A 72,089-nucleotide genomic window follows, 5' to 3' on the forward strand; every position below is an offset into this window, starting at 1 on the left:
CCGAATTTTAAAAAACGCAGACTAAAATACCGCAGTTCACAATCTACAAACGAAATGACACCCGCCCGACCACTGCTAAATATAAGTAAAACAGAAAGAGAAACGTTGTATTTTCAGTAATCCCGCCCGCCCGCCTTTGTCGCTGCGCCATAGACCGCGCTGAATGTCCTAGAACTTGGCGGTGTTTGCTTGTGTAGGGCCCGCCCGCTCTGATTTCACAGCTTAGAGCTGCGTGTCGCTTTGTGTTTGTCGGGCCCGCCCGCCCGCGGTTTAGGCGCAGCTTGTTGTGTGCCGGGCCCGCCTGCTCGTGTTTCTGCCCTCCCGCTCTTGTGTGCTGCGGCTGAGGGACCCGCCCGCTGCTGCAGCTTCCCGTGTGCGCGTCGCTCCCGGCTGCTGCTACTGTCGGTGCCGGTGTGAGCTGGGCCGCAGCCTGTTCTCCCCGCCTCCCTTCTCCTCACGTGTCCCGGCGGCGGTGCAGGAGAGGCAGGGAAGGGAGCTCCTCACATGACCCGTGTGTTTGTCCCCGTGATCAGATCCGTCGGGCCTCCCGCCTCCTCCTCCTCCTCCCCGGGCCGCCCCGGGCCCCGGCCCCGCACAGCCTGACCCCGGGGGGGCCCTCTCCCTGCCCGAGCCCCGACACATGGACATGCTGGATCAGGGCCTCGACTCCTCCGCTGCCGCCAGGTGAGAAATCCAGTCCCAGGCTGCGGCCTACACCCGGAGGGCGAGTGTGGGGGAGGGGCGCGCTGACACCGCTGACTGCTGACACCTCCGACTACTGAGACCCCCGACTGCTGACACCTCCGACTACTGAGACCCCCGACTGCTGACACCTCCGACTACTGAGACCCCCGACTGCTGACACCTCCGACTACTGAGACCCCCGACTGCTGACACCTCCGACTACTGAGATCCCCGACTGCTGACACCTCCGACTACTGAGACCCCCGACTGCTGACACCTCCGACTACTGAGACCCCCGACTGCTGACACCTCCGACTACTGAGACCCCCGACTGCTGACACCTCCGACTACTGAGACCCCCGACTGCTGACACCTCCGACTACTGAGACCCCCGACTGCTGACACCTCCGACTACTGAGACCCCCGACTGCTGACACCTCCGACTACTGAGACCCCCGACTGCTGACACCTCCGACTACTGAGACCCCCGACTGCTGACACCTCCGACTACTGAGACCCCCGACTGCTGACACCTCCGACTACTGAGACCCCCGACTGCTGACACCTCCGACTACTGAGACCCCCGACTGCTGACACCCCCGACTACTGAGACCCCCGACTGCTGAGACCCCCGACTGCTGAGACCCCCGACTGCTGAGACCCCCGACTGCTGAGACCCCCGACTGCTGAGACCCCCGACTGCTGAGACCCCCGACTGCTGAGACCCCCGACTGCTGAGACCCCCGACTGCTGAGACCCCCGACTGCTGAGACCCCCGACTGCTGAGACCCCCGACTGCTGAGACCCCCGACTGCTGAGACCCCCGACTGCTGACATCCCCCCGACTGCTGACATCCCCCCGACTGCTGACATCCCCCCAAATGCTGACACCTCCGACTACTGAGACCCCTGACTGCTGACACCTCCGACTGCTGAGCCCCCCGACTGCTGACACCTCCGACTACTGAGCCCCCGACTGCAGACACCGAGCCCCCCAAATGCTGACACCTCCGACTGCTGACAGCCCCCCCCACGAATGCTGACTCATCTGACTACTGAGCCCCCCGACTGCTGACACCCCCCCCCCACGAATGCTGACACCTCCGTCTACTGAGCCCCCCCGACTGCTGACACCTCCGTCTACTGAGCCCCCCGACTGCTGACACCTCCGTCTACTGAGCCCCCCCGACTGCTGACACCTCCGTCTACTGAGCCCCCCCGACTGCTGACACCTCCGTCTACTGAGCCCCCCCGACTGCTGACACCTCCGTCTACTGAGCCCCCCCGACTGCTGACACCTCCGTCTACTGAGCCCCCCGACTGCTGACACCTCCGTCTACTGAGCCCCCCCGACTGCTGACACCTCCGTCTACTGAGCCCCCCGACTGCTGACACCTCCGTCTACTGAGCCCCCCGACTGCTGACACCTCCGACTACTGAGCCCCCCGACTGCTGACACCTCCGACTACTGAGCCCCCCGACTGCTGACACCTCCGACTACTGAGCCCCCCGACTGCTGACACCTCCGACTACTGAGCCCCCCGACTGCTGACACCTCCGACTACTGAGCCCCCGACTGCAGACACCGAGCCCCCCAAATGCTGACACCTCCGACTGCTGACAGCCCCCCCCACGAATGCTGACTCGTCTGACTACTGAGCCCCCCGACTGCTGACACCCCCCCCCACGAATGCTGACACCTCCGTCTACTGAGCCCCCCCGACTGCTGACACCTCCGTCTACTGAGCCCCCCCGACTGCTGACACCTCCGTCTACTGAACCCCCCCGACTGCTGACACCTCCGTCTACTGAGCCCCCCGACTGCTGACACCTCCGTCTACTGAGCCCCCCCGACTGCTGACACCTCCGTCTACTGAGCCCCCCCGACTGCTGACACCTCCGACTACTGAGCCCCCCGACTGCTGAGACCCCCGACTACTGAGACCCCCGACTGCTGACACCTCCGACTACTGAGATCCCCGACTGCTGACACCTCCGACTACTGAGACCCCCGACTGCTGACACCTCCGACTACTGAGACCCCCGACTGCTGACACCTCCGACTACTGAGACCCCCGACTGCTGACACCTCCGACTACTGAGACCCCCGACTGCTGACACCTCCGACTACTGAGACCCCCGACTGCTGACACCTCCGACTACTGAGACCCCCGACTGCTGACACCTCCGACTACTGAGACCCCCGACTGCTGACACCTCCGACTACTGAGACTCCCGACTGCTGAGACCCCCGACTGCTGAGACCCCCGACTGCTGAGACCCCCGACTGCTGAGACCCCCGACTGCTGAGACCCCCGACTGCTGAGACCCCCGACTGCTGAGACCCCCGACTGCTGAGACCCCCGACTGCTGAGACCCCCGACTGCTGAGACCCCCGACTGCTGAGACCCCCGACTGCTGAGACCCCCGACTGCTGAGACCCCCGACTGCTGAGACCCCCGACTGCTGAGACCCCCGACTGCTGAGACCCCCGACTGCTGAGACCCCCGACTGCTGAGACCCCCGACTGCTGACATCCCCCCAAATGCTGACACCTCCGACTACTGAGACCCCTGACTGCTGACACCTCCGACTGCTGAGCCCCCCGACTGCTGACACCTCCGACTACTGAGCCCCCGACTGCAGACACCGAGCCCCCCAAATGCTGACACCTCCGACTGCTGACAGCCCCCCCCACGAATGCTGACTCGTCTGACTACTGAGCCCCCCGACTGCTGACACCCCCCCCCCACGAATGCTGACACCTCCGTCTACTGAGCCCCCCCGACTGCTGACACCTCCGTCTACTGAGCCCCCCCGACTGCTGACACCTCCGTCTACTGAGCCCCCCCGACTGCTGACACCTCCGTCTACTGAGCCCCCCCGACTGCTGACACCTCCGTCTACTGAGCCCCCCCGACTGCTGACACCTCCGTCTACTGAGCCCCCCCGACTGCTGACACCTCCGTCTACTGAGCCCCCCGACTGCTGACACCTCCGACTACTGAGCCCCCCGACTGCTGACACCTCCGACTACTGAGCCCCCCGACTGCTGACACCTCCGACTACTGAGCCCCCCGACTGCTGACACCTCCGACTACTGAGCCCCCCGACTGCTGACACCTCCGACTACTGAGCCCCCGACTGCAGACACCGAGCCCCCCAAATGCTGACACCTCCGACTGCTGACAGCCCCCCCCACGAATGCTGACTCGTCTGACTACTGAGCCCCCCGACTGCTGACACCCCCCCCCACGAATGCTGACACCTCCGTCTACTGAGCCCCCCGACTGCTGACACCTCCGTCTACTGAGCCCCCCCGACTGCTGACACCTCCGTCTACTGAACCCCCCCGACTGCTGACACCTCCGTCTACTGAGCCCCCCGACTGCTGACACCTCCGTCTACTGAGCCCCCCCGACTGCTGACACCTCCGTCTACTGAGCCCCCCCGACTGCTGACACCTCCGACTACTGAGCCCCCCGACTGCTGAGACCCCCGACTGCTGAGACCCCCGACTGCTGAGACCCCCGACTGCTGAGACCCCCGACTGCTGAGACCCCCGACTGCTGAGACCCCCGACTGCTGAGACCCCCGACTGCTGAGACCCCCGACTGCTGAGACCCCCGACTGCTGAGACCCCCGACTGCTGAGACCCCCGACTGCTGAGACCCCCGACTGCTGAGACCCCCGACTGCTGAGACCCCCGACTGCTGAGACCCCCGACTGCTGACACCTCCGACTACTGAGCCCCCGACTGCTGACACCTCCGACTACTGAGCCCCCCGACTGCTGACACCTCCGACTACTGAGCCCCCCGACTGCTGACACCTCCGACTACTGAGCCCCCCGACTGCTGACACCTCCGACTACTGAGCCCCCCGACTGCTGACACCTCCGACTACTGAGCCCCCCGACTGCTGACACCTCCGACTACTGAGCCCCCCGACTGCTGACACCTCCGACTACTGAGCCCCCCGACTGCTGACACCTCCGACTACTGAGCCCCCCGACTGCTGACACCTCCGACTACTGAGCCCCCCGACTGCTGACACCTCCGACTACTGAGCCCCCCGACTGCTGACACCTCCGACTACTGAGCCCCCCGACTGCTGACACCTCCGACTGCTGACACCTCCGACTACTGAGCCCCCCGACTGCTGACACCTCCGACTACTGAGCCCCCCGACTGCTGACACCTCCGACTACTGAGCCCCCCGACTGCTGACACCCCCCCCCCCGACTGCTGACACCCCCCCCCCGACTGCTGACACCCCCCCCCCGACTGCTGACACCCCCCCCCCCCCGACTGCTGACACCCCCCCCCCTGACTGCTGATACCCCCCCCCCCCCCGACTGCTGAGCCTGTGTACTGCCTGACATTGGGGGGGTAATGATCTAATGTACTATCACTGGTGATTATAATGTGCAGAGCGAGGCGTCACCGGGGTGTACTAATATCAGCAGTGCGGTGTATATACTGTGCGGCCCCCCTGTATCCGCTCATCACTCCTGTATATACTGTGCGGCCCCCCTGTATCAGCTCATCACTCCTGTATATACTGTGCGGCCCCCCTGTATCCGCTCATCACTGCTGTATATACTGTGTGGCCCCCCTGTATCCGCTCATCACTGCTGTATATACTGTGCGGGCCCCCCTGTATCCGCTCATCACTGCTGTATATACTGTGCGGCCCCCCTGTATCCGCTCATCACTGCTGTATATACTGTGCGGGCCCCCCGTATCCACTCATCACTGCTGTATATACTGTGCGGCCCCCCTGTATCCGCTCATCACTGCTGTATATACTGTGCGGCCCCCCTGTATCCGCTCATCACTGCTGTATATACTGTGCGGCCCCCCTGTATCCTCTCATCACTACTGTATATACTGTGCCCCCCCTGTATCCGCTCATCACTGCTGTATATACTCTGCGGCCCCCCTGTATCCTCTCATCACTGCTGTATATACTGTGTGGCCCCCTATATCCGCTCATCACTGCTGTATATACTGTGTGGCCCCCTATATCCGCTCATCACTGCTGTATATACTGTGCGGCCCCCCTGTATCCACTCATCACTGCTGTATATACTGTGCCCCCCCTGTATCCGCTCATCACTGCTGTATATACTGTGCCCCCCCTGTATCCTCTCATCACTGCTGTATATACTGTGCGGCCCCCCTGTATCCTCTCATCACTCCTGTATATACTGTGCGGCCCCCCTGTATCCTCTCATCACTGCTGTATATACTCTGCTGCCCCCCTGTATCCGCTCATCACTGCTGTATATACTGTGCGGCCCCCCTGTATCCTCTCATCACTGCTGTATATACTCTGCTGCCCCCCTGTATCCGCTCATCACTGCTGTATATACTGTGCGGCCCCCCTGTATCCGCTCATCACTGCTGTATATACTGTGCGGCCCCCCTGTATCCGCTCATCACTGCTGTATATACTGTGCGGCCCCCCTGTATCCGCTCATCACTGCTGTATATACTGTGCGGCCCCCCTGTATCCGCTCATCACTGCTGTATATACTGTGCCCCCCCTGTATCCTCTCATCACTGCTGTATATACTGTGCCCCCCCTGTATCCTCTCATCGCTGCTGTATATACTGTGCGGCCCCCCTGTATCCACTCATCACTGCTGTATATACTGTGCCGCCCCTGTATCCTCTCATCGCTGCTGTATATACTGTGCGGCCCCCCTGTATCCGCTCATCGCTGCTGTATATACTGTGCCCCCCCGTATCCACTCATCACTGCTGTATATACTGTGCGGCCCCCCTGTATCCGCTCATCACTGCTGTATATACTGTGCGGCCCCCCTGTATACGCTCATCACTGCTGTATATACTGTGCGGCCCCCCTGTATCCTCTCATCACTACTGTATATACTGTGCCCCCCCTGTATCCTCTCATCACTCCTGTATATACTGTGCCCCCCCTGTATCCTCTCATCACTCCTGTATATACTGTGCCCCCCCCCCCCTGTATCCGCTCATCACTGCTGTATATACTCTGCGGCCCCCCTGTATCCTCTCATCACTGCTGTATATACTGTGTGGCCCCCTATATCCGCTCATCACTGCTGTATATACTGTGCGGCCCCCCTGTATCCGCTCATCACTGCTGTATATACTGTGCCCCCCCTGTATCCTCTCATCACTGCTGTATATACTGTGCGGCCCCCCTGTATCCTCTCATCACTCCTGTATATACTGTGCGGCCCCCCTGTATCCTCTCATCACTGCTGTATATACTCTGCTGCCCCCCCTGTATCCGCTCATCACTGCTGTATATACTGTGCGGCCCCCCTGTATCCTCTCATCACTGCTGTATATACTCTGCTGCCCCCCTGTATCCGCTCATCACTGCTGTATATACTCTGCTGCCCCCCTGTATCCGCTCATCACTGCTGTATATACTGTGCGGCCCCCCTGTATCCTCTCATCACTGCTGTATATACTGTGTGGCCCCCCTGTATCCTCTCATCACTGCTGTATATACTGTGCCCCCCCTGTATCCTCTCATCGCTGCTGTATATACTGTGCGGCCCCCTGTATCCTCTCATCACTGCTGTATATACTGTGCCCCCCCCCCCCTGTATCCTCTCATCATTGCTGTATATACTGTGCGGCCCCCCCTGTGTCCGCTCATCACTGCTGTATATACTGTGCCCCCCCCCCCTGTATCCTCTCATCACTGCTGTATATACTGTGCCCCCCCCCTGTATCCTCTCATCACTGCTGTATATACTGTGCGGCCCCCCCTGTATCCGCTCATCACTGCTGTATATACTGTGCCCCCCCCCCCCCCTGTATCCTCTCATCACTGCTGTATATACTGTGCCCCCCCACCTGTATCCGCTCATCACTGCTGTATATACTGTGCGGCCCCCCCTGTATCCGCTCATCACTGCTGTATATACTGTGCCCCCCCCTGTATCCGCTCATCACTGCTGTATATACCGTGCGGCCCCCCTGTATCCGCTCATCACTGCTGTATATACTCTGCGGCCTCCCTGTATCCGCTCATCACTGCTGTATATACTCTGCGGCCTCCCTGTATCCGCTCATCACTGCTGTATATACTGTGCCCCCCCTCCCCCTGTATCCACTCATCACTGCTGTGTATACTCTGCGGCCTCCCTGTATCCGCTCATCACTGCTGTATATACTGTGCCCCCCCCCTGTATTTGCTCATCACTGCTGTACATACTGTGCCCCCCCCCTGTATCCGCTCATCACTGCTGTATATACTCTGCGGCCCCCCTGTATCCGCTCATCACTGCTGTATATACTGTGCCCCCCCTGTATCCGCTCATCACTGCTGTATATACTGTGTGGCCCCCCTGTATCTGCTCATCACTGCTGTATATACTGTGCCCGCCCCTGTATCCGCTCATCACTACTGTATATACTGTGCGGCCCCCCTGTATCCGCTCATCACTGCTGTATTTACTGTGCCCCCCCTCCCCCTGTATCCACTCATCACTGCTGTATATACTCTGCGGCCTCCCTGTATCCGCTCATCACTGCTGTATATACTGTGTGGCCCCCCTGTATCCGCTCATCACTGCTGTATATACTGTGCCCCCCCTGTATCCGCTCATCACTGCTGTATATACTGTGCCCGCCCCTGTATCCGCTCATCACTACTGTATATACTGTGCGGCCCCCCTGTATCCGCTCATCACTGCTGTATTTACTGTGCCCCCCCTCCCCCTGTATCCACTCATCACTGCTGTATATACTCTGCGGCCTCCCTGTATCCGCTCATCACTGCTGTATATACTGTGTGGCCCCCCTGTATCCGCTCATCACTGCTGTATATACTGTGCCCCCCCTGTATCCACTCATCACTGCTGTATATACTGTGCCCCCCCCCCCCTGTATCCTCTCATCCCTGCTGTATATACTGTGCGGCCCCCTCTGTATCCTCTCATCACTGCTGTATATACTCTGCGGCCCCCCTGTATCTGCTCATCACTGCTGTATATACTGTGCGGCCCCCCTGTATCCGCTCATCACTGCTGTATATACTCTGCGGCCCCCCTGTATCCTCTCATCACTGCTGTATATACTGTGCCCCCCCCTGTATCCTCTCATCACTGCTGTATATACTGTGCGGCCCCCTCTGTATCCTCTCATCACTGCTGTATATACTGTGCGGCCCCCCCTGTATCCTCTCATCACTGCTGTATATACTGTGCGGCCCCCCCTGTATCCGCTCATCACTGCTGTATATACTGTGCGGCCCCCCTGTATCCGCTCATCACTGCTGTACGTGGACACGGGAGAAGGGGTCTTGTGAGGACCCCGCAGAGTGCAGCACTGATGATGAGTATGCATGTAACCGCTTCAGACAGTGACGGGTTATTGTAGCTCGGCACCCCCCAGTGTTCGTCTGCAGTTCTGCATGTATACATGTTGCTGCCCCCCACCCCCTCCCCAAGTGGCTAAATAAGGCATAGCAAGTCATGTCGTCTCCTCGTTGTGGTTCCTTTATTTCTCGCCCCTGATTGCTGACGGTTTCCCTCTTCCTTTCTGTGGGTCTTGTAGACGTGTATTTATGTCCCCGTGATGCCTGTACATACAGCTCAAAGCGGGTCTGTGTCCCCCTTGTAGCTGCGGTGTAGCAGAGCTGGCTGCGTCCGAGCACATTAGCGCAGATAATTCTCGTGAAAGTGTTAATAATCCAAGATGCAAGTTCTCTGCTGACTGTCAGTGAATGGGCGGCAAACCCTCCTGCTCCCAGCTGAGAAGCCCCCCACACCTGACAGGCATACCCCCCGGTGATCCGCAGAAGCCCCCTCCACACAGGACAGAGATATCTCCCCCCCCCCCCCCCCCCCCCCGGGTGATCCAGAGGAGCCCCCTCCACTCCGGACAGGCATACCCACTGGGTGATCTGCAGGAGCCCCCTCCACACAGGAGAGAGATATTCCCCCCCGGGTGATCCGCAGAAGCCCCCTCCACACAGGGCAGAGATATTTCCCCCCCCCCCCCCCCCCCCCCCGGGTGATCGGCAGAAGCCCCCTCCACACAGGACAGAGATATCCCCCCGGGTGATCCGCGGGAGCCCCCTCCACGCAGGACAGAGATACCTCCCCCTGGGTGATCCGCGGGAGCCCCCTCCACGCAGGACAGAGATACCTCCCCCTGGGTGATCCGCGGGAGCCCCCTCCACGCAGGACAGAGATACCTCCCCCTGGGTGATCCGCGGGAGCCCCCTCCACGCAGGACAGAGATACCTCCCCCTGGGTGATCCGCGGGAGCCCCCTCCACGCAGGACAGAGATACCTCCCCCTGGGTGATCCGCGGGAGCCCCCTCCACGCAGGACAGAGATACCTCCCCCTGGGTGATCCGCGGGAGCCCCCTCCACGCAGGACAGAGATACCTCCCCCTGGGTGATCCGCGGGAGCCCCCTCCACGCAGGACAGAGATACCTCCCCCTGGGTGATCCGCGGGAGCCCCCTCCACGCAGGACAGAGATACCTCCCCCTGGGTGATCCGCGGGAGCCCCCTCCACGCAGGACAGAGATACCTCCCCCTGGGTGATCCGCGGGAGCCCCCTCCACGCAGGACAGAGATACCTCCCCCTGGGTGATCCGCGGGAGCCCCCTCCACGCAGGACAGAGATACCTCCCCCTGGGTGATCCGCGGGAGCCCCCTCCACGCAGGACAGAGATACCTCCCCCTGGGTGATCCGCGGGAGCCCCCTCCACGCAGGACAGAGATACCTCCCCCTGGGTGATCCGCGGGAGCCCCCTCCACGCAGGACAGAGATACCTCCCCCTGGGTGATCCGCGGGAGCCCCCTCCACGCAGGACAGAGATTTTTCCCCCCCCCCCCTCCCCCTGGGTGATCCGCGGGAGCCCCCTCCACGCAGGACAGAGATTTTTCCCCCCCCCCCCCCCTCCCCCTGGGTGATCCGCGGGAGCCCCCTCCACGCAGGACAGAGATTTCCCCCCCCCCCCCCCCTCCTGGGTGATCCGCGGGAGCCCCCTCCACGCAGGACAGAGATTTCCCCCCCCCCCCCCCCTCCTGGGTGATCCGCGGGAGCCCCCTCCACGCAGGACAGAGATACCTCCCCCTGGGTGATCCGCGGGAGCCCCCTCCACGCAGGACAGAGATACCTCCCCCTGGGTGATCCGCGGGAGCCCCCTCCACGCAGGACAGAGATCCCCCCCCCCCCCCCTCCTGGGTGATCCGCGGGAGCCCCCTCCACGCAGGACAGAGATACCCCCTGGGTGCGGTGGGCCCTGGTTCTCGTCTTGGGGCTAGTCATGCTGGCGGAGGAGCCGCGGTGACATAACGCCGGCTTCTCCCTGCAGCTGAGTCATGTGGATGTTTCACAACAAGACCGAGCGGCCAAAACATGTATTATTTTCTGCAAGCGACGCCTCCGATCTGTAATCAGCCTGGATGACGGAGGGAGCCCCTGTAGGAACACAACTCCCAGGAGGCATAGTCCATCGTGCGCCTGTTGGTGCTGTCACCGCGATTGACTGGATCTGACATAGTTGTCCAAATGGGAGCGAGGGTCCATTGCGTCGATTGTTAGAACACTGCACAAATATCTAGAAAATCAGTCGTTCACATCCTTTCGTTACTTTTCTTTTTCCTTCGTAGTCACGACAAAGGACAGGAAGCGGACGAAGTGGTGGAGTTACAGGACGGTAAGCCCCCGCTCACCCCCATCATCCAGCATCGGTCACCCCCGGAGAATATCTCATCTCTCAATAGTATCTCATGCCAACCTGCCAGGTTTCAGAGCAGAAACTTGAATATATCATATAAATATCTCTTTAGACTTGATGAAGTTGTTGTACTTACCTTGAAAAATCAGCGTCCTGTTGTGAACATCGGTACTTCACCTTTTTAACTGCTTAAAAAAAAGAGATGGAACACTTATTTTCATAACTGCTGTCTTAATGGGGATCATCAAAGTAAGTACACCAGATTCTTCAGGTCTAGAACACCTGTATAATTGTGTTTTCACTTCTGCAGATGACACCAGCGCTGACGAGCACACGGCGGTGGCCATCGCGGCGGTCCAGCAGGCGGCCTTCTCTGACCACAACATCCAGTACCAGTTCCGCACAGAGAACAATGGAGGACAGGTACCGCCCTGCACCGATCTCCCCCGGGGCGCAGACCGCCCTGCACCGATCTCCCCCGGGGCGCAGACCGCCCTGCACCGATCTCCCCCGGGGCGCAGACCGCCCTGCACCGATCTCCCCCGGGGCGCAGACCGCCCTGCACCGATCTCCCCCGGGGCGCAGACCGCCCTGCACCGATCGGGCCTGACATGTGTTCTCTGTGTCCTCAGGTGACGTACAGAGTGGTCCAGGTGACGGACGGTCAGCTGGACGGGCAGGGGGACACGACCGGTGCCGTGAGCGTTGTGTCAACGGCCGCCTTCGCTGGCGCCCCACAGGCTGTGGCCCAGGTGAGAGGTGGAGAATAAAGCATGATAACAAGGAGACTGAGTGCAGCTCTGGAGTATAATACAGGATGTAACTCAGGATCAGTAATGTAATGTATGTACACAGTGACTGCACCAGCAGAATAGTGAGTGCAGCTCTGGAGTATAATACAGGATGTAACTCAGGATCAGTAATGTATGTACACAGTGACTGCACCAACAGAATAGTGAGTACAGCTCTGGAGTATAATACAGGAGGTAACTCAGGATCAGTACAGGATCAGTAATGTAATGCATGTACACAGTGACTGCACCAGCAGAATAGTGAGTGTAGCTCTGGAGTATAATACTGGATGTAACTCAGGATCAGTAATGTAATGTATGTACACAGTGACTGCACCAGCAGAATAGTGAGTGCAGCTCTGGAGTATAATACAGGATGTAACTCAGGATCAGTAATGTAATGTATGTACACAGTGACTGCACCAGCAGAATAGTGAGTGCAGCTCTGGAGTATAATACAGGATGTAACTCAGGATCAGTAATGTAATGTATGTACACAGTGACTGCACCAGCAGAATAGTGAGTGCAGCTCTGGAGTATAATACAGCTTGTAACTCAGGATCAGTAATGTAATGTATGTACACAGTGACTGCACCAGCAGAATAGTGAGTGCAGCTCTGGAGGATAATACAGGAGTAACACAGGATCAGTAATGTAATGTATGTACACAGTGACTGCACCAGCAGAATAGTGAGTGCAGCTCTGGAGTATAATACAAGATGTAACTCAGGATCAGTAACGTAATGTATGTACACAGTGACTGCACCAGCAGAATAGTGAGTGCAGCTCTGGAGTATAATACAGGATGTAACTCAGGATCAGTAATGTAATGTATGTACACAGTGACTGCACCAGCAGAATTAGGAGTGCTACTCTGGAGTATGATGCAGCACCTTATTGTTAATGTATTGTATTTGGTCATTGACGTTGCAGGCGGTCATCCAAAACCCCTTTAGTAATGGCGGAAGCCCTTCTACAGACGCGGTCAGTGGCGAGGCTCGCTTTGCATACTTCCCCGCTTCCACTGTGGGCGACACAACAGCGGTGTCCGTTCAGACTACTGACCCTGCGCTGACACAAGCTGGAGGTACGTGACGTCCCATTTATACCCTTTCCTTTATCACTGGTGGGGTCAGAGATGGGAGAATGGAGGCGCAGGACGCCGGTCCGTCCGGCAGGTTGGTGTCTGTGACCCGGCAGATCTCCTCTCAGCTCCCGGCTGCAGTGATGTGAAGCCGAGCGGACGCTGCACCTGGGACGTACTGTAATATCTGCCGCCTTTATATCCTCAGGGCAGTTCTACGTCATGATGACCCCTCAAGATGTGATTCCTGCCGGGACTCAGAGGACGATCGCTCCGCGCACGCACCCCTACTCTCCGTACGTAGCAAACACCAGGCCGCCGTCTGCTGGATGATGGCGTCAGTGCACGTCCCACAGCGCAGACCCTATATACACCGCGTGCAGAATTATTAGGAAATGCGTATTTTGATCACATGATATTTTTTATACATGTTGTCCTACTCCAAGCTGCATAGGCTTCAGAGCCAACTACCAATTAAGTAAATCTGGTGATGTGCATCTCTGTAATGAGGAGGGGTGTTGACTAATGACATCAACACCCTATATAAGGTGTGCTTAATTATTAGGCAACTTCCTTTCCTTTGGCAAAATGGGTCAGAAGAGAGATTTGACGGGCTCTGAAAAGTCCAAAATTGTGAGATGTCTTGCAGAGGGATGCAGCAGTCTTGAAATTTCCAAACTTTTGAAGCGTGATCACCGAACAATCAAGCGTTTCATGGCAAATAGCCAACAGGGTCGCAAGAAGCGTGTTGGCCAAAAAAGGCGCAAAATAACTTCCCATGAATTGAGGAAAATCAAGCGTGAAGCTGCCAAGATGCCATTCGTCAACAGTTTTGCCATATTTCAGAGCTGCAACGTTACTGGAGTATCAAAAAGCACAAAGTGTGCGATACTCAGGGACATGGCCAAGGTAAGGAAGGCTGAAAAACGACCACCTTTGTACAAGAAACATAAGATAAAACGTCAAGAATGGGCCAAGAAATATCTTAAGACTGATTTTTCAAAGGTTTTATGGACTGATGAAATGAGAGTGACTCTTGATGGGCCAGATGGATGGGCCAGAGGCTGGATCAGTAAAGGGCAGAGAGCTCCACTCCGACTCGGACGCCAGCAAGGTGGAGGTGGGGTACTGGTATGGGCTGGTATCATCAAAGATGAACTTGTGGGACCTTTTCGGGTTGAGGATGGAGTGAAGCTCAACTCCCAGACCTACTGCCAGTTTCTGGAAGACAACTTCTTCAAGCAGTGATACAGGAAGAAGTCGGTATCGTTCAGGAAAAACATGATTTTCATGCAGGACAATGCTCCATCACATGCATCCAACTACTCCACAGCGTGGCTGGCCAGTAAAGGTCTAAAAGAAGAAAAAATAATGACATGGGCCCCTTGTTCACCTGATCTGAACCCCATAGAGAACCTGTGGTCCATCATAAAATGTGAGATCTACAGGGAGGGAAAACAGTACACCTCTCGGAACAGTGTCTGGGAGGCTGTGGTGAGATCTACAGGGAGGAAAAACAGTACACCTCTGGGAACAGTGTCTGGGAGGCTGTGGTGGCTGCTGCATGAAAACAGATCAAGCAACTGACAGAATCTATGGATGGAAGGCTGCTGAGTGTCACCATAAAGAAAGGTGGCTATATTGATCACTAATTTTTTTGGTTTTGCATGTCAGAAATGTTTATTTCTAAATTTTGTGCACTGATATTGGTTTACCTGGTGAAAATAAACAAGTGAGATGGGATTATATTTGGTTTTTATTAAGTTGACAAATAATTCGGCACAGTAATAGTCACCTGCACAAACAGATATCCTCCTAAGATAGCCAAATCTGAAAAAAAAAACACTCCAACTTCCAAAAATATTAAGCTTGGATATTTATGAGTCTTTCAGGTTGATTGAGAACATGGTTGTTGATCAATAATAAAAATAATCCTCTAAAATACAACTTGCCTAATAATTCTGCACACAGTGTATATATAATATAAATATATATACATACACACTCCTGTATACAATCCTCCTCAGTTGGACATTTTTGCTTTCTTCTCTGTCTAGAAAAATGGATGGCAACAGAACTCCTCGTGACGAGCGGCGCAGAGCACAACACAACGAAGGTGAGCGCAGCTCCGCAGACTCGTCACCGCTGATTATTGTATTCGCACTTCCGATGTTTGTAACTTTTTTTCTTTCCCCTGCAGTGGAGAGAAGAAGAAGAGACAAGATTAACAACTGGATCGTCCAGCTATCCAAAATCATTCCAGACTGCAACACGGAGAGCAGCAAAACCGGAGCAGTAAGAGCCGCACATTCACCTTCCTCTGCTCCGACTGTAGATCAAAGGGGCGCACCCATCCTATATAGTGACGCAAATCCCCCCAGATCTCATACACCTTTACTTTATTAATCAGCGGGGGTCTGACCTGTGGGACCACCACCAATCCCAGGAATAAAGAGCCACAGCCTCTTCACTGCTTTTTCTTACACATCCAGGTGTGAAGGGACCGGAGCGCTAGGTCGGACGCCTCTCCTTCGATGGTGTGGGTCGGGCGCCGCTCCTTCTCCGGGGGGTGGGGTGGTCGGGCGCCTCTCCTTCTCCGGTGGTGGGGGTCGGGCGCCTCTCCTTCTCCGGTGGTGGGGGTCAGGCGCCTCTCCTTCTCCGGTGGTTGGGGTCGGGCGCCTCTCCTTCTCCGGTGGTTGGGGTCGGGCGCCTCTCCTTCTCCGGTGGTTGGGGTCGGGCGCCTCTCCTTCTCCGGTGGTTGGGGTCGGGCGCCTCTCCTTCTCCGGTGGTTGGGGTCGGGCGCCTCTCCTTCTCCGGTGGTTGGGGTCGGGCGCCTCTCCTTCTCCGGTGGTTGGGGTCGGGCGCCTCTCCTTCTCCTTCTCCGGTGGTGGGGGGTCGGGCGCCTCTCCTTCTCCTTCTCCGATGGTGGTGGTCGGGCTCCTCTCCTTCTCCGATGGTGGGGGTCGGGCTCCTCTCCTTCTCCGATGGTGGGGGTCGGGCGCCTCTCCTCCGATTGTGGGGGTCGGGCGCCTCTCCTTCTCCGATGGTGGGGGTCGGGCGCCTCTCCTTCTCCGATGGTGGTGGTCGGGCGCCTCTCCTTCTCCGATGGTGGTGGTCGGGCGCCTCTCCTTCTCCAGGGGGTGGGGTGGTCGGGCGCCGCTCTTTCTCCGGTGGTGGGGGTCGGGCGCCTCTCCTTCTCCGGTGGTGGGGGTCGGGCGCCTCTCCTTCTCCGGTGGTGGGGGTCGGGCGCCTCTCCTTCTCCGGTGGTGGGGGTCGGGCGCCTCTCCTTCTCCGGTGGTGGGGGTCGGGCGCCTCTCCTTCTCCGGTGGTGGGGGTCGGGCGCCTCTCCTTCTCCGGTGGTGGGGGTCGGGCGCCTCTCCTTCTCCGGTGGTGGGGGTCGGGCGCCTCTCCTTCTCCAGTGGTGGGGGTCGGGCGCCTCTCCTCCGGTGGTGGGGGTCGGGCGCCTCTCCTTCTCCGGTGGTGGGGGTCGGGCGCCTCTCCTTCTCCGGTGGTTGGGGTCGGGCGCCTCTCCTCCGGTGGTTGGGGTCGGGCGCCTCTCCTTCTCCTTCTCCGATGGTGGTGGTCGGGCGCCTCTCCTTCTCCGATGGTGGTGGTCGGGCGCCTCTCCTTCTCCGATGGTGGGGGTCGGGCGCCTCTCCTTCTCCGATGGTGGGGGTCGGGCGCCTCTCCTCCGGTGGTTGGGGTCGGGCGCCTCTCCTTCTCCGGTGGTTGGGGTCGGGCGCCGCTCCTTCTCCGGTGGTGGGGGTCGGGCGCCTCTCCTTCTCCGGTGGTGGGGGTCGGGCGCCTCTCCTTCTCCGGTGGTTGGGGTCGGGCGCCTCTCCTTCTCCGGTGGTGGGGGTCGGGCGCCGCTCCTTCTCCGGTGGTGGGGGTCGGGCGCCTCTCCTTCTCCGGTGGTGGGGGTCGGGCGCCTCTCCTTCTCCGGTGGTGGGGGTCGGGCGCCTCTCCTTCTCCGGTGGTGGGGGTCGGGCGCCTCTCCTTCTCCGGTGGTGGGGGTCGGGCGCCTCTCCTTCTCCGGTGGTGGGGGTCGGGCGCCTCTCCTTCTCCGGTGGTGGGGGTCGGGCGCCTCTCCTTCTCCGGTGGTGGGGGTCGGGCGCCTCTCCTTCTCCGGTGGTGGGGGTCGGGCGCCTCTCCTTCTCCGGTGGTGGGGGTCGGGCGCCTCTCCTTCTCCGGTGGTGGGGGTCGGGCGCCTCTCCTTCTCCGGTGGTGGGGGTCGGGCGCCTCTCCTTCTCCGGTGGTGGGGGTCGGGCGCCTCTCCTTCTCCGGTGGTGGGGGTCGGGCGCCTCTCCTTCTCCGGTGGTGGGGGTCGGGCGCCTCTCCTTCTCCGGTGGTGGGGGTCGGGCGCCTCTCCTTCTCCGGTGGTGGGGGTCGGGCGCCTCTCCTCCTCCGGTGGTGGGGGTCGGGCGCCTCTCCTTCTCCGGTGGTTGGGGTCGGGCGCCTCTCCTTCGGTGGTGGGGGTCGGGCGCCTCTCCTTCTCCTTCTCCGATGGTGGTGGTCGGGCGCCTCTCCTTCTCCGATGGTGGGGGTCGGGCGCCTCTCCTTCTCCGATGGTGGGGGTCGGGCGCCTCTCCTTCTCCGATGGTGGGGGTCGGGCGCCTCTCCTTCTCCGGTGGTTGGGGTCGGGCGCCTCTCCTTCTCCGGTGGTTGGGGTCGGGCGCCTCTCCTTCTCCGGTGGTTGGGGTCGGGCGCCGCTCCTTCTCCGGTGGTGGGGGTCGGGCGCCTCTCCTTCTCCGGTGGTGGGGGTCGGGCGCCTCTCCTTCTCCGGTGGTGGGGGTCGGGCGCCTCTCCTTCTCCGGTGGTGGGGGTCGGGCGCCTCTCCTTCTCCGGTGGTGGGGGTCGGGCGCCTCTCCTTCTCCGGTGGTGGGGGTCGGGCGCCTCTCCTTCTCCGGTGGTGGGGGTCGGGCGCCTCTCCTTCTCCGGTGGTGGGGGTCGGGCGCCTCTCCTTCTCCGGTGGTGGGGGTCGGGCGCCTCTCCTTCTCCGGTGGTGGGGGTCGGGCGCCTCTCCTTCTCCGGTGGTGGGGGTCGGGCGCCTCTCCTTCTCCGGTGGTGGGGGTCGGGCGCCTCTCCTTCTCCGGTGGTGGGGGTCGGGCGCCTCTCCTTCTCCGGTGGTTGGGGTCGGGCGCCTCTCCTTCTCCGGTGGTTGGGGTCGGGCGCCTCTCCTTCTCCGGTGGTTGGGGTCGGGCGCCTCTCCTTCTCCGGTGGTGGGGGTCGGGCGCCTCTCCTTCTCCGGTGGTGGGGGTCGGGCGCCTCTCCTTCTCCGGTGGTGGGGGTCGGGCGCCTCTCCTTCTCCGGTGGTGGGGGTCGGGCGCCTCTCCTTCTCCGGTGGTGGGGGTCGGGCGCCTCTCCTTCTCCGGTGGTGGGGGTCGGGCGCCTCTCCTTCTCCGGTGGTGGGGGTCGGGCGCCTCTCCTTCTCCGGTGGTGGGGGTCGGGCGCCTCTCCTTCTCCGGTGGTGGGGGTCGGGCGCCTCTCCTTCTCCGGTGGTGGGGGTCGGGCGCCTCTCCTTCTCCGGTGGTGGGGGTCGGGCGCCTCTCCTTCTCCGGTGGTGGGGGTCGGGCGCCTCTCCTTCTCCGGTGGTGGGGGTCGGGCGCCTCTCCTTCTCCGGTGGTGGGGGTCGGGCGCCTCTCCTCCGGTGGTGGGGGTCGGGCGCCTCTCCTCCGGTGGTGGGGGTCGGGCGCCTCTCCTCCGATGGTGGGGGTCGGGCGCCTCTCCTTTTCCGATGGTGGTGGTCGGGCGCCTCTCCTTCTCCGATGGTGTGGGTCGGGCGCCGCTCCTTCTCCAGGGGGTGGGGTGGTCGGGCGCCGCTCCTTCTCCGGTGGTGGGGGTCGGGCGCCTCTCCTTCTCCGGTGGTGGGGGTCGGGCGCCTCTCCTTCTCCGGTGGTGGGGGTCGGGCGCCTCTCCTTCTCGTGTGGGGGGGGTCCCTCCGTTTAGGATTCTCCCCGGTTATATGGTGCGGTGACCGTACACAATGGAGGCTGACTCCTGCTGTGATTGCACCCAGATCTTTACACTCCGCTGTGTGAGAGGCGGTTGAGTTCGCCCCTAGTCCCCGGTGCAGTGGGACATGACTGGTGGATGCAATGTCTCCGGCTCCTTTGGGTCGGGACACGTTGCTTGTACTGTGCTGAAGGGGAATTACAGGGGTCGTCCTAAATGGGAAGATTGCACCCAAATGGCTGTTTAAAGGGGCGCTGCAGGCAGAAGTGATCGTGCCGGGCTGGGGGTGATGCTGATATGTGGCGCTGATGTTTTGACGCTCATGCTATGACAAACCCTCATTATATTCAGATTTCCCATTTTTGCCCCTAGGGTGTAATAGATCCCTTGTTTTCCGGTTCACAGCAGAGTAAAGGCGGGATCCTGTCCAAAGCCTGCGACTACATCCGCGAGCTGCGCCAGACCAACCAGCGCATGCAGGAGACCTTCAAGGAGGCCGAGCGGCTGCAGATGGACAACGAGATGCTGCGCCAGCAGGTCCGTCCTACTCCGGGGTGCTAGATATATAGATGGCATGGGTGAGGGTGACAAAGAAAGCTCCTTCCCTGTTAGGAGCTGCGGTTACAACCGACCCCAGCGTCCGAGGTTAAATGAGCAGGATGTTTCTTGCTCCTTTGTGTGTTGGCGTGGGCACAGCTCCATCACTGATCCGCAATGTAAACGTCTCCGTCTTCTGTTCCCTTACCAGATAGTAGAGCAGAAGAACGCGAACGCCCTCCTGCGGGAGCAGCTGCAGCAGCACGGCATCGAGGTGGTGGAAGAGGCGCCGAGGCAGTAGATCCGTGCGCCCGCGTGTGAACTCAGCCAGTCAAAAAAAAAAAAAAAGATGCCACGAAAAAAAAAAAACTTGTATATCAGCTTTCCCCCTCCCTTCGTTTTACCCTTTTTGCCCCGCGCACCTACCACCGCCCTGCATCCCCCCGAGACCCCCACTCCTCATACAGTAACCGTGTCAAAGATCTCTCTCCATCCTGGCGAACTGCGTGGGGCGAGGGGCTGCCACAGGGTTTCCTCGCCGACAGGAGAAGAATCCTTTTTGCCCCGTCATCATCCTGGACCATGCTCACCTTGGAAGACATCTTCACTGCCAGGGACTTGCATGGGGCTGACGGAAGGGCTGAGGGTCTTATTACGTTTGCATTGCTCTATATTTTTTTTTTTTATGATGAATCTATAAATATGAACATACCGTAGACTTTTAGCAATGACGATAGACTGAGTCCCTCCTTTTTGTTTTCTTTATTTTTAAACCCCTCTGTGGTCATTTTCTGCCGTGGATTAACACGTCGCAGCATTAAAGCGAACCCGGAGATTGGCACATTGATATTCTCAGCGTCCCGAGGAGGGGGTGCCGTTCACCCACGTCACACAATCTGCTTCATTCTGCACCCACTGGGTTTTATTTCTATTATGCCACTAGATGGCGACAGAGAGCTATGGGCCGAGCAGTTGCTGACAGCGTGACTCTGCCATTCAATATCGCTTTACTGCACTGGTGTAAACTTTCACCGCTCACCTCCAGGGCTGCCAAACAGTTTGTCGGAGATGTCTAATGGGGTACGCCTAATCTTTTTTTTTTTTTTTTTTTGCTAGAATCCCACCTGAAAATAAACATTTTACGTAAATTTTCCCCGACTAGTCGTGAAGAGAACGAGAAACGCCGGCAGCCTCGTTTATTAGCATAAGCCTGGGGCGGAGGAAGATTGGCGGAAAATTTGCGGTGCTGCCCCTTTAATCTCAGGATCAAGTGGGACCCCATAAAGCGACATCTCCTGCAGCGGAGGGGTGCAGAGACGATCCTGCGCCATGTTATTATCTGAAGGCGATTGCCGCCGTCACTGCGGGTTTGTTGCACTCAGCGCCGTTATTGGTGTCATCCGCGGCAGGAGGAGCAGCGCTCCCGTCCTCCATTGTTGCACGGCTCCCGGGATCTGGAACGCACGGGTCGGGTCACGTGATAACGCCACGTAAAAAAAAAAACCTTTTGTTATTGTTCCTTTTTTATATGTTTTTGGTGACTTTATCGCTTCCATTAATAAAAACAAAAAATCCTGACGTAACCCCCTGCTGCACCGCTGCGATAGATCACATGTCCGATCCACTACTTCATATAGTGTCCACCAGGGGGAGCAGTGGAGAAAAAAATCCAAATGATCTCATGTTTGAACCGCTGTGTCCCATGGTGTCCACCAGGGGGAGCGGCAAAGAAATGTCCTGATGGTAACCTATCTACTGCAACAGATCACATCTGCTGCGTCCCATGGTGTCCACCAGGGGGAGCAGCGAAGAAAAATCCAGAGGATCACATGTCTGAACCGCTGTGTCAAATGGTGTCCACCAGGGGGGGGCAGTAAAGAAAAATCCTGATGATCACTTGTCTGATCTGCTGCCTCATGGTGTCCACCAGGGGGAGCAGCCCATACGATTGCATGTCTGATCCGCTGTGTCATATAGTGTCCACCAGGGGGGCAGTAAAGAAAAATCCTGATGATCACTTGTCTGATCTGCTGCCTCATGGTGTCCACCAGGGGGAGCAGCCCATACGATTGCATGTCTCATCCGCTGTGTCATATAGTGTCCACCAGGGGGAGCAGCAAAGAAAAATCCTGATCACATGTCTGATCTGCTGCCTCATGGTGTCCACCAGGGGGAGCAGCCCATACGATTGCATGTCTGATCCGCTGTGTCATATAGTGTCCACAAAGGGGGGCAGCACAGAAAAATCCTAATGATCACGTCTGATCCGCTGCATCATATAGTGTCCACCAGGGGGAGAAGCAATGAAAAATACTGACGTAACCCCCTGCTACACCAGGTTGACCAATCACATGTCCGATCCGCTGTGTCATATGTTTTTTTTTACCGTAACAATATCTGATAATCTGGCGCCAGATTATAGGAATGTCATGTTTGTCCTCGTTTGCTGGGTACAGAGAAAGGGTTAACAGTCTGCAGCCGCCCGGCGCCGCTATAGTATTTGCAGTGTGTGAACTTTACCTCCACGGCCCCAGTCAGTGTCACAGGCGAGGGGACGGCCACAGGGGACTACAACCCCCAGTATTGTGTCGGCAGGAGCAGTGACCCTGTGTGATAGGACGGGACCCCCTGGTGGGGATGTGACCCATTCTGGAACCCACTGAAAGGGCATATCCTGGGTGGGGGGGTCCACCGGGTTGCAGCCCACCTCTCTGTAGGTTTCCTCTGGTTCCCGCACCTCAGGGTCCGATAAGATGGAGGTGGGGGGAATTGCTTCAACGCCGATTCAAGATGTGACCGCTGCAGCCGATGGACGGTGACCAGGACTTGACTACGTGGCACAAGAGAGGAGACGGGCTCCCGAAAACCTCAGCAAAGGACTGTGAGGTTAAGAGGGTTCACATACTTTCTGAGTGACACTGGGCCCAGACTTTTGGTTTTATTATCAGATCCAACCCCTCCTTTTTTTGGGGGGGTCTAATTTCTGTTTGCAAATTCTAGAGCTGAATTCCAAATTCTGCTGCCTCCAGAGCTGAAATCTCCCAACATTCCCAGCTGCTTCTGTTAGTCTGGATGGGTTTATCTTTACACCAGGTTTTGTCATTACTACTCCTAACAGTAAAGGAGCTGCTGAAGAGAAGTCTTGTCAGCCATCTTTGCTGACTGTTTCCACTGCCAACCAGCAGAATTGCGATTACAGCTCTGGAGTATAACAGGAGCTATAATGCTATATATATTTCTCTGCACCATTAAACCTTGCAATACTCTGCTGTGGGTTGGATATCAGCTATTGCTCTCTGTTACCAGACATTCCTGAATGAATGACAGGAAGTGTAGAGACCCCTATGATCCCTGCTTTATATCATATCCCTGGGGGTGACACCCTTCTAGTCATAATACAGTTGGTGAAATAAGTAGTGAACACATTTTCTAAGTAAATCTATTTCTAAAGGTGCTATTGACATGAAATTCTCACCAAATGTCAGTAGCAATTAACACAGGAAGCATCTTGTGAGTTGTCTCAAGACCATCGCAACCTTATTGTTGCAAAACATACTAATGGCATTGGGTTCAGAAGCATTTCTATACTAATGAAGGTTCCAGTGAGCACTGCTGGGGCCATAATCCAGAAATGGAAAGAACATAATTTCACCATAAATTGGCCCCGACCAAGTGCTCCCCGCAACACTTCAGACAGAAGAGTTAAAAGAATTATTAGAAGAGTTGTCCAAGAGCAAAGGACCTGCTGTGGAGATCTACAGAAAGACTGGAATCAGCAGGTCAATTGTTCAAATGTAAACAATAAGTAATGCACTCAACCTCCATGGCCTGTATGCACGCTCACCACACAACCTCCATGGCCTGTATGCACGCTCACCACACAACCTCCATGGCCTGTATGCACGCTCACCACACAACCTCCATGGCCTGTATGCACGCTCACCACACAACCTCCACGGCCTGTATGCACGCTCACCACACAACCTCCATGGCCTGTATGCACGCTCACCACACAACCTCCACGGCCTGTATGCACGCTCACCACACAACCTCCACGGCCTGTATGCACACTCACCACACCACCTCCACGGCCTGTATGCACGCTCACCACACAACCTCCACGGCCTGTATGCACACTCACCACACCACCTCCACGGCCTGTATGCACACTCACCACACCACCTTCATGACCGGTACGCACGCTCACCACACAACCTCTATGATCTGTATGCACGCTCACCACACAACCTCCATGGCCTGTATGCACGCTCACCACACAACCTCCACGGCCTGTATGCACGCTCACCACACAACCTCCACGGCCTGTATGCACACTCACCACACCACCTCCACGGCCTGTATGCACACTCACCACACAACCTCTATGATCTGTATGCACGCTCACCACACAACCTCCATGGCCTGTATGCACGCTCACCACACAACCTCCATGGCCTGTATGCACGCTCACCACACAACCTCCATGGCCTGTATGCACCCTCACCACACAACCTCTATGATCTGTACGCACGCTCACCACACAACCTCCATGACCTGTACGCACGCTCACCACACAACCTCTATGATCTGTATGCACGCTCACCACACAACCTCCATGGCCTGTATGCACGCTCACCACACAACCTCCATGGCCTGTATGCACGCTCACCACACAACCTCTATGATCTGTATGCACGCTCACCACACAACCTCCATGGCCTGTATGCACGCTCACCACATAACCTCCATGGCCTGTATGCACGCTCACCACAGAACCTCTATGATCTGTATGCACGCTCACCACACAACCTCTATGGCCTGTACGCACGCTCACCACGCAACCTCCATGGCCTGTATGCACGCTCACCACACAACCTCTATGACCTGTATGCACGCTCACCACGCAACCTCCATGACCTGTATGCACGCTCACCACATAAATCTCCATTGCGGAACAAAAACCTTGTTCAAGAATATAGTCTGGTCGGTTGAGACCAAAACTGAACTCTTCGGAGGCCATAATACGCACCATGTTTAGAGGCCAAAAGGTACTGCATATCACCCCAAAAACACCATACCAACAGTGAAGATTGACGGTGGGAACATCATGGCATGGGGCTGTTTTCCAGAAAACTATAATTTATAACATCTAAAAAATAATTTAATGGACATCTATGGTGACATCTTTGCCTGTGTGGATTGCATGAGTTGTTACCGATAATTTCATGACAATAGCACCTTTAGAAATATATTTATTGAGCCGATTGGTGATGTGTTGAATAGTTATTTCACCTACTGTATGTGACTGATAGAGCAGAGTGGATGATAAGCTGCGGACGTTACTGGCCCTTTAAGAAGAGGCGACGTCCACAACGCCCCGTATTATGTCTTGTGCACATATTTTTGTATATTTGCTGCTTTGGCAGGAACATCCCCAGAATCAGTGCCGGAGGCTGCAGGTGTCTGCGGCCTCGGTGCTCCTGGCGCCCCCCGGGGATGATAACATGCGATAGCCGATGTTGTGTCACCCCATCGTCCTCCATCTGTCAGCAGTGGCCGAGGTCAGCGCTGCTCCGACCGCCTCTGGCGCCCCGGGGTCTGGGTGCAGCCGACGCTCAAGAGCCGGTCCGAGTGGACTTCAGCCCAGACAGGGAACAAGGGGGCGCCGAACGCTAGGGTATCCACACAGCACCGCGTATCCGAACAATGAGAGTGCAGAGGGGCTCTGATATTGGGCTTAGATACACGGCTCAGCAGTCAGTATCACACAGGATAGGATTAGATACACGGCTCAGAAGACAGTATCACACAGGATAGGATTAGATACACAGCTCAGCAGACAGTATCACACAGGAGAGGATTAGCTACACAGCTCAGCAGACAGTATCACACAGGAGAGGATTAGATACACAGCTCAGCACACAGTATCACACAGGAGAGGATTAGATACACGGCTCAGCAGACAGTATCACACAGGAGAGGATTAGATACACAGCTCAGCACACAGTATCACACAGGAGAGGATTAGCTACACAGCTCAGCAGACAGTATCACACAGGAGAGGATTAGATACACAGCTCAACAGACAGTATCACACAGGAGAGGATTAGATACACAGCTCAGCACACAGTATCACACAGGAGAGGATTAGCTACACAGCTCAGCAGACAGTATCACACAGGAGAGGATTAGATACACAGCTCAGCAGACAGTATCACACAGGAGAGGATTAGATACACAGCTCAGCACACAGTATCACACAGGAGAGGATTAGATACACGGCTCAGAAGACAGTATCACACAGGATAGGATTAGATACACAGCTCAGCAGACAGTATCACACAGGAGAGGATTAGCTACACAGCTCAGCAGACAGTATCACACAGGAGAGGATTAGATACACAGCTCAGCAGACAGTATCACACAGGAGAGGATTAGCTACACCGCTCAACAGACAGTATCACACAGGAGAGGATTAGATACACAGCTCAGCACACAGTGTCACACGATAGGATTAGATACACAGCTCAGCAGACAGTATCACACAGGATAGGATTAGATACACGGCTCAGCAGACAGTATCACACAGGAGAGGATTAGATGCACAGCTCAGCAGACAGTATCACACAGGAGAGGATTAGATACACAGCTCAGCAGACAGTATCACACAGGAGAGGATTAGATACACAGCTCAGCACACAGTATCACACAGGAGAGGATTAGATACACAGCTCAGCACACAGTATCACACAGGATAGGATTAGATACACAGCTCAGCAGACAGTATCACACAGGAGACGATTAGATGCACAGCTCAGCACACAGTATCACACAGGATAGGATTAGATACACAGCTCAGCAGACAGTATCACACAGGATACGATTAGATACACAGCTCAGCACACAGTATCACACAGGAGAGGATTAGATGCACAGCTCAGCAGACAGTATCACACAGGAGAGGATTAGATGCACAGCTCAGCAGACAGTATCACACAGGAGAGGATTAGATACACAGCTCAGCAGACAGTATCACACAGGAGAGGATTAGATACACAGCTCAGCACACAGTATCACACAGGAGAGGATTAGATACACAGCTCAGCACACAGTATCACACATGAGAGGATTAGATGCACAGCTCAGCAGACAGTATCACACAGGATAGGATTAGATACACAGCTCAGCACACAGTATCACACAGGAGAGGATTAGATACACAGCTCAGCACACAGTATCACACAGGATAGGATTAGATACACAGCTCAGCAGACAGTATCACACAGGAGAGGATTAGATACACGGCTCAGCACACAGTATCACACAGGATAGGATTAGATACACAGCTCAGCAGACAGTATCACACAGGAGACGATTAGATGCACAGCTCAGCAGACATTATCACACAGGAGGGGATTAGATACACAGCTCAGCACACAGTATCACACAAGAGAGGATTAGATACACGGCTCAGCAGACAGTATCACAGGAGAGGATTAGATACGCAGCTCAGCAGACAGTATCACACAGGAGAGGATTAGATACACAGCTCAGCACACAGTATCACACAGGAGAGGATTAGATACACAGCTCAGCACACAGTATCACACATGATAGGATTAGATACACAGCTCAGCACACAGTATCACACAGGATAGGATTAGATACACAGCTCAGCAGACAGTATCACACAGGAGAGGATTAGATACACGGCTCAGCACACAGTATCACACAGGATAGGATTAGATACACAGCTCAGCAGACAGTATCACACAGGAGAGGATTAGATGCACAGCTCAGCAGACAGTATCACACAGGAGGGGATTAGATACACAGCTCAGCAGACAGTATCACACAGGATAGGATTAGATACACAGCTCAGCAGACAGTATCACACAAGAGAGGATTAGATACACGGCTCAGCAGACAGTATCACACAGGAGGGGATTAGATACACAGCTCAGCACACAGTATCACACAAGAGAGGATTAGATACACGGCTCAGCAGACAATATCACACAGGATAGGATTAGATACACAGCTCAGCAGACAGTATCCCACGGGATAGGATTAGATACACAGCCCAGCAGACAGTATCACACAGGATAGGATTAGATACACATCCCAGCAGACAGTATCACACAGGATAGGATTAGATACACAGCTCAGCAGACAGTATCCCACGGGATAGGATTAGATACACAGCTCAGCAGACAGTATCACACAGGATAGGATTAGATACACGGCTCCGCAGACAGTATCACACAAGATAGGATTAGATACACAGCTCAGCAGACAGTATCACACAGGATAGGATTAGATACACAGCTCAGCAGACAGAATCACAGGAGAGGATTAGATACACAGCTCAGCAGACAGTATCACACAGGAGAGGATTAGATACACAGCTCAGTAGTCAGTATCACACAGGATAGGAATAGATACACAGCTCAGCAGACAGTATCACACAGGATGGGATTAGATACACGGCTCAGCAGACAGTATCCCACGGGATAGGATTAGATACACAGCCCAGCAGACAGTATCACACAGGAGAGGATTAGATACACAGCTCAGCAGACAGAATCACAGGAGAGGATTAGATACACAGCTCAGCAGACAGTATCACACAGGAGAGGATTAGATACACAGCTCAGCAGACAGAAACACAGGAGAGGATTAGATACACGGCTCAGCAGACAGTATCACACAGTATAGGATTAGATACACAGCTCAGCAGACAGAATCACAGGAGAGGATTAGATACACAGCTCAGCAGACAGTATCACACATGATAGGATTAGATACATGGCTCAGCAGACAGTATCACACAGGATAGGATTAGATACATGGCTTTGCAGACAGTATCACACAGGAGAGGATTAGATACACAGCTCAGCAGACAGTATAACACAGGAGAGGATTAGATACACAGCTCAGCAGACAGTATCACACAGGATAGGATTAGATACACGGATCAGCAGACAGTATCACACAGGATAAGATTAGATACACAGCTCAGCAGACAGTATCACACAGGACAGGATTAGATACACAGCTCAGCAGACAATAACACACAGGATAGGATTAGATACACGGCTCAGCAGACAGTATCACACAGGATAGGATTAGATACACAGCTCAGCAGACAGTATCACACAGGATAGGATTAGATACACTGCTCAGCAGACAGTATCACACAGGAGAGGATTAGATACACAGCTCAGCAGACAGTATCACACAGGAGAGGATTAGATACACGGCTCAGCAGACAGTATCACACAGGAGAGGATTAGATACACAGCTCAGCAGACAGTATCACACAGGAGAGGATTAGATACACGGCTCAGCAGACAGTATCACACAGGAGAGGATTAGATACACGGCTCAGCAGACAGTATCACACAGGAGAGGATTAGATACACAGCTCAGCAGACAGTATCACACAGGATAGGATTAGATACACGGCTCAGCAGACAGTATCACACAGGATAGGATTAGATACATAGCTCAGCAGACGGTATCACACAGGATAGGATTAGATACATGGCTTTGCAGACAGTATCACACAAGAGAGGATTAGATACACAGCTCAGCAGACAGTATCACACAGGAGAGGATTAGATACACGGCTCAGCAGACAGTATCACACAGAATAGGATTAGATACACAGCTCAGTAGTCAGTATCACACAGGATAGGATTAGATACACAGCTCAGCAGACAGTATCACACAGGAGAGGATTAGATACACAGCTCAGCAGACAGTATCACACAGGAGAGGATTAGATACACAGCTCAGCAGACAGTATCACACAGGATAGGATTAGATACACGGCTCAGCAGACAGTATCACACAGGATAGGATTAGATACACAGCTCAGCAGACAGTATCACACAGGATAGGATTAGATACACAGCTCAGCAGACAGTATCACACAGGAGAGGATTAGATACACAGCTCAGCAGACAGTATCACACAGGAGAGGATTAGATACACAGCTCTGCAGACAGTATCACACAGGATAGGATTAGATACACAGCTCAGCAGACAGTATCACACAGGAGAGGATTAGATACACAGCTCAGCAGACAGTATCACACTGGATAGGATTAGATACACAGCTCAGCAGACAGTATCACACAGGATAGGATTAGATAAACAGCTCTGCAGACAGTATCACACAGGATAGGATTAGATACACAGCTCAGCAGACGGTATCACACAGGATAGGATTAGATAAACAGCTCTGCAGACAGTATCACACAGGATAGGATTAGATACACAGCTCAGCAGACAGTATCACACAGGATAGGATTAGATACACAGCTCAGCAGACAGTATCACACAGGATAGGATTAGATACACAGCTCAGCAGACAGTATCACACAGGAGAGGATTAGATACACAGCTCAGCAGACAGTATCACACAGGATAGGATTAGATACACAGCTCAGCAGACAGTATCACACAGGATAGGATTAGATACACAGCTCAGCAGACAGTATCACACAGGAGAGGATTAGATACACAGCTCAGCAGACAGTATCACACAGGAGAGGATTAGATACACAGCTCTGCAGACAGTATCACACAGGATAGGATTAGATACACAGCTCAGCAGACAGTATCACACAGGATAGGATTAGATACACAGCTCAGCAGACAGTATCACACAGGAGAGGATTAGATACACAGCTCAGCAGACAGTATCACACAGGATAGGATTAGATACACAGCTCAGCTGACAGTATCACACAGGAGAGGATTAGACACACAGCTCAGCAGACAGTATCACACAGGATAGGATTAGATACACGGCACAGCAGACAGTATCACACAGGATAGGATTAGATACACGGCACAGCAGACAGTATCACACAGGATAGGATTAGATACACGGCTCAGCAGACAGTATCACACAGGAGAGGATTAGATACACGGCTCAGCAGACAGTATCACACAGGAGAGGATTAGACACACAGCTCAGCAGACAGTATCACACAGGATAGGATTAGATACACGGCACAGCAGACAGTATCACACAGGATAGGATTAGATACACGGCACAGCAGACAGTATCACACAGGATAGGATTAGATACACGGCTCAGCAGACAGTATCACACAGGAGAGGATTAGATACACGGCTCAGCAGACAGTATCACACAGGATAGGATTAGATACACAGCTCAGCAGACAGTATCACACAGGATAGGATTAGATACACAGCTCAGCAGACAGTATCACATAGGATAGGATTAGATACACAGCTCAGCAGACAGTATCACACAGGATAGGATTAGATACACAGCTCAGCAGACAGTATCACATAGGAGAGGATTAGATACACAGCTCAGCAGACAGTATCACACAGGAGAGGATTAGATACACAGCTCTGCAGACAGTATCACACAGGATAGGATTAGATACACAGCTCAGCAGACAGTATCACACAGGATAGGATTAGATACACAGCTCAGCAGACAGTATCACACAGGAGAGGATTAGATACACAGCTCAGCAGACAGTATCACACAGGATAGGATTAGATACACAGCTCAGCTGACAGTATCACACAGGAGAGGATTAGACACACAGCTCAGCAGACAGTATCACACAGGAGAGGATTAGATACACGGCTCAGCAGACAGTATCACACAGGAGAGGATTAGACACACAGCTCAGCAGACAGTATCACACAGGATAGGATTAGATACACGGCACAGCAGACAGTATCACACAGGATAGGATTAGATACACGGCACAGCAGACAGTATCACACAGGATAGGATTAGATACACGGCTCAGCAGACAGTATCACACAGGAGAGGATTAGATACACGGCTCAGCAGACAGTATCCCACGGGATAGGATTAGATACAAGGCTCAGCAGACAGTATCACACAGGATAGCATTAGATACACAGCTCAGCAGACAGTATCACACAGGATAGGATTAGATACACGGCACAGCAGACAGTATCACACAGGATAGGATTAGATACACAGCTCAGCAGACAGTATCACACAGGATAGGATTAGATACACGGCACAGCAGACAGTATCACACAGGATAGGATTAGATACACGGCTCAGCAGACAGTATCACACAGGAGAGGATTAGATACACGGCTCAGCAGACAGTATCCCACGGGATAGGATTAGATACACAGCTCAGCAGACAGTATCACACAGGAGTGGATTAGATACACGGCTCAGCAGACAGTATCGCACAGGGCGGGATTAGATACACGGCTCAGCAGACAGTATCACACAGGATAGGATTAGATACACGGCACAGCAGACAGTATCACACAGGAGAGGATTAGATACACGGCTCAACAAACAGTATCACACAGGATAGGATTAGATACACAGCTCAGCAGACAGTATCACACAGGAGAGGATTAGATTCACAGCTCAGCAGACAGTATCACACAGGAGAGGATTAGATACACAGCTCAGCAGACAGTATCACACAGGAGAGGATTAGATACACAGCTCAGCAGACAGTATCACACAGGATAGGATTAGATACACAGCTCAGCAGACAGTATCACACAGGAGAGGATTAGATACACAGCTCAGCAGACAGTATCACACCGGATAGGATTAGATACACGGCTCAGCAGACAGTATCACACAGGAGAGGATTAGATACACAGCTCAGCAGACAGTATCACACCGGATAGGATTAGATACACGGCTCAGCAGACAATATCACACAGGAGAGGATTAGATACACAGCTCAACAGACAGTATCACACAGGAGAAGATTAGATTCACAGCTCAGCAGACAGCATCACACAGGAGAGGATTAGATACACAGCTCTGCAGACAGCATCACACAGGATAGGATTAGATACACAGCTCAGCAGACAGTATCACACAGGATAGGATTAGATACACAGCTCAGCAGACAGTATCACACAGGAGAGGATTAGATACACAGCTCAGCAGACAGTATCACACAGGATAGGATTAGATACACAGCTCAGCTGACAGTATCACACAGGAGAGGATTAGACACACAGCTCAGCAGACAGTATCACACAGGAGAGGATTAGATACACGGCTCAGCAGACAGTATCACACAGGATAGGATTAGATACACGGCACAGCAGACAGTATCACACAGGATAGGATTAGATACACGGCACAGCAGACAGTATCACACAGGATAGGATTAGATACACGGCTCAGCAGACAGTATCACACAGGAGAGGATTAGATACAGGGCTCAGCAGACAGTATCCCACGGGATAGGATTAGATACACCGCTCAGCAGACATTATCACACAGGATAGGATTAGATACACAGCTCAGCAGACAGTATCACACAGGAGAGGATTAGACACACAGCTCAGCAGACAGTATCACACAGGATAGGATTAGATACACGGCACAGCAGACAGTATCACACAGGATAGGATTAGATACACGGCACAGCAGACAGTATCACACAGGATAGGATTAGATACACGGCTCAGCAGACAGTATCACACAGGAGAGGATTAGATACAGGGCTCAGCAGACAGTATCCCACGGGATAGGATTAGATACAAGGCTCAGCAGACAGTATCACACAGGATAGCATTAGATACACAGCTCAGCAGACAGTATCACACAGGATAGGATTAGATACACGGCACAGCAGACAGTATCACACAGGATAGGATTAGATACACGGCACAGCAGACAGTATCACACAGGATAGGATTAGATACACAGCTCAGCAGACAGTATCACACAGGATAGGATTAGATACACAGCTCAGCAGACAGTATCACACAGGATAGGATTAGATACACAGCTCAGCAGACAGTATCACACAGGATAGGATTAGATACACAGCTCAGCAGACAGTATCACACAGGATAGGATTAGATACACGGCACAGCAGACAGTATCACACAGGATAGGATTAGATACACGGCTCAGCAGACAGTATCACACAGGAGAGGATTAGATACACGGCTCAGCAGACAGTATCCCACGGGATAGGATTAGATACACAGCTCAGCAGACAGTATCACACAGGAGTGGATTAGATACACGGCTCAGCAGACAGTATCACACAGGAGAGGATTAGATACACAGCTCAGCAGATAGTATCACACAGGATAGGATTAGACACACAGGTCAGCAGACAGTATCGCACAGGGCGGGATTAGATACACAGCTCAGCAGACAGTATCACACAGGATAGGATTAGATACACAGCTCAGCAGACAGTATCACACAGGAGAGGATTAGATTCACAGCTCAGCAGACAGTATCACACAGGAGAGGATTAGATACACAGCTCAGCAGACAGTATCACACAGGAGAGGATTAGATACACAGCTCAGCAGACACTATCACACAGGATAGGATTAGATACACAGCTCAGCAGACAGTATCACACAGGAGAGGATTAGATACACAGCTCAGCAGACAGTATCACACAGGATAGGATTAGATACACAGCTCAGCAGACAGTATCACACAGGAGAGGATTAGATACACAGCTCAGCAGACAGTATCACACAGGATAAGATTAGATACACAGCTCAGCAGACAGTATCACACAGGAGAGGATTAGATGCACAGCTCAGCAGACAGTATCACACAGGATAGGATTAGATACACGGCTCAGCAGACAGTATCACACAGGAGAGGATTAGATACACAGCTCAGCAGACAGTATCACACAGGATAGGATTAGATACACAGCTCACCAGACAGTATCACACAGGAGAAGATTAGATTCACAGCTCAGCAGACAGTATCACACAGGAGAGGATTAGATACACGGCTCAGCAGACAGTATCACACAGGAGAGGATTAGATACATGGCTCAGCAGACAGTATCACACAGGATAGGATTAGATACACAGCTCAGCAGACAGTATCACACAGGATAGGATTAGATACATGGCTCAGCAGACAGTATCACACAGGATAGGATTAGATACACAGCTCAGCAGACAGTATCACACAGGATACGATTAGATACACAGCTCAGCAGACAGTATCACACAGGATAGGATTAGATACACGGATCAGCAGACAGTATCACACAGGATAGAATTAGATACATGGCTCAGCAGACAGTATCACACAGGATAGGACTAGATACAGGCTCAGCAGACAGTATCACACAGGAGAGGATTAGATACACAGCTCAGCAGACAGTATCACACAGGATAGGATTAGATACACAGCTCAGCAGACAGTATCACACAGGATAGGATTAGATACACAGCTCAACAGACAGTATCACACAGGAGAGGATTAGATACACAGCTCAGCAGACAGTACCACACAGGAGAGGATCAGATACACAGCTCAGCAGACAGTATCACACAGGATAGGATTAGATACACAGCTCATCAGACAGTATCACACAGGATAGGATTAGATACACGGATCAGCAGACAGTATCACACAGGATAGAATTAGACACATGGCTCAGCAGACAGTATCACACAGGATAGGATTAGATACACGGCTCAGCAGACAGTATCACACAGGAGAGGATTAGATACACAGCTCAGCAGACAGTACCACACAGGAGAGGATTAGATACACAGCTCAGCAGACAGTACCACACAGGAGAGGATTAGATACACAGCTCAGCAGACAGTATCACACAGGAGAGGATTAGATACACAGCTCAGCAGACAGTATCACATAGGATAGGATTAGATACACGGCTCAGCAGACAGTATCACACAGGATAGGATTAGATACACGGCTCAGCAGACAGTATCACACAGGGGAGGATTAGATACACAGCTCAGCAGACAGTATCACACAGGATAGGATAAGATACACAGCTCAGCAGACAGTATCACACAGGATAGGATTAGATACACAGCTCAGCAGACAGTATCACACAGGAGAGGATTAGATACACGGCTCAGCAGACAGTATCACACAGGAGAGGATTAGATACACAGCTCAGTAGACAGTATCACACAGGAGAGGATTAGATACACAGCTCAGCAGACAGTATCACACAGGATAGGATTAGATACACGGCTCAGCAGACAGTATCACACAGGAGAGGATTAGATACACAGCCCAGCAGACAGTATCACACAGGACAGGATTAGATACACAGCTCAGCAGACAGTATCACACAGGAGAGGATTAGATACACTACTCAGCATACAGTATCACACAGGAGAGGATTAGATACACAGCTCAGCAGACAGTATCACACAGGAGAGGATTAGATACACAGCTCAGCAGACAGTATCACACAGGATAGGATTAGATACACAGCTCAGCAGACAGTATCACACAGGAGAGGATTAGATACACAGCTCAGCAGACAGTATCACACAGGAGAGGATTAGATGCACGGCTCAGCAGACAGTATCACACAGGACAGGATTAGATACACAGATCAGCAGACAGTATCACACAGGAGAGGATTAGATACACTACTCATCTGACAGTATCACACAGGATAGGATTAGATACACAGCTCAGCAGACAGTATCACACAGGAGAGGATTAGATACAGCTCAGCAGACAGTATCACACAGGATAGGATTAGATACACTACTCATCAGACAGTATCACACAGGACAGGATTAGATACACAGCTCAGCAGACAGTATCACACAGGAGAGGATTAGATACACAGCTCAGCAGACAGTATCACACAGGATAGGATTAGATACACAGCTCAGCTGACAGTATCACACAGGAGAGGATTAGACACACAGCTCAGCAGAGAGTATCACACAGGAGAGGATTAGATACACAGCTCAGCAGACAGTATCACACAGGAGAGGATTAGATACACGGCTCAGCAGACAGTATCACACAGGAGAGGATTAGATACACAGCTCAGCAGACAGTATCACACAGGATAGGATTAGATACACAGCTCAGCAGACAGTATCACACAGGATAGGATTAGATACACGGCTCAGCAGACAGTATCACACAGGAGAGGATTAGATACACGGCTCAGCAGACAGTATCCCACGGGATAGGATTAGATACAAGGCTCAGCAGACAGTATCACACAGGATAGGATTAGATACACGGCTCAGCAGACAGTATCACACAGGATAGGATTAGATACACGGCTCAGCAGACAGTATCACACAGGATAGGATTAGATACACGGCACAGCAGACAGTATCACACAGGATAGGATTAGATACACGGCACAGCAGACAGTATCACACAGGATAGGATTAGATACACGGCTCAGCAGACAGTATCACACAGGAGAGGATTAGATACACGGCTCAGCAGACAGTATCCCACGGGATAGGATTAGATACAAGGCTCAGCAGACAGTATCACACAGGATAGCATTAGATACACAGCTCAGCAGACAGTATCACACAGGATAGGATTAGATACACGGCACAGCAGACAGTATCACACAGGATAGGATTAGATACACAGCTCAGCGGACAGTATCACACAGGGTAGGATTAGATACACAGCTCAGCAGACAGTATCACACAGGATAGGATTAGATACACGGCACAGCAGACAGTATCACACAGGATAGGATTAGATACACGGCTCAGCAGACAGTATCACACAGGAGAGGATTAGATACACAGCTCAGCAGACAGTATCACACAGGATAGGATTAGATACACAGCTCAGCAGACAGTATCACACAGGATAGGATTAGATACACGGCTCAGCAGACAGTATCACACAGGAGAGGATTAGACACACAGCTCAGCAGACAGTATCACACAGGATAGGATTAGATACACGGCACAGCAGACAGTATCACACAGGATAGGATTAGATACACGGCACAGCAGACAGTATCACACAGGATAGGATTAGATACACGGCTCAGCAGACAGTATCACACAGGAGAGGATTAGATACACGGCTCAGCAGACAGTATCCCACGGGATAGGATTAGATACAAGGCTCAGCAGACAGTATCACACAGGATAGCATTAGATACACAGCTCAGCAGACAGTATCACACAGGATAGGATTAGATACACGGCACAGCAGACAGTATCACACAGGATAGGTTTAGATACACAGCTCAGCGGACAGTATCACACAGGGTAGGATTAGATACACAGCTCAGCAGACAGTATCACACAGGATAGGATTAGATACACGGCACAGCAGACAGTATCACACAGGATAGGATTAGATACACGGCTCAGCAGACAGTATCACACAGGAGAGGATTAGATACACGGCTCAGCAGACAGTATCCCACGGGATAGGATTAGATACACAGCTCAGCAGACAGTATCACACAGGAGTGGATTAGATACACGGCTCAGCAGACAGTATCACACAGGAGAGGATTAGATACACAGCTCAGCAGATAGTATCACACAGGATAGGATTAGACACACAGGTCAGCAGACAGTATCGCACAGGGCGGGATTAGATACACGGCTCAGCAGACAGTATCACACAGGATAGGATTAGATACACGGCACAGCAGACAGTATCACACAGGAGAGGATTAGATACACGGCTCAGCAAACAGTATCACACAGGATAGGATTAGATACACAGCTCAGCAGACAGTATCACACAGGAGAGGATTAGATTCACAGCTCAGCAGACAGTATCACACAGGAGAGGATTAGATACACAGCTCAGCAGACAGTATCACACAGGAGAGGATTAGATACACACCTCAGCAGACAGTATCACACAGGATAGGATTAGATACACAGCTCAGCAGACAGTATCACACAGGAGAGGATTAGATACACAGCTCAGCAGACAGTATCACACAGGATAGGATTAGATACACAGCTCAGCAGACAGTATCACACAGGAGAGGATTAGATACACAGCTCAGCAGACAGTATCACACAGGATAAGATTAGATACACAGCTCAGCAGACAGTATCACACAGGAGAGGATTAGATACACAGCTCAGCAGACAGTATCACACAGGATAGGATTAGATACACGGCTCAGCAGACAGTATCACACAGGAGAGGATTAGATACACAGCTCAGCAGACAGTATCACACAGGATAGGATTAGATACACAGCTCACCAGACAGTATCACACAGGAGAAGATTAGATTCACAGCTCAGCAGACAGTATCACACAGGAGAGGATTAGATACATGGCTCAGCAGACAGTATCACACAGGATAGGATTAGATACACAGCTCAGCAGACAGTATCACACAGGAGAGGATTAGATACACAGCTCACCAGACAGTATCACACAGGAGAGGATTAGATACACGGCTCAGCAGACAGTATCACACAGGAGAGGATTAGATACATGGCTCAGCAGACAGTATCACACAGGATAGGATTAGATACACAGCTCAGCAGACAGTATCACACAGGATAGGATTAGATACATGGCTCAGCAGACAGTATCACACAGGATAGGATTAGATACACAGCTCAGCAGACAGTATCACACAGGATACGATTAGATACACAGCTCAGCAGACAGTATCACACAGGATAGGATTAGATACACGGCTCAGCAGACAGTATCACACAGGATAGGATTAGATACAGGCTCAGCAGACAGTATCACACAGGATAGGATTAGATACACGGCTCAGCAGACAGTATCACACAGGGGAGGATTAGATACACAGCTCAGCAGACAGTATCACACAGGATAGGATTAGATACACAGCTCAGCAGACAGTATCACACAGGATAGGATTAGATACACAGCTCAGCAGACAGTATCACACAGGAGAGGATTAGATACACGGCTCAGCAGACAGTATCACACAGGAGAGGATTAGATACACAGCTCAGTAGACAGTATCACACAGGAGAGGATTAGATACACAGCTCAGCAGACAGTATCACACAGGATAGGATTAGATACACGGCTCAGCAGACAGTATCACACAGGATAGGATTAGATACATAGCTCAGCACACAGTATCTCACAGGAGAGGATTAGATACACAGCTCAGCAGACAGTATCACACAGGATAGGATTAGATACACAGCTCAGCAGACAGTATCACACAGGATAGGATTAGATACACAGCTCAGCAGACAGTATCACATAGGATAGGATTAGATACATAGCTCAGCAGACAGTATCACACAGGATAGGATTAGATACACAGCTCAGCAGACAGTATCACACAGGATAGGATTAGATACACTACTCAGCATACAGTATCACACAGGAGAGGATTAGATACACAGCTTAGCAGACAGTATCACACAGGAGAGGATTAGATACACAGCTCAGCAGACAGTATCACACAGGATAGGATTAGATACACAGCTCAGCAGACAGTATCACACAGGAGAGGATTAGATACACAGCTCAGCAGACAGTATCACACAGGAGAGGATTAGATGCACGGCTCAGCAGACAGTATCACACAGGATAGGATTAGATACACGGCTCAGCAGACAGTATAACACAGGACAGGATTAGATACACAGATCAGCAGACAGTATCACACAGGAGAGGATTAGATACACTACTCATCTGACAGTATCACACAGGATAGGATTAGATACACAGCTCAGCAGACAGTATCACACAGGAGAGGATTAGATACAGCTCAGCAGACAGTATCACACAGGATAGGATTAGATACACTACTCATCAGACAGTATCACACAGGACAGGATTAGATACACAGCTCAGCAGGCAGTATCACACAGGAGAGGATTAGATACACTACTCATCAGACAGTATCACACAGGACAGGATTAGATACACAGCTCAGCAGACAGTATCACATAGGATAGGATTAGATACACGGCTCAGCGGACAGTATCACACAGGATAGGATTAGATACACGGCTCAGCAGACAGTACCACACAGGGGAGGATTAGATACACAGCTCAGCAGACAGTATCACACAGGATAGGATTAGATACACAGCTCAGCAGACAGTATCACACAGGATAGGATTAGATACACAGCTCAGCAGACAGTATCACACAGGAGAGGATTAGATACACGGCTCAGCAGACATTATCACACAGGAGAGGATTAGATACACAGCTCAGCAGACAGTATCACACAGGAAAGGATTAGATACACGGCTCAGCAGACAGTATCACACAGGATAGGATTAGATACATAGCTCAGCACAAAGTATCTCACAGGAGAGGATTAGATACACAGCTCAGCAGACAGTATCACACAGGATAGGAATAGATACACAGCTCAGCAGACAGTATGACACAGGAAAGGATTAGATACACTACTCAGCATACAGTATCACACAGGAGAGGATTAGATACACAGCTCAGCAGACAGTATCACACAGGAGAGGATTAGATACATAGCTCAGCAGACAGTATCACACAGGATAGGATTAGATACACAGCTCAGCAGACAGTATCACACAGGAGAGGATTAGATACACAGCTCAGCAGACAGTATCACACAGGATAGGATTAGATACACAGCTCAGCAGACAGTATCACACAGGATAGGATTAGATACACAGCTCAGCAGACTGTATCACACAGGATAGGATTAGATACAGGCTCAGCAGACAGTATCACACAGGAGAGGATTAGATACACAGCTCAGCAGACAGTATCACACAGGATAGGATTAGATACACAGCTCAGCAGACAGTATCACACAGGAGAGGATTAGATGCACGGCTCAGCAGACAGTATCACACAGGATAGGATTAGATACACGGCTCAGCAGACAGTATAACACAGGACAGGATTAGATACACAGATCAGCAGACAGTATCACACAGGAGAGGATTAGATACACTACTCATCTGACAGTATCACACAGGATAGGATTAGATACACAGCTCAGCAGACAGTATCACACAGGAGAGGATTAGATACAGCTCAGCAGACAGTATCACACAGGATAGGATTAGATACACTACTCATCAGACAGTATCACACAGGATAGGATTAGATACATAGCTCAGCAGACAGTATCACACAGGATAGGATTAGATACACGGCACAGCAGACAGTATCACACAGGATAGGATTAGATACACAGCTCAGCAGACAGTATCACACAGGATAGGATTAGATACACAGCTCAGCAGACAGTATCACACAGGATAGGATTAGATACACAGCTCAGCGGACAGTATCACACAGGATAGGATTAGATACACGGCTCAGCAGACAGCATCACACAGGATAGGATTTGACACACAGGTCAGCAGACAGTATCACACAGGATAGGATTAGATACACAGCTCAGCAGACAGTATCACACAGGATAGGATTAGATACACGGCACAGCAGACAGTATCACACAGGAGAGGATTAGATACACGGCTCAGCAAACAGTGTCACACAGGATAGGATTAGATACACAGCTCAGCAGACAGTATCACACAGGAGAAGATTAGATTCACAGCTCAGCAGACAGTATCACACAGGAGAGGATTAGATACACGGCTCAGCAGACAGTATCGCACAGGATAGGATTAGATACACAGCTCAGCAGACAGTGTCACACAGGAGAGGATTAGATACACAGCTCAGCAGACAGTATCACACAGGAGAGGATTAGATACACGGCTCAGCAGACAGTATTGCACAGGATAGGATTAGATACACGGCTCAGCAGACAGTATCACACAGGAGAGGATTAGATACACAGCTCAGCAGACAGTATCACACAGGATAGGATTAGATACACAGCTCAGCAGACAGTATCACACAGGAGAGGATTAGATTCACAGCTCAGCAGACAGTATCACACAGGAGAGGATTAGATACACAGCTCAGCAGACAGTGTCACACAGGAGAGGATTAGATACACAGCTCAGCAGACAGTATCACACAGGATAGGATTAGATACACAGCTCAGCAGACAGTATCACACAGGAGAGGATTAGATACACAGCTCAGCAGACAGTATCACACAGGAGAGGATTAGATACACAGCTCAGCAGACAGTATCACACAGGATAGGATTAGATACACAGCTCAGCAGACAGTATCACACAGGAGAGGATTAGATACACAGCTCAGCAGACAGTATCACACAGGATAAGATTAGATACACAGCTCAGCAGACAGTATCACACAGGAGAGGATTAGATACACAGCTCACCAGACAGTATCACACAGGATAGGATTAGATACACGGCTCAGCAGACAGTATCACACAGAAGTGGAATAGATACACGGCTCAGCAGACAGCATCACACAGGATAGGATTAGACACACAGGTCAGCAGACAGTATCACACAGGATAGGATTAGATACACGGCACAGCAGACAGTATCACACAGGAGAGGATTAGATACACGGCTCAGCAAACAGTATCACACAGGATAGGATTAGATACACAGCTCAGCAGACAGTATCACACAGGAGAGGATTAGATTCACAGCTCAGCAGACAGTATCACACAGGAGAGGATTAGATACACAGCTCAGCAGACAGTGTCACACAGGAGAGGATTAGATACACAGCTCAGCAGACAGTATCACACAGGATAGGATTAGATACACAGCTCAGCAGACAGTATCACACAGGAGAGGATTAGATACACAGCTCAGCAGACAGTATCACACAGGAGAGGATTAGATACACAGCTCAGCAGACAGTATCACACAGGATAGGATTAGATACACAGCTCAGCAGACAGTATCACACAGGAGAGGATTAGATACACAGCTCAGCAGACAGTATCACACAGGATAAGATTAGATACACAGCTCAGCAGACAGTATCACACAGGAGAGGATTAGATACACAGCTCACCAGACAGTATCACACAGGATAGGATTAGATACACGGCTCAGCAGACAGTATCACACAGAAGTGGAATAGATACACGGCTCAGCAGACAGCATCACACAGGATAGGATTAGACACACAGGTCAGCAGACAGTATCACACAGGATAGGATTAGATACACGGCACAGCAGACAGTATCACACAGGAGAGGATTAGATACACGGCTCAGCAAACAGTATCACACAGGATAGGATTAGATACACAGCTCAGCAGACAGTATCACACAGGAGAGGATTAGATTCACAGCTCAGCAGACAGTATCACACAGGAGAGGATTAGATACACAGCTCAGCAGACAGTATCACACAGGAGAGGATTAGATTCACAGCTCAGCAGACGGTATCACACAGGAGAGGATTAGATACACAGCTCAGCAGACAGTATCACACAGGAGAGGATTAGATACACAGCTCAGCAGACAGTATCACACAGGATAAGATTAGATACACAGCTCAGCAGACAGTATCACACAGGAGAGGATTAGATACACAGCTCAGCAGACAGTATCACACAGGATATGATTAGATACACAGCTCAGCAGACAGTATCACACAGGATAGGATTAGATACACGGCTCAGCAGACAGTATCACACAGGAGAGGATTAGATACACAGCTCAGCAGACAGTATCACACAGGATAGGATTAGATACACGGCTCAGCAGACAGTATCATACAGGAGAGGATTAGATACACAGCTCAGCAGACAGTATCACACAGGATAGGATTAGATACACAGCTCAGCAGACAGTATCACACAGGAGAGGATTAGATACATGGCTCAGCAGACAGTATCACACAGGAGAGGATTACATACACAGCTCAGCAGACAGTATCACACAGGATAGGATTAGATACACAGCTCAGCAGACAGTATCACACAGGATAGGATTAGATACACGGCTCAGCAGACAGTATCACACAGGAGAGGATTACATACACAGCTCAGCAGACAGTATCACACAGGATAGGATTAGATACACCGCTCAGCAGACAGTATCACACAGGATAGGATTAGATACACGGCTCAGCAGACGGTATCACACAGGATAGGATTAGATACACAGCTCAGCAGACAGTATCACACAGGATAGGATTAGATACACGGATCAGCAGACAGTATCACACAGGATAGGATTAGATACACGGCTCAGCAGACAGTATCACACAGGGGAGGATTAGATACACAGCTCAGCAGACAGTATCACACAGGAGAGGATTAGATACACGGCTCAGCAGACAGTATCACACAGGAGAGGATTACATACACAGCTCAGCAGACAGTATCACACAGGATAGGATTAGATACACGGCTCAGCAGACAGTATCACACAGGAGAGGATTACATACACAGCTCAGCAGACAGTATCACACAGGATAGGATTAGATACACAGCTCAGCAGACAGTATCACACAGGATAGGATTAGATACACGGATCAGCAGACAGTATCACACAGGATAGAATTAGATACATGGCTCAGCAGACAGTATCACACAGGATAGGATTAGATACACGGCTCAGCAGACAGTATCACACAGGGGAGGATTAGATACACAGCTCAGCAGACAGTATCACACAGGAGAGGATTAGATACACAGCTCAGCAGACAGTATCACACAGGATAGGATTAGATACACGGCTCAGCAGACAGTATCACACAGGATAGGATTAGATACATAGCTCAGCACACAGTATCTCACAGGAGAGGATTAGATACACAGCTCAGCAGACAGTATCACACAGGATAGGATTAGATACACAGCTCAGCAGACAGTATCACACAGGAGAGGATTAGATACACAGCTCAGCAGACAGTATCACACAGGAGAGGATTAGATACACAGCTCAGCAGACAGTATCACACAGGATAGGATTAGATACACAGCTCAGCAGACAGTATCACACAGGAGAGGATTAGATACACAGCTCAGCAGACAGTATCACACAGGATAGGATTAGATACACGGCTCAGCAGACAGTATAACACAGGACAGGATTAGATACACAGATCAGCAGACAGTATCACACAGGAGAGGATTAGATACACAGCTCATCATACAGTATCACACAGGATAGGATTAGATACACAGCTCAGCAGACAGTATCACACAGGAGAGGATTAGATACATCTCAGCAGACAGTATCACACAGGATAGGATTAGATACACTACTCATCTGACAGTATCACACAGGATAGGATTAGATACACAGCTCAGCAGACAGTATCACACAGGAGAGGATTAGATACATCTCAGCAGACAGTATCACACAGGATAGGATTAGATACACTACTCATCAGACAGTATCACACAGGACAGGATTAGATACACAGCTCAGCAGACAGTATCACACAGGAGAGGATTAGATACACTACTCATCAGACAGTATCACACAGGACAGGATTAGATACACAGCTCAGCAGACAGTATCACATAGGATAGGATTAGATACACGGCTCAGCAGACAGTATCACACAGGATAGGATTAGATACACGGCTCAGCAGACAGTATCACACAGGGGAGGATTACATACACAGCTCAGCAGACAGTATCACACAGGATAGGATTAGATACACAGCTCAGCAGACAGTATCACACAGGATAGGATTAGATACACAGCTCAGCGGACAGTATCACACAGGATAGGATTAGATACACGGCTCAGCAGACAGCATCACACAGGATAGGATTTGACACACAGGTCAGCAGACAGTATCACACAGGATAGGATTAGATACACAGCTCAGCAGACAGTATCACACAGGATAGGATTAGATACACGGCACAGCAGACAGTATCACACAGGAGAGGATTAGATACACGGCTCAGCAAACAGTGTCACACAGGATAGGATTAGATACACAGCTCAGCAGACAGTATCACACAGGAGAGGATTAGATACACAGCTCAGCAGACAGTATCACACAGGAGAGGATTAGATACACAGCTCAGCAGACAGTATCACACAGGAGAGGATTAGATACACGGCTCAGCAGACAGTATCACACAGGAGAGGATTAGATACACAGCTCAGTAGACAGTATCACACAGGAGAGGATTAGATACACAGCTCAGCAGACAGTATCACACAGGATAGGATTAGATACACGGCTCAGCAGACAGTATCACACAGGATAGGATTAGATACATAGCTCAGCACAAAGTATCTCACAGGAGAGGATTAGATACACAGTTCAGCAGACAGTATCACACAGGATAGGAATAGATACACAGCTCAGCAGACAGTATCACACAGGAGAGGATTAGATACACTACTCAGCATACAGCATCACACAGGAGAGGATTAGATACACAGCTCAGCAGACAGTATCACACAGGATAGGATTAGATACACAGCTCAGCAGACAGTATCACACAGGAGAGGATTAGATACACAGCTCAGCAGACAGTATCACACAGGAGAGGATTAGATACACAGCTCAGCAGACAGTATCACACAGGATAGGATTAGATACACAGCTCAGCAGACTGTATCACACAGGATGGGATTAGATACAGGCTCAGCAGACAGTATCACACAGGAGAGGATTAGATACACAGCTCAGCAGACAGTATCACACAGGATAGGATTAGATACACAGCTCAGCAGACAGTATCACACAGGATAGGATTAGATACACAGCTCAGCAGACCGTATCACACAGGAGAGGATTAGATACACAGCTCAGCAGACTGTATCACACAGGATAGGATTAGATACACAGCTCAGCAGACTGTATCACACAGGATAGGATTAGATACACGGCTCAGCAGACAGTATAACACAGGACAGGATTAGATACACAGATCAGCAGACAGTATCACACAGGAGAGGATTAGATACACTACTCATCAGACAGTATCACACAGGATAGAATTAGATACACAGCTCAGCAGACAGTATCACACAGGAGAGGATTAGATACAGCTCAGCAGACAGTATCACACAGGACAGGATTAGATACACTACTCATCAGACAGTATCACACAGGACAGGATTAGATACACAGCTCAGCAGACAGTATCACACAGGAGAGGATTAGATACACTACTCATCAGACAGTATCACACAGGACAGGATTAGATACACAGCTCAGCAGACAGTATCACACAGGATAGGATTAGATACACAGCTCAGCAGACAGTATCACACAGGAGAGGATTAGATACACAGCTCAGCAGACAGTATCACACAGGAGAGGATTAGATACACAGCTCAGCAGACGGTATCACACAGGATAGGATTAGATACACGGCTCAGCAGACAGTATCACACAGGAGAGGATTAGATACACAGCTCAGCAGATGGTATCACACAGGATAGGATTAGATACACGGCTCAGCAGACAGTATCACACAGGATAGGATTAGATACACAGCTCAGCAGACAGTATCACACAGGATAGGATTAGATACACAGCTCAGCAGACAGTATCACACAGGAGAGGATTAGATACACAGCTCAGCAGACAGTATCACACAGTATAGGATTAGATATACAGCTCAGCATACAGTATCACACAGGATAGGATTAGATACATGGCTCAGCAGACAGTATCACACAGGATAGGATTAGATACACAGCTCAGCAGACAGTATAACGCAGGAGAGGATTAGATACACAGCTCAGCAGACAGTATCACACGGGATAGGATTAGATACATGGCTCAGCAGACAGTATTACACAGGATAGGATTAGATACACAGCTCAGCAGACAGTATCACACAGGAGAGGATTAGATACACAGCTCAGCAGACAGTATCACACAGGAGAGGATTAGATACATAGCTCAGCACACAGTATCTCACAGGAGAGGATTAGATACACAGCATAGGATTAGATGCACAGCTCAGCAGACAGTATCACACAGGAGAGGATTAGATACACAGCTCAGCAGACAGTATCACACAGGAGAGGATTAGATACACAGCTCAGCAGACAGTATAACGCAGGAGAGGATTAGATGCACAGCTCAGCAGACAGTATCTCACAGGAGAGGATTAGATACAGCTCAGCAGACAGTATCACACAGGATAGGATTAGATACACAGCTCAGCAGACAGTATAACACAGGAGAGGATTAGATACACGGCTCATCAGACAGTATCACACAGGATAGGATTAGATACACGGCTCATCAGACAGTATCACACAGGATAGGATTAGATACACAGCTCAGCAGACAGTATCTCACAGGAGAGGATTAGATACACAGCTCAGCAGACAGTATCACACAGGAGAGGATTAGATACACAGCTCAGCAGACATTATCACACAGGATAGGATTAGATACACGGCTCAGCAGACAGTATCACACAGGATAGGATTAGATACACGGCTCAGCAGACAGTATCACAGAGGATAGGATTAGATACATGGCTCAGCAGACAGTATCTCACAGGAGAGGATTAGATACACAGCTCAGCAGACAGTATCACACAGGAGAGGATTAGATACACAGCTCAGCAGACATTATCACACAGGATAGGATTAGATACACGGCTCAGCAGACAGTATCACACAGGATAGGATTAGATACACAGCTCAGCAGACAGTATCACACAGGATAGGATTAGATACACTGCTCAGCAGACAGTATCACACAGGATAGTATTAGATACACAGCTCAGCAGACAGTATCACACAGGATAGGATTAGATACACAGCTCAGCAGACAGTATCACACAGGAGAGGATTAGATACACGGCTCAGCAGACAGTATCACACAGGAGAGGATTAGATACAGCTCAGCAGACAGTATCACACAGGATAGGATTAGATACACAGCTCAGCAGACAGTATAACACAGGAGAGGATTAGATACACGGCTCATCAGACAGTATCACACAGGATAGGATTAGATACACGGCTCATCAGACAGTATCACACAGGATAGGATTAGATACACAGCTCAGCAGACAGTATCTCACAGGAGAGGATTAGATACACAGCTCAGCAGACAGTATCACAAAGGAGAGGATTAGATACACGGCTCAGTAGACGGTATCACACAGGACAGGATTAGATACACAGCTCAGCAGACAGTATCACACAGGATAGGATTAGATACGCAGCTCAGCAGACAGTATCACACAGGATAGGATTAGGTACACGGCCCAGCAGACAGTATCACACAGGATAGGATTAGATACACAGCTCAGCAGACAGTATCACACAGGAGAGGATAAGATACACAGCTCAGCAGACAGTATCACACAGGAGAGGATTAGATACACGGCTCAGCAGACAGTATCACACAGGAGAGGATTAGATACATGGCTCAGCAGACAGTATCACACAGGATAGGATTAGATACACAGCTCAGCAGACAGTATCACACAGGATAGGATTAGATACACAGCTCAGCAGACAGTATCACACAGGAGAGGATTAGATACACGGCTCAGCAGACAGTATCACACAGGATAGGATTAGATACACGGCTCAGCAGACAGTATCACACAGGATAGGATTAGATGCACAGCTCAGCAGACAGTATCACACAGGAGAGGATTAGATACACAGCTCAGCAGACAGTATCACACAGGATAGGATTAGATATACAGCTCAGCAGACAGTATCACACATGGTAGGATTAGATACACGGCTCAGCAGACAGTATCACACAGGAGAGGATTAGATACACGGCTCAGCAGACAGTATCACACAGGATAGGATTAGATACACAGCTCAACATACAGTATCACACAGGATAGGATTAGATACACGGCTCAGCAGACAGTATCACACAGGAGAGGATTAGATACACGGCTCAGCAGACAGTATCACACAGGAGAGGATAAGATACACAGCTCAGCAGACAGTATCACACAGGAGAGGATTAGATACACAGCTCAGCAGACAGTATCACACAGGAGAGGATTAGATACACAGCTCAACATACAGTATCACACAGGATAGGATTAGATACACGGCTCAGCAGACAGTATCACACAGGAGAGGATTAGATACACGGCTCAGCAGACAGTATCACACAGGAGAGGATTAGATACACGGCTCAGCAGACAGTATCACACAGGACAGGATTAGATACACAGCTCAGCACACAGTATCACACAGGACAGGATTAGATACACAGCTCAGCACACAGTATCACACAGGATAGGATTAGATACACGGCCCAGCAGACAGTATCACACAGGAGAGGATTAGATACAGGGCTCAGCAGACAGTATCACACAGGAAAGGATTAGATACACGGCTCAGCAGATAGTATCACACAGGACAGGATTAGATACACAGCTCAGCAGACAGTATCACACAGGATAGGATTAGATACATGGCTCAGCAGACAGTATCACACAGGATAGGATTAGATACAAGGCCCAACAGACAGTATCACACAGGAGAGGATTAGATACACGGCTCAGCAGACAGTATCACACAGGAAAGGATTAGATACACAGCTCAGCAGACAGTATCACACAGGATAGGATTAGATACATGGCTCAGCAGACAGTATCACACAGGATAGGATTAGATACAAGGCCCAACAGACAGTATCACACAGGAGAGGATTAGATACACGGCTCAGCAGATAGTATCACACAGGACAGGATTAGATTCACAGCTCAGCAGACAGTATCACACAGGATAGGATTAGATACATGGCTCAGCAGACAGTATCACACAGGATAGGATTAGATACACAGCTCAGCAGACAGTATCACACAGGATAGGATTAGATACACAGCTCAGCAGACAGTATCACACAGGAGAGGATTAGATACACGGCTCAGCAGACAGTATCACACAGGATAGGATTAGATACACGGCTCAGCAGACAGTATCACACAGGATAGGATTAGATGCACAGCTCAGCAGACAGTATCACACAGGAGAGGATTAGATACACAGCTCAGCAGACATTATCACACAGGATAGGATTAGATATACAGCTCAGCAGACAGTATCACACAGGAGAGGATTAGATACACGGCTCAGCAGACAGTATCACACAGGATAGGATTAGATACACGACTCAGCAGACAGTATCACACAGGATAGGATTAGATACACAGCTCAACATACAGTATCACACAGGAGAGGATTAGATACACGGTTCAGCAGACAGTATCACACATGATAGGATTAGATACACGGCTCAGCAGACAGTATCACACAGGATAGGATTAGATACACAGCTCAACATACAGTATCACACAGGATAGGATTAGATACACGGCTCAGCAGACAGTATCACACAGGAGAGGATTAGATACACGGCTCAGCAGACAGTATCACACAGGAGAGGATAAGATACACAGCTCAGCAGACAGTATCACACAGGAGAGGATTAGATACACAGCTCAGCAGACAGTATCACACAGGAGAGGATTAGATACACAGCTCAACATACAGTATCACACAGGATAGGATTAGATACAGCTCAGCAGACAGTATCACACAGGAGAGGATTAGATACACGGCTTAGCAGACAGTATCACACAGGAGAGGATTAGATACACAGCTCAGCAGACAGTATCACACATGATAGGATTAGATACACAGCTCAGCAGACAGTATCACACAGGAGAGGATTAGATACACGGCTCAGCAGACAGTATCACACAGGAGAGGATTAGATACACGGCTCAGCAGACAGTATCACACAGGAGAGGATTAGATACACGGCTCAGCAGACAGTATCACACAGGATAGGATTAGATACACAGCTCACCAGACAGTATCACACATGATAGGATTAGATACACAGCTCAGCAGAGAGTATCACACAGGAGAGGATTAGATACATGGCTTTGCAGACAGTATCACACAGGAGAGGATTAGATACACGGCTCAGCAGACAGTATCACACAGGAGAGGATTAGATACAGCTCAGCAGACAGTATCACACAGGATAGGATTAGATACATAGCTCAGCAGACCGTATCACACAGGATAGGATTAGGTACACAGCTCAGCAGACAGTATTACACAGGATAGGATTAGATACACGGCTCAGCAGACAGTATCACACAGGATAAGATTAGATACACGGCTCAACAGACAGTATCACACAGGAGAGGATTAGATACACAGCTCAGCAGACAGTATCACACAGGAGAGGATTAGATACAGCTCAGCAGACAGTATCACACAGGAGAGGATTAGATACACGGCTCAGCAGACAGTATCACACAGGAGAGCATTAGATACACGGCTCAGCAGACAGTATCACACAGGATAGGATTAGGTACACAGCTCAGCAGACAGTATCACACAGGAGAGGATTAGATCCACAGCTCTGCAGACAGTATCACACAGGATAGGATTAGATACACAGCTCAGCAAACAGTATCACACAGGATAGGATTAGATACACAGCTCAGCAGACAGTATCACACAGGATAGGATTAGATACACAGCTCAGCAGACAGTATCACACAGGAGAGGATTAGATACACAGCTCAGCAGATGGTATCACACAGGATAGGATTAGATACACAGCTCAGCAGACAGTATCACACAGGATAGGATTAGATACACAGCTCAGCAGACAGTATCACACAGGATAGGATTAGATACACAGCTCAGCAGACAGTATCACACAGGAGAGGATGAGATACACAGCTCAGCAGACAGTATCTCACAGGAGAGGATTAGATACACAGCTCAGCAGACAGTATCACACAAGATAGGATTAGATACACGACTCAGCAGACAGTATCTCACAGGAGAGGATTAGATACACAGCTCAGCAGACAGTATAACACAGGAGAGGATTAGATACACGGCTCAGCAGACAGTATCTCACAGGAGAGGATTAGATACACAGCTCAGCAGACAGTATCACACAGGAGAGGATTAGATACATAGCTCAGCACACAGTATCACACAGGACAGGATTAGATACACGGCTCATCAGACAGTATCACACAGGATAGGATTAGATACACAGCTCAGCAGACAGTATCTCACAGGACAGGATTAGATACACGGCTCAGCAGACAGTATCTCACAGGAGAGGATTAGATACACAGCTCAGCAGACAGTATCACACAGGATAGGATTAGATACATGGATCAGCAGACAGTATCACACAGGATAGGATTAGATACACGGCCCAGCAGACAGTATCACACAGGAGAGGATTAGATACACGGCTCAGCAGACAGTATCACACAGGAGAGGATTAGATACACCGCTCAGCACACAGTATCACACAGGACAGGATTAGATACACAGCTCAGCAGACAGTATCACACAGGATAGGATTAGATACACGGCCCAGCAGACAGTATCACACAGGAGAGGATTAGATACAGGGCTCAGCAGACAGTATCACACAGGAAAGGATTAGATACACGGCTCAGCAGATAGTATCACACAGGACAGGATTAGATACACAGCTCAGCAGACAGTATCACACAGGATAGGATTAGATACACAGCTCAGCAGACAGTATCACACAGGATAGGATTAGATACACGGCCCAGCAGACAGTATCACAGAGGAGAGGATTAGATACAGGGCTCAGCAGACAGTATCACACAGGAAAGGATTAGATACACGGCTCAGCAGATAGTATCACACAGGACAGGATTAGATACACGGCTCAGCAGACAGTATCACACAGGACAGGATTAGATACACAGCTCAGCACACAGTATCACACAGGATAGGATTAGATACACAGCTCAGCAGACAGTATCACACAGGATAGGATTAGATACACGGCCAAGCAGACAGTATCACACAGGAGAGGATTAGATACAGGGCTCAGCAGACAGTATCACACAGGAAAGGATTAGATACACGGCTCAGCAGATAGTATCACACAGGACAGGATTAGATACACAGCTCAGCAGACAGTATCACACAGGATAGGATTAGACACATGGCTCAGCAGACAGTATCACACAGGATAGGATTAGATACACGGTCCAACAGACAGTATCACACAGGAGAGGATTAGATACACGGCTCAGCAGACAGTATCACACAGGAAAGGATTAGATACACGGCTCAGCAGATAGTATCACACAGGACAGGATTAGATACACATCTCAGCAGACAGTATCACACAGGATAGGATTAGATACACGGCCCAGCAGACAGTATCACACAGGAGAGGATTAGATACACAGCTCAGCAGACAGTATCACACAGGATAGGATTAGATACACAGCTCAGCAGACAGTATCACACAGGAGAGGATTAGATACACGGCTCAGCAGACAGTATCACACAGGATAGGATTAGATACACGGCTCAGCAGACAGTATCACACAGGATAGGATTAGATGCACAGCTCAGCAGACAGTATCACACAGGAGAGGATTAGATACACAGCTCAGCAGACAGTATCACACAGGATAGGATTAGATACACTGCTCAGCAGACAGTATCACACAGGAGAGGATTAGATACACGGCTCAGCAGACAGTATCACACAGGATAGGATTAGATACACAGCTCAACATACAGTATCACACAGGATAGAATTAGATACACGGCTCAGCAGACAGTATCACACAGGAGAGGATTAGATACACGGCTCAGCAGACAGTATCACACAGGATAGGATTAGATACACAGCTCAACATACAGTATCACACAGGATAGAATTAGATACACGGCTCAGCAGACAGTATCACACAGGAGAGGATTAGATACACGGCTCAGCAGACAGTATCACACAGGAGAGGATAAGATACACAGCTCAGCAGACAGTATCACACAGGAGAGGATTAGATACACAGCTCAGCAGACAGTATCACACAGGAGAGGATTAGATAAACAGCTCAACATACAGTATCACACAGGATAGGATTAGATACACGGCTCAGCAGACAGTATCACACAGGAGAGGATTAGATACACGGCTCAGCAGACAGTATCACACAGGAGAGGATTAGATACACGGCTCAGCAGACAGTATCACAAAGGATAGGATTAGATACACAGCTCACCATACAGTATCACACAGGATAGGATTAGATACACGGCTCAGCAGACAGTATCACACAGGATAGGATTAGATACACGGCTCAGCAGACAGTATCACACAGGAGAGGATAAGATACACAGCTCAGCAGACAGTATCACACAGGAGAGGATTAGATACACAGCTCAGCAGACAGTATCACACAGGATAGGATTAGATACATGGCTCAGCAGACAGTATCACACAGGATAGGATTAGATACATGGCTCAGCAGACAGTATCACACAGGAGAGGATTAGATACATGGCTCAGCAGACAGTATCACACAGGAGAGGATTAGATACACGGCTCAGCAGACAGTATCACACAGGATAGGATTAGATACACGGCTCAGCAGACAGTATCACACAGGAGAGGATTAGATACACGGCTCAGCAGACAGTATCACACAGGATAGGATTAGATACACAGCTCAGCAGACAGTATCACACAGGATAGGATTAGATACACAGCTCAGCAGACAGTATCACACAGGAGAGGATTAGATACACAGCTCAGCAGACAGTATCACACAGGAGAGGATTAGATACACGGCTCAGCACACAGTATCACACAGGAGAGGATTAGATACACGGCTCAGCAGACAGTATCACACAGAATAGGATTAGATACACGGCTCAGCAGACAGTATCACACAGGAGAGGATTAGATACACGGCTCATCAGACAGTATCACACAGGATAGGATTAGATACAGCTCAGCAGACAGTATCACACAGGATAGGATTAGATACACAGCTCAGCAGACAGTATCACACAGGAGAGGATTAGATACACAGCTCAGCAGACAGTATCACACAGGAGAGGATTAGATACACAGCTCAACATACAGTATCACACAGGATAGGATTAGATACACGGCTCAGCAGACAGTATCACACAGGAGAGGATTAGATACACGGCTCAGCAGACAGTATCACACAGGAGAGGATTAGATACACGGCTCAGCAGACAGTATCACACAGGATAGGATTAGATACACAGCTCAACATACAGTATCACACAGGATAGGATTAGATACACGGCTCAGCAGACAGTATCACACAGGAGAGGATTAGATACACGGCTCAGCAGACAGTATCACACAGGATAGGATTAGATACACGGCTCAGCAGACAGTATCACACAGGACAGGATTAGATACACAGCTCAGCAGACAGTATCACACAGGAGAGGATTAGATACACAGCTCAGCAGACAGTATCACACAGGATAGGATTAGATACACGGCTCAGCAGACAGTATCACACAGGATAGGATTAGATACATGGCTCAGCAGACAGTATCACACAGGAGAGGATTAGATACACGGCTCAGCAGACAGTATCACACAGGAGAGGATTAGATACACGGCTCAGCAGACAGTATCACACAGGATAGGATTAGATACACGGCTCAGCAGACAGTATCACACAGGAGAGGATTAGATACACGGCTCAGCAGACAGTATCACACAGGATAGGATTAGATACACGGCTCAGCAGACAGTATCACACAGGATAGGATTAGATACACAGCTCAGCAGACAGTATCACACAGGAGAGGATTAGATACACAGCTCAGCAGACAGTATCACACAGAATAGGATTAGATACACCGCTCAGCAGACAGTATCACACAGAATAGGATTAGATACACAGCTCAGCAGACAGTATCACACAGGAGAGGATTAGATACACGGCTCAGCAGACAGTATCACACAGGATAGGATTAGATACACTGCTCAGCAGACAGTATCACACAGGATAGGATTAGATACACGGCTCAGCAGACAGTATCACACAGGAGAGGATTAGATACACAGCTCAGCAGACAGTATCACACAGGATAGGATTAGATACACAGCTCAGCAGACAGTATCACACAGGATAGGATTAGATACACAGCTCAGCAGACAGTATCACACAGGATAGGATTAGATACACAGCTCAGCAGACAGTATCACACAGGATAGGATTAGATACACGGCTCATCAGACAGTATCACACAGGATAGGATTAGATACAGCTCAGCAGACAGTATCACACAGGATAGGATTAGATACACGGCTCAGCAGACAGTATCACACATGAGAGGATTAGATACACAGCTCAGCAGACAGTATCACACAGGAGAGGATTAGATACACGGCTCAGCACACAGTATCACACAGGAGAGGATTATATACACGGCTCAGCAGACAGTATCACACAGAATAGGATTAGATACACCGCTCAGCAGACAGTATCACACAGGAGAGGATTAGATACACGGCTCATCAGACAGTATCACACAGGAGAGGATTAGATACACAGCTCAGCAGACAGTATCACACAGGATAGGATTAGATACACAGCTCAGCAGACAGTATCACACAGGAGAGGATTAGATACACGGCTCAGCAGACAGTATCACACAGGATAGGATTAGCTACACAGCTCAGCAGACAGTATCACACAGGAGAGGATTAGATACACAGCTCTGCAGACAGTATCACACAGGATAGGATTAGATACACAGCTCAACAGACAGTATCACACAGGAGAGGATTAGATACACAGCTCAGCAGACAGTATCACACAGGATAGGATTAGATACACAGCTCAACAGACAGTATCACACAGGAGAGGATTAGATACACAGCTCAGCAGACAGTATCACACAGGATAGGATTAGATGCACAGCTCAGCAGACAGTATCACACAGGAGAGGATTAGATACACAGCTCAGCAGACAGTATCACACAGGATAGGATTAGATATACAGCTCAGCAGACAGTATCACACATGATAGGATTAGATACACGGCTCAGCAGACAGTATCACACAGGAGAGGATTAGATACACGGCTCAGCAGACAGTATCACACAGGATAGGATTAGATACACAGCTCAACATACAGTATCACACAGGATAGAATTAGATACACGGCTCAGCAGACAGTATCACACAGGAGAGGATTAGATACACGGCTCAGCAGACAGTATCACACAGGAGAGGATAAGATACACAGCTCAGCAGACAGTATCACACAGGAGAGGATTAGATACACAGTTCAGCAGACAGTATCACACAGGAGAGGATTAGATACACAGCTCAGCAGACAGTATCACACAGGATAGGATTATATACACGGCTCAGCAGACAGTATCACACAGGAGAGGATTAGATACACGGCTCAGCAGACAGTATCACACAGGAGAGGATTAGATACACGGCTCAGCAGACAGTATCACACAGGATAGGATTAGATACACAGCTCACCATACAGTATCACACAGGATAGGATTAGATACACAGCTCACCATACAGTATCACACAGGATAGGATTAGATACACGGCTCAGCAGACAGTATCACACAGGATAGGATTAGATACACGGCTCAGCAGACAGTATCACACAGGAGAGGATAAGATACACAGCTCAGCAGACAGTATCACACAGGAGAGGATTAGATACACAGCTCAGCAGACAGTATCACACAGGATAGGATTAGATACATGGCTCAGCAGACAGTATCACACAGGATAGGATTAGATACATGGCTCAGCAGACAGTATCACACAGGAGAGGATTAGATACATGGCTCAGCAGACAGTATCACACAGAAGAGGATTAGATACACGGCTCAGCAGACAGTATCACACAGGATAGGATTAGATACACGGCTCAGCAGACAGTATCACACAGGATAGGATTAGATACACGGCTCAGCAGACAGTATCACACAGGAGAGGATTAGATACACGGCTCAGCAGACAGTATCACACAGGATAGGATTAGATACACAGCTCAGCAGACAGTATCACACAGGATAGGATTAGATACACAGCTCAGCAGACAGTATCACACAGGAGAGGATTAGATACACAGCTCAGCAGACAGTATCACACAGGAGAGGATTAGATACACGGCTCAGCACACAGTATCACACAGGAGAGGATTAGATACACGGCTCAGCAGACAGTATCACACAGAATAGGATTAGATACACGGCTCAGCAGACAGTATCACACAGGAGAGGATTAGATACACGGCTCATCAGACAGTATCACACAGGATAGGATTAGATACAGCTCAGCAGACAGTATCACACAGGATAGGATTAGATACACAGCTCAGCAGACAGTATCACACAGGAGAGGATAAGATACACAGCTCAGCAGACAGTATCACACAGGAGAGGATTAGATACACAGCTCAACATACAGTATCACACAGGATAGGATTAGATACACGGCTCAGCAGACAGTATCACACAGGAGAGGATTAGATACACGGCTCAGCAGACAGTATCACACAGGAGAGGATTAGATACACGGCTCAGCAGACAGTATCACACAGGACAGGATTAGATACACAGCTCAACATACAGTATCACACAGGATAGGATTAGATACACGGCTCAGCAGACAGTATCACACAGGAGAGGATTAGATACACGGCTCAGCAGACAGTATCACACAGGAGAGGATAAGATACACAGCTCAGCAGACAGTATCACACAGGAGAGGATTAGATACACAGCTCAGCAGACAGTATCACACAGGATAGGATTAGATACACGGCTCAGCAGACAGTATCACACAGGATAGGATTAGATACATGGCTCAGCAGACAGTATCACACAGGAGAGGATTAGATACACGGCTCAGCAGACAGTATCACACAGGAGAGGATTAGATACACGGCTCAGCAGACAGTATCACACAGGATAGGATTAGATACACGGCTCAGCAGACAGTATCACACAGGAGAGGATTAGATACACGGCTCAGCAGACAGTATCACACAGGATAGGATTAGATACACAGCTCAGCAGACAGTATCACACAGGATAGGATTAGATACACAGCTCAGCAGACAGTATCACACAGGAGAGGATTAGATACACAGCTCAGCAGACAGTATCACACAGAATAGGATTAGATACACCGCTCAGCAGACAGTATCACACAGAATAGGATTAGATACACCGCTCAGCAGACAGTATCACACAGGAGAGGATTAGATACACGGCTCAGCAGACAGTATCACAGGATAGGATTAGATACACTGCTCAGCAGACAGTATCACACAGGATAGGATTAGATACACGGCTCAGCAGACAGTATCACACAGGAGAGGATTAGATACACAGCTCAGCAGACAGTATCACACAGGATAGGATTAGATACACAGCTCAGCAGACAGTATCACACAGGATAGGATTAGATACACAGCTCAGCAGACAGTATCACACAGGATAGGATTAGATACACAGCTCAGCAGACAGTATCACACAGGATAGGATTAGATACACGGCTCATCAGACAGTATCACACAGGATAGGATTAGATACAGCTCAGCAGACAGTATCACACAGGATAGGATTAGATACACGGCTCAGCAGACAGTATCACACAGGAGAGGATTAGATACACAGCTCAGCAGACAGTATCAAACAGGAGAGGATTAGATACACGGCTCAGCACACAGTATCACACAGGAGAGGATTATATACACGGCTCAGCAGACAGTATCACACAGAATAGGATTAGATACACCGCTCAGCAGACAGTATCACACAGGAGAGGATTAGATACACGGCTCATCAGACAGTATCACACAGGAGAGGATTAGATACACAGCTCAGCAGACAGTATCACACAGGATAGGATTAGATACACAGCTCAGCAGACAGTATCACACAGGAGAGGATTAGATACACGGCTCAGCAGACAGTATCACACAGGATAGGATTAGCTACACAGCTCAGCAGACAGTATCACACAGGAGAGGATTAGATACACAGCTCTGCAGACAGTATCACACAGGATAGGATTAGATACACAGCTCAACAGACAGTATCACACAGGAGAGGATTAGATACACAGCTCAGCAGACAGTATCACACAGGATAGGATTAGATACACAGCTCAGCAGATGGTATCACACAGGATTGGATTAGATACACAGCTCAGCAGACAGTATCACACAGGATAGGATTAGATACACAGCTCAGCAGACAGTATCACACAGGATAGGATTAGATACACAGCTCAGCAGACAGTATCACACAGGAGAGGATTAGATACACAGCTCAGCAGACTGTATCACACCTGGCAGGCTTAGATACACAGCTCAGCATCTGCTCTTGTTGTAGATTATTCTGGCATTTTTCCAGTATTCTGCTCCTGGTATAAAAAGGGGCACAATGGCCAATCAGAAGGTGATCGTCATGTGTCCTTTCGCGCCCTCTTCCTTCTCGCACAGGGTCCGCACACCCGGCCCCCCGAAATCCCAGATCACCCATTCATCTAAACAATAATGTTCATCCACTAAACCGAACAATTCTTACTAATTTTCTTTTTTTTTTTTTTCTAATTTAATTTTTTTACTTTTTTTTTTTTTACTTTCCGCTTTCACAATTTTCCGATTATATATTATTATTATTATTATTATTATTATCATTATTTTTCGTTTTTTCGTTCTTTCTTAACGCTCGTATCATTTGGCCCCAAAATTCTTAATTTACTGTCAAAACAATCCCAAAAATAATATGACAACATAGAAGTAGGAGATAAGGACGGAGAGACTCCTGACGCCAGGGATTACTGGCCGGGTGACCTTGTGTACGACCTGCGGGCGGGCTGGGCGCTGCGCATAAATACGGCTCTGCCCGCTCACCTGCACAGCGCACAACGCCAGCATCTCCGGACACAGAGACCATGAAGACCCTCGCTGTCTGCCTCCTCCTCGTCCTCTCCCTGCTCATCCACCAGGGACTCGGCGCCTCCATCCTTGGGGTGAGTCCGTACGAGATCATTTGTTCTATTATTACATTAAATACGTTATCGGGAATTCGCTTAAATAGCAATTCCCTGCCATCCTTGATCACTCATTCTAATAGCCCCAGTATCTTTTAATCTATCAATATCTGTGCTTGCCGTCAGTGGAGGAAAGTATCGCTGTTTACATGCATCCATGCCAATTAGGTCAGGCTGACAGGTGCAGGGCGCGTCACGGCGTCTCGGAGCTTCATCGCTGTGTGAGCAGGATTAGCACCGCGCAGATTTCCAGCCTCCGGATGGATCAGACGACTAATCCTGACTAATATATAGAGGGGCTGAAAATGCACCAAATACATTTCAGCGACTCAGACCAGATGAAAATTTGGCTTATTATTAGACACATTTCTTTAATTTTACACCTCTTATTGTTTGCCTTATTTTTAGACATATTTCTCTAACTTTACACCTCTTATTGTTTGCCTTATTTTTAGACATATTTCTATGACTTTACACCTCTTATTGTTTGCCTTATTTTTGGACACATTTCTCTGACTTTACACCTCTTATTGTTTGCCTTATTTTTAGACATATTTCTCTAACTTTACACCTCTTATTGTTTGGATTATTTTTAGACAAGCTTCTCTAACTTTTCACCTCTTATTGTTTGCCTTATTTTTAGACATATTTCTCTAACTTTTCACCTCTTATTGTTTGCCTTATTTTTAGACATATTTCTCTGACTTTACACCTCTTATTGTTTGCCTTATTTTTAGATATATTTCTCTGACTTTACACCTCTTATTGTTTGCCTTATTTTTGAACAAGCTTCTCTAACTTTTCACCTCTTATTGTTTGCCTTATTTTTAGACATATTTCTCTGACTTTACACCTCTTATTGTTTGCCTTATTTTGGATACATTTCTCTAACTTTACACCTCTTATTATTTGACTTATTGTTGGTCACATTTCTCTTATTGTTATTGGCATATTTTTAGACCTGAAGTTTGCCGCACGGTGGTGCATTTTAAGCCAGACCCTTTTCCATCACAGACAAACCCTTTTTCATCAAGCTGCACCTCATGTGGAGTAGTTCACAAATAAAGTGTCTAAAAATTATCAATCTAGAATTCTGCCCCAATGATTTCAATTACTGACAGCAAGCAGATGTTTTTTTTAAAAAAAAATGTGTTAGTATATTACGATCTGTTCACACCTGCACTAGAGGCTTAGATTGTGTGACATGATGGACACCATAACAGAACCCTACGGAACCCCAAGGTGTCAATCATGTGACAGATCCACTACAGATCTAAAGGGGTTGTTCACTACTGGGATTAATGGCAGTAAGAAGAATAAAAATAATTAATACTCAACTCCCGGACCGGTCAGCCATGCACCATCCTTTGGTCCCCTGTCATCACGTGAGCGCTGCAGCCGATCAGCATCAACTGTTCGTCTGCAGAGTTTGCCAATTTCATGGAGAAAACGTGAACCCTGCAATTCTCGCGGATATTGATGACGGGTAGACAACCCCTTTATTTACGTTTACTGCCCCTATGGCGAAACAAAAGAACTGAATTCCAAACACAAATACCCAGGTCAGGATTTAAAGGGAACATTCCTAATAATAATATCTATATTTCTGTGTTATCTGTTCTTGGGAAAGCTTCATTATCATCCATCTTTCCAAAAGTCCTGGGTCAGAAGGGATGGGTCATGTTTCGCCCTCTCAGTCCTGACTCAAGGCATAACCTATTGTATTAGCTTATTGTGCGCTGTCTCTTTAAGAAGCTTTCATTGTAATGTATCTGATGTTAAACAAAGGCAACAATGTATCACATTCTCAGTTATTTGTTATTTTGTCTGTTAATTAAAGTGACAGTCGCCATAAATACCCCGGAGCCTCCGCTCGGCTCTTTCCGCTTGTAAACAACATTTCATATTTGTGTATTCCGGAGAATATATTTCCAGCTGACTCGGTGTCGGATTCCTCGGAGAAGCAGAGTAATTACTCAGCAACACACACTGGAAATGTTGTCATTAGCTGCTGGTAATGTGACAAGCGTCTGCGGATTATCACCGCTCATCCTGGTGATGCCGAGCAAAAAGGGAACTATCACACCCAGCATTCATCTCAGCCGGAGTAATTCTCTGCCCGAATAATCACTTACAAGTTCATCCCTTAAAGGGGTTTTTCAGGTGGTTTAAAGGGGTGTTCCGGGACTTTAAATAGTTACACCCATCTTCATAAAAGGGTATTGTTGGACTTTTTGCAATTTACTGCTTATTAAAATATGCAGCCGTTCTTGAGATATTAACACTTTTCCTTTGTTTACAGCTCATTGCCTTGGAGACCGACCACCACCGCTGTCTGGCATGTAAGCGCTGCGCTGATGCTGGCCAGGATTAGGAGGTAGCAGCGCACTCCCGAAATCCTGGCCATTGCTTAGAAGCTCCATAGGAAAGGGCATGGGAGCGCTGCACGTGTTTTGCTGTCTAGCAGCAGTGGTCGGTCTCCAAGGCAACGAGCTGTAAATAAAAAAAATATATAATAATATCTCAAGAATGGCTTAAAGTTTTAATGAGCAGGCCTGACGATAACTCTTTAATATCAGATTGTGGGGGGGTCTGACCCCCGAAATCATCACTAATCAACTGATTGGAGGAGCCACTACACACCAGGACAAGGAACTGTGCTGTACATTGTATAGTGGCTATAAACGGTACTGCAAGCTCTCTCCTATGCAAGTGAGTAAATACTATTTACAGCCACTACAATGTACGGCGCTGTTCCACTTTCAGCACACAGTGCCCACTTAATCAGCTGATTTCTGGGGGATAACGGAAGTCAGTCCCCCACCTCTTGGGTCTGATACTGAAGACCTTTCCCAAGATTCAGTGCAGTACAGAGAGCTCCCCCTAGTGGTGGCTGCAGACAGAATCTTATCATGTATCTCTGTATACAGGGAGCTCCCCCTAGTGGTGGCTGCAGACAGAATCTCATCATGTATCTCTGTATACAGGGAACTCCGCCCAGTGGTGTCTGCAAACAGTATCTTATCATGTATCTATGTATACAGAGAGCTCCCCCTAGTGGTGGCTGCAGACAGAATCTCATCATGTATCTCTGTATACAGGGAACTCCGCCCAGTGGTGTCTGCAGACAAAATCTTATCATGTATCTCTGTATACAGGGAACTCCGCCCAGTGGTGTCTGCAGACAGAATCTTATCATGTATCTCTATATACAGGGAGCTTCCCCCTAGTGGTGGCTGCAGACAGAATCTTATCCTGTATCTCTGTATACAGAGAGCTCCCCCTAGTGATGACTGCAGACAGAATCTTATCATGTATCTCTGTATACAGGGTGCTCCCCTTAATGGAGGCTGCCGACAGAATCTTATCCTGTATCTCTGTATACAGAGAGCTCCCCCTTGTGGTGGCTGCAGACAGAATCTTATCATGTATCTCTGTATACACGGAACTCCCCCTAGTGGTGGCTGCAGACAGGATCCTATCATGTATCTCTGTATACAGGGAGCTCCCCCTAGTGGTGGCTGCAGACAGAATCTTATCATGTATCTCTGTATACAGGGAGCTCCCTCTAGTGGTGGCTGCAGACAGAATCTTATCATGTATCTCTGTATACACGGAGCACCCCCTAGTGGTGGCTGCAGACAGTATCTTATCATGTATATATCATTGTATTATTCAGCGGTAGGTAATCATCTGCATTGTCTATATTTACAGCACAATGAAGTCGCAGATTCTGCAGAGCATCTCACCAGCCCACACATGGAGGAGTCACATCTCGAGGTGAGCGTGTAGATACGTTTATTCCAGTTTATAGTTCAAGCCAAAGAAGGAAGAGGGAAGATTATAGGACTGGTGCTAGGTGTGTGCCGAAAGGGAGTGAATGTGCAGCCTGTGGACCTAGACCGTAGCCCGGAGGAGTCATTTCTATGGTTTCTTCTCATTACAGGGGGCTCGTCATAGGACGAAGCGTTATTCCCACCTCTCTTTCTGCCGTTACTGCTGCAACTGCTGCAAGATGGATGACTGTGGAGTCTGCTGCTTGACCTAAGCCCCCGAAACGCGTGATATCGGAGGATGGCCACAGACAAGCTCTGCCAGACCCCAGAGAAGAAGAAACCAACTGACCTCAATTCCCATCAATTCTGTAATTTCTATGAATTTTTGGTGGGAAAAAAAACGTGATGTTTAAAAACATCAAATTTTATCTTTCAGCGTCAAAAAAAACTATAGGAAGCTCTAAGGACCATTTAAAGGGGTTTGAGCGAGTGTTTTCTAGATGTAACAATGCTGTACATTGCTTCTTGCTGATTCTAATAATCTGATACTTCTGTATGAACAATATTTCCTTCCAGAGTTATCACATTTTATAAGATAATTATATTTTATTATGTATGAGTTGCTGCCTCCAGTGGAGAAAAAGAGAACTGCAAGCGGCAAAAAAAAGAGGAAGAAGAGGATTGACTACATCATGCAAACAGAAAGAGTATTAAATTAGGTAGCAGGAAAAGCTCTTCAACATGGTCCCTTTAAAAAAAAAAACTTTAATTTTGACTACTGGGAACAGATTAACAATAAGAGAAATGCTCTGAATCCTTTTAGAGGTTCTATTTTCCAACTGGAAAATGCAATCATTGTTTATTATGATGCAAACATTTTAGCACATTTTATTATTTTTATTTAGTTTTGTTTTATTTTTATTTATTATTTATTCTGAAAATTAAAGTTCATTTTTGAAATATTTTGCTACATTTTTTAATTACCGTATATTTAATTGTAATTTTTACCCAATTTGAAACCAGACTCCTGCTCAGTCCCACAGCCAATTTTTAATTAATATTTTAATTTAGTTTGATTTTTTTATTATTATTATTATTATTTTTTTTTTATTATTCTGAAAAAAAAATAAGTTAAATATTTCAAAAATGACATTTTAAATTTTCAGAATAATAAAAAAAAATAAAAAAAAAATCAAACTTTATAAAAATATTAATCAAAAAAATTTCGGCTGTGGGACTGAGCAGTTTAAAAAATATATATAATAAAAAAAATAAGTAAAACATTTCAAAAATTACATTTTAATTATAATTTTTTTTCCCATTTCGAATCGAGACTCCTGCTCAGTCCCACAGCCAAAACATTTAAAAAAAAAATAATATATTTATTTAGTTTGATTTGTTTTCATTTATTTTTTTATTCTGAAAATTAAAATTTTATTTTTGAAATATATATTTTTATTATAACTTGAGCCACAGAAAAAAAAAACATATTTTTATTTTGTTTGTTTTTTTTATTATTTTTTTTATTCTGAACATTAAAATTTTATTTTTGAAATAATTTATGTATTTTTTTTTTATATTATAATTTTGCCCATTTTAAAACCAGACTCCTGGTCAGTCCCAGAACCCCCCCCACCAAAAAAAAAAATGTAAATATTTTTATTTAGTTTGATTTTTTTTTTCAATTATTCTGTTATTCTGAAAATTTAAATTACATTTTTAAAATGTATTTGTATTTATAATTTTGATCAATTTTCAAACCAGACTCCTGGCCAGTTCCACAGCCAAGAATATTTTATTTATTTATTTTTTTTTATATTTTTAGTTTATTTGATTTTTATTATTATTATTTTTTTTTATTCTGAATTTTTTTTATTTCTTTTTTTAAATATTTTATGTATTTTTTGTCTATTATAATTTTTAATCATTTTGAAACCAGACTTCTCGTCAGTCTCACACCCAAAAAATATATAATTTTTTAAATATTTTATTTAGATTTTTTAATTATTATTACTATTTTTAGTTTGAAAATGAAAATTTCATTTTTGAAATATTTTACGTATTTTTTTTTTTTTAGTATAATTTTTACCCATTTTTAAACCAGACTCCTGGTGAGCCCCACAGCCAGAACCCTTCAGGACTAGAGAGATATTTCGGCATGGGTCCTTAGCCCTTCCTGCTGCCTCCTCTCCTCCCTCCTCCTTCCCTCCCTGTATTTATATCTGCTGTAATATAAAGCTGTTTTTGATTACTATATTTTTGTACATTTTTTTTTCATTTTTATCTAATATTTTTATTACACTGTAAAATAACTTAACCACATTTATTTACCGATTTTAACATTGCAACTCAGCTCTATTCACTTGAATGGGACTGAGCTGCAATACCAAATACAACCTCAGAGTGGTGCTGTTTCTAGATTTTTTTTTAATATTTGGCGCCACCTTGTGGCATTTGATGGAACTGCCCTATCACATAAAATGGGATTAAATTTTGTTGCATTGTCTGCAGCAATTATTATGCAAAAATCCACCATACAATCATCTTCTCATGTGTCTCGTTATGCTTTTTAGGTGGAATACTTATACAAAACAATATGGACACATGATTTTCTTATTTCTATGTCAGCATCAGATTTTATTCCAGCAGTAAAGGTTTGATCTGATCTCACTCCATATTGGCTCGTATTAAGCTTATCAATATATTCACATAAAGGTTTGTACATGGGACTGCTGAATAAAGTTGGGACTTAGAGAATAAGCGAGTTGTCCAAGTTTTTTAATCATGTGAAATAATGAAATATAACGTTCCCTTTTCTGGTTTGTTCTATATGTGCTGAGATAAAGGGTTTTTGCAGGATTTTAGTACTGATGGCCGATATCTGCAGGTGTAGATACAACACTGTATACAAACAACCCGAATATACACAGATACTAAGACAATGGGGAAAAGTATGTGTTATCACTGATATCTTACACTACCGGGAAGGAAAAGATCCAGTATCACTCATCAACCCTGACACTGACAAACAGACCCTATAGTCTCAGTCTACAGGTGAACAAACAGGACAACAAATCCCCCCCACACCCGACACCTGAGACTTTCCTTCATTACGAAAAAAGAATCTCCGCTATCAACCAAAAAAGGAAAATGCTGAGGAATTTCTCCACATAGCATAATTATCATTCTAACTACAAGAATATTACTACTATAATACTGCCCGCTATGTACAACAATATAACTACTATAATACTGCTCCTATGTACAAGAATATAACTACTATAATACTGCCCCCTATGTACAAGAATATAACTACTATAATACTGCCCCTATGTACAAGAATATAACTACTATAATACTGCCCCCTATGTACAACAATATAACTACTATAATACTGCCCCTATGTATAAGAATATAACTACTATAATACTGCCCCCTATGTACAAGAATATAACTACTATAATACTGCCCCCTATGTACAAGAATATAACTACTATAATACTGCCTCCTATGTACAAGAATATAACTACTATAATACTGCTCCTATGTACAAGAATATAACTACTATAATACTGCCCGCTATGTACAACAATATAATTACTATAATACTGCCCCTATGTACAAGAATATAACTACTATAATACTGCCACTATGTACAAGAATATAAATACTATAATACTGCCCCCTATGTACAAGAATATAACTACTATAATACTGCCCCCTATGTACAAGAATATAACTACTATAATACTGCCCCTATGTACAAGAATATAACTACTATAATACTGCCCCCTATGTACAACAATATAACTACTATAATACTGCCCCTATGTATAAGAATATAACTACTATAATACTGCCCCCTATGTACAAGAATATAACTACTATAATACTGCCCCCTATGTACAAGAATATAACTACTATAATACTGCCTCCTATGTACAAGAATATAACTACTATAATACTGCCCCCTATGTACAAGAATATAACTACTATAATACTGCCCCCATGTACAAGAATATAACTACTATAATACTGCCCCCTATGTACAAGAATATAACTACTATAATACTGCCCCCTATGTACAAGAATATAACTACTATAATACTGCTCCTATGTACAAGAATATAACTACTATAATACTGCCCCCTATGTACAAGAATATAACTACTATAATACTGCTCCTATGTACAAGAATATAACTACTATAATACTGCCCCCTATGTACAAGAATATAACTACTATAATACTGCTCCTATGTACAAGAATATAACTTCTATAATATTGCCCCCTATGTACAAGAATATAACTACTATAATACTGCCCCCTATGTACAAGAATATAACTTCTATAATAGTGCCCTTATCTATAAGAATATAACTACTATAATACTGCTCCTATGTACAATAATATAACTACTATAACACTGCCCCCTATGTACAAGAATATATCTACTATAATACTGCCCCTATGTACAAGAATATTACTACTATAATACTGCTCCTATATATGAGAATATAACTACTATAATACTGCTCCCTATGTACAAGAATATAACTACTATAATACTGCCCCTATGTACAAGAATATAACTACTATAATACTGCCCCTATGTACAAGAATATAACTACTATAATACTGCTCCTATGTACAAGAATATAACTACTATAATACTGCCCCCTATGTACAAGAATATAGCAACTATAATACTGCCCCTATGCACAAGAATGTAACTACCATAATACTGCCCCCTATGTACAAAAATATAACTACTATAATACTGCTCCTATGTACAAGAATATAACTACTATAATACTGCTCCTATATACAAGAATATAACTACTGTAATACTGCCCCTATGTACAAGAATATAACTACTATAATACTGCTCCTACGTACAAGAATATAACTACTATAATACTGCTCCTATGTACAAGAATATAACTACCATAATACTGCTCCCTATGTACAAGAATATAACTACTATAATATTTGCCCCTATATACAAGAATATAACTACTATAATACTGCCCCCTATGTACAAAAATATAACTACTATAATACTGCTCCTATGTACAAGAATATAACTACTATAATACTGCTCCCTATGTACTAGAATATAACTACTATAATACTGCCCCTATGTAAAAGAATATAGCTACTATAATACTGACCCTATGTACAAGAATATAACTACTATAATACTGCCCCCTATGTTCAAGAATATAACTACTATGATACTGCTCCTATGTACAGAATATAACTACTATAATACTGCTCCTATGTACAGAATATAACTACTATAATACTGGCCCTATGTAAAAGAATATAACTACTATAATACTGCCCCTATGTACAAGCATATAACTACTATAATACTGCCCCCTATATACAAGAATATAATTACTATAATACTGCCCCTATGTATGAGAATATAACTACTATAATACTGCCCCTATGTACAAGAATATAACTACTATAATACTGCCCCTATGTACAAAAATATAACTACTATAATACTGCTCCTATGTACAAGAATATAACTACTATAATACTGCTCCCAATGTACAACAATATAAACACTATAATACTGCCCCCTATATACAAGAATATAACTACTATAATACTGCCCCCTATATACAAGAATATAACTACTATAATACTGCCCTTATATACAAGAATATAACTACTATAATACTGCTCCTATATACAAGAATATATCTACTATAATACTGCCCCTATGTACAAGAATATTACTACTATAATTCTGCTCCTATGTATGAGAATATAACTATTATAATACTGCCCCTATATACAAGAATATAACTATTATAATACTGCCACTAAGTACAAGAATATAACTACTATAATACTGCCCCTATATACAAGAATATAACTACTATAATACTGCCCCCTATGTAAAAAAATATAACTACTATAATACTGCTCCTATGTACAGAATATAACTACTATAATACTGCACCCTATGTACAAGAATATAACTACTATAATACTGCCCCTATATACAAGAATATAACTACTATAATATTGCTCTTATGTACAAGAATAT

The 72,089-nt window shown here is 48.5% G+C and overlaps 2 protein-coding genes across 3 annotated transcripts; both read left to right on the forward strand.

Moving 5' to 3' along the window:
- Positions 1-295: 295 nt before the first annotated feature.
- Positions 296-21,339, forward strand: USF2 (upstream transcription factor 2, c-fos interacting). 2 transcript variants are annotated; one of them, XM_073655744.1, is made up of 10 exons: positions 296-684; positions 11,325-11,371; positions 11,703-11,815; positions 12,025-12,144; positions 13,117-13,270; positions 13,476-13,563; positions 15,325-15,383; positions 15,468-15,562; positions 19,592-19,756; positions 19,968-21,339. In XM_073655744.1, exons 1-10 carry the CDS (start codon positions 641-643, stop codon positions 20,055-20,057), a joined length of 975 nt encoding a protein of 324 aa, XP_073511845.1. In that variant the 5' UTR covers positions 296-640; the 3' UTR covers positions 20,058-21,339. The 2 variants fall into 2 exon arrangements, with proteins under 2 accessions (XP_073511845.1, XP_073511847.1); XM_073655746.1 differs by having other exon boundaries at positions 297-684; positions 19,625-19,756.
- A 40,692-nt stretch (positions 21,340-62,031) lies between these two features.
- LOC141171992 (hepcidin-2-like) lies at positions 62,032-68,779 on the forward strand. Its single transcript, XM_073655748.1, has 3 exons — positions 62,032-62,222; positions 65,958-66,023; positions 66,190-68,779. The coding sequence occupies exons 1-3, from the start codon at positions 62,145-62,147 to the stop codon at positions 66,289-66,291; spliced, it is 246 nt and encodes an 81-aa protein (XP_073511849.1). The 5' UTR covers positions 62,032-62,144; the 3' UTR covers positions 66,292-68,779.
- Positions 68,780-72,089: the final 3,310 nt, after the last annotated feature.

The sequence above is a fragment of the Phyllobates terribilis genome, unplaced genomic scaffold, assembly GCF_046119375.1.
Source record: "Phyllobates terribilis strain yellow unplaced genomic scaffold, ASM4611937v1 Scaffold_12__6_contigs__length_324123572, whole genome shotgun sequence".
Lineage (NCBI taxonomy): Eukaryota > Metazoa > Chordata > Amphibia > Anura > Dendrobatidae > Phyllobates > Phyllobates terribilis.

Excerpts from the sequence above, each read along its gene's own strand:
- USF2 (XM_073655744.1), top strand. The coding sequence starts at position 641 with ATGGACATGCTGGATCAGGGCCTCGACTCCTCCGCTGCCGCCAG. Across the intron at positions 11,372-11,702 it reads AGTGGTGGAGTTACAGGACG|ATGACACCAGCGCTGACGAG; the intron begins GTAAGCCCCCGC and ends TCACTTCTGCAG. Across the intron at positions 12,145-13,116 it reads CCCCACAGGCTGTGGCCCAG|GCGGTCATCCAAAACCCCTT; the intron begins GTGAGAGGTGGA and ends TTGACGTTGCAG.
- LOC141171992 (XM_073655748.1), top strand. The coding sequence starts at position 62,145 with ATGAAGACCCTCGCTGTCTGCCTCCTCCTCGTCCTCTCCCTGCTCATC. Across the intron at positions 62,223-65,957 it reads TCGGCGCCTCCATCCTTGGG|CACAATGAAGTCGCAGATTC; the intron begins GTGAGTCCGTAC and ends CTATATTTACAG. Across the intron at positions 66,024-66,189 it reads TGGAGGAGTCACATCTCGAG|GGGGCTCGTCATAGGACGAA; the intron begins GTGAGCGTGTAG and ends TTCTCATTACAG.